Source organism: Cryptomeria japonica, chromosome 6, assembly GCF_030272615.1.
Source record: "Cryptomeria japonica chromosome 6, Sugi_1.0, whole genome shotgun sequence".
Taxonomy (NCBI): domain Eukaryota; kingdom Viridiplantae; phylum Streptophyta; class Pinopsida; order Cupressales; family Cupressaceae; genus Cryptomeria; species Cryptomeria japonica.
The window spans coordinates 408,913,192-408,985,280 of record NC_081410.1 but is presented as its reverse complement, the minus strand read 5'-3'; the positions used below and the strand labels follow the sequence as shown (position 1 = coordinate 408,985,280).

The following is a 72,089-nucleotide window of genomic DNA, read 5'->3' as shown; positions in this document are numbered from 1 at the left end:
CCCTTTTTATCCTCCTCGGGCTCTAAATTCTAATTTTATGTTGACCACATGGCTACCGGATCAAATAACTTAAGTTCCTACCAGCTAGAGGGTCTTAAATCATGAAGGGTTGGTTTTCCCCTCTTTCTCCTTAATAGCGAGCAAGCTCCAATTGTTTTCACTATTTCACGGGATGAGGTAGTCTTTTATTTTTGTTCCTTGTGAAATAGCAAAAATCATATTTCGGCAAAGGTTTCAAAGGTCGACAAGATGTATTTTTTGGTCTTACCGATGGGCTTAGTCTCAGCAAAATGGAGTTTTGTCGACAAGACTCGGCTGATGTTATAGTGAAACGTTCCTCTATTTTAAGGCCCCCACTACCCCGCAAAGGTTCTAAGTCCACCAAATTTAGTCGTGGGATAGCGGGATGGTGGGACCGACCAAGGATAGGTTCAGCCTCGTAGTGGTTTCAATTTTCTCCAAATTTAGCAATGGGTCGGCGAGGAAATAGGATGTTTTCACCATTTGAGAAAGATCAAATGAATGGGAGGGGGCCTCCTCGCGAAACTGAGAAATGAAGGCGGTTAATATAAATGTTGTTGTCATTTCGCAACAGTCTCACCTTGTGGTGGGACCCAACCTACGAAATGATGAAGGGATTTTTAGCATAGCTTACCAAGGGTGAAAAAGGCGAAAATGCATCTTTCCAAAAGGCTCAGTCTTAGAAAAAAGGCCATAGCCCATGGTGGGGGCCCTTTCGCGTGCAGAGATAAGTCTGGTGGATCCTACTTGACACATGGCTTCTTTGCGACCGACAAATTTTTATAAAGAGGGAATTCAACGGTGATGTTTTAATTTCTTTTTGGGCCCTTGAACGATTATGTGGACCCATCTTGCACATCCATCTTCATGCGACATGGAGAAGCATGTGGGCAGAATTTAAATCACATAGACCATTAGAATTCAAATCTTTGTTAGAATGTGGTTGCCGACTGGATGGTCGATCCAATTTTGGGCCTAGTTGATAGCCAAATCTGATCTAATTCCGATCTACCCATTCGCAGACATCCACCATTACTCCATAAGGGACTCTACAGACTGATTCCAGATGCTACCTGCAACCATTTAATGCAGATCGAAGACTTTTTTACCCTACGGGTGTCACCATGATGCATGCAAACATAGAGACTTCTCCTCTCTGCAAGATTTTTTGCTTTTCCCCAATGGCAGAGATATTTTCAAAGATGTAACACATACAGTCAGATGGATTTGTTGATTTGATTTCCCCCCTGATATTTTTTAACCTAAACCTAGTAAGATTTGTAACCAAACCGTAGTAGGGTTAGGGTTTCTAATTGCAATCTGACCAGAGTTATGCCTAAACTACAAAGGCAATTTTGTAACCTTGTTACAAGGATCTTCTCCTCTTTTCTTGACAAGAAACTAATGTTTCTTTGTGTTGTGAAAATTTATTTTCCTTGCATCAATAGAGTTATCTATTTGGCCTTTACTCGGTTCAAAAAAATTATGTAATTTGTTCACCTTCTTGTCTGAATGCGTTCTTATTTATTTCCTTAATGTAGGTGATTGTGTTATTCCCTCTTTGGATGTCATATGTGGACTAGTTTCAATTCCTCTTGCCATCTTACAAGAATTCTAACCTTCACTCCACTTAGGACTCTAATTTGAATAGGATCTTGTGCATCCTTTGGGTAGTTCCTTATTGATGTTTTGTGCAGTTATGGGCAAGGAAGATCAACTCCAATCTAGGCGCAAACCTCTTTTCGCATTTCAAGCATTTCTTCTTCCCCATTTTCCCCTCAAACGGATAGATTAGATTTTATTTTGTGTTGGGTTAGACAAACACCTGCATCTAATTGGAAAGGAAGTCGGCCTCCTCTGGAGACTCGGCCTCAACTTTGCAAGGTCCCACATTTTGGAGGTTGTTTCAATGTGTCAAAAGGTTGATGATCAAGGTTGTTCATCAAGCGGGTACACTTTTGTGACAACAATTTCCTCACACTAAAGCAAATCCACCATAACCATTATGAGATCTACTAAGGACACTGATGGATGAACTAATACAAGATACTCTATCACAAAAGGATACTCATAGCAATCTTGCATCAACCAAAATCATTTTCCCTTCTATTTGTTTTTTGTTTGCAATTTTAGTTTTATTTTCCGTGTGCCTAGTTTTGGCTCACAGGATCTTGTGGAGTTGGATTCTACTTGAAGACTTGATCATCTTTTTTGCTTTCAGACCGCATCGTATTTGGCTCACTTTCTGTCAAGATGTCGCTACCATTTTTTCCTGATAGTGTTTTGTTACCAGTTGCCTAAGACCTATTTTGGTGATCTCTCATAACCCATTATGAATCTTGTGGAGCTGTGGGCATTGATTTCGATTTTCCTTGGCATGTGGCTGACCTTTTCCCATGACCTACGTTTCATCCTTTGGATTTTCCAAAGGAATCTCTTGGCGGAGGCCAACCTTATTATTTTGCATGTTAGGTCTTGTTCTTCACATTTTGATCCCTTTTGGGATGACTGGATCCTTTGGATCAATATATATATTTGTAATTATGCTTTAGAATGTAACAAAAATCAAAGAATCAAATAGCTAGACTTTGCATAGAAGATAGATCTTTCGATTCAAGGTCCCAGTTGTGACCGGTTGGATGTAATCAAATTTCATGTAATAAATCAATCTGTTCCACATTGCCTCCAGCATATCTTTGTGTTTCCATTGTGTTTACTCTTATTGACCAGTTCGGATTGATCTCTTTGAGGTCCCTCCTCACCGATGACTGCATCAAAAAAACACATCACCATTGAACTTCAACATGACATAATGAAAGAGGAAAGAAAGAAGTGTGTTTCTACTTTCTCTACTCTTGAAAATCATATTAGAATAATGAAGAACGTAGAGGAGGACATGAACAACCTTTATAAAACCTTGCACTGGTTCAATCAGTTAAAAGAGGTTGTTAATTTATAATTGGTTCACATTACTAGAATATTTCAAAAGGTCCAACACTTCTTCAAAACCATCCAAATCCCCACCATGGCTCCAAAAGTAGAACAACAACTATTACAATTCAAAGTAGACATTCACTAGCTACAGTTGGTGAAGAATTAGTGGAAAAATAATTTTGAGAGCCTCCAAGAAATATACAAGGATAACCTTCTAGTGCGACAAGGTTGACTTGAGGATAAATCAATGTTTAGAAGGGGGATGATGTTGGTAGGGATAGAGAAAACAAATAGACATCCAAAGAACATGTCACATCTTGCCACATTAGATTTGAAGAGCACATTGTTTGGAACATAGTATGTAGACTAGGGGTACTAAGTAGGTAGAAATATATTTAAGATATGATCTACATTAATAAGGTGAATATAGGGAAACAGAATAGAGGTATAATGAAAGATATAATATACAAAGGGGAGATACATTATATGAATGTATATAGATATAAGGAGATATTGTTCGCAAAAATGTAGTAAACTGTGAGGGGGGGTGAATCAATTTTCTCACAAACTCTACACAACTTAAACTTAAATTCAGATCTGATAATTAGCAATGAAAGCACAAATCAACACCACATAAATAACACACATAACACCAACATTTCTGAAATGGAAAACTCGGTCAAGGGAAAAACCATGGTGGGAACCTACCCACAATGAGATTATACCCTATTAGGAGTAAATGAAAATATTACAATGGGGAATGCGCATGCATTTAGGCACACTGCCTAGAGCTCACTACTCAAATCACAAAATGAGAAGGGCTACAACCCTAGGGAAGGCTCACTGCCTTACAAAAATATTCAGATTACATCCGAAGAATCATGAACTGATAAAATAGCATCTCCTCGTGCTTGGTTACAATTTTGGTTAAGCACAAACTCAAACTCTGCTCTTCCACACTTCTTCACACTTATCCTCTGCTACTAAAAGATCAAATCAATATTTGCACATGTAGATACATCTCTCATATGAATATTACATATATTTATATGAATCGTCAACCTATAATTCAAGGTCAGCTAAACCCTCAACACAAATTACAAAACAATAACCTCACACGCTACAATAATACATGCCAACCCAAAAAATATTGGCTAAGACATATTCTAGACCTAAATCAACACCGTATGCAAGAAACACCTCCAAGAATTACACCTTGAATATCCGCAACATGCTACAAACATCATGAATGTTGCATAACACGAAGAACACCACCGGATCAAGAAAATGATCAACAATGTGCACAACAATCAATGTGAACCATCGACACGGATAGAAAATGATCTAAAAACATCTGCAAGCAACATGAATCACCACAAAAACAACCACAACATCACCATTTACTATAATATTCATCATGATTATACCGAACCTCAAAAACACCAACTATACTGACTATCAAACTGAAAGATTCACTTGCAGACCTTCAAATCATGAACCATCTGAATTGAGGACACATATTAATGTCTCAAACACTCTACCAAATCTGCAAACAAAAATATTTCAATTTTGGAACAATACGAAGCAAAATCCATAATACCGAATAACACAAACAACTGAAAAATAACCTCAATACCAAATCTCACAACTCGATCAAATCAACATGTGAACCTTTGAAACTTCTTTTGAATCAAATAGAGATACTTATCTCAAAACCCATTAAACCGCAACAACTCATCTACAACACATTGGCCAAACCAACTCATCCAATCTGACTGCAACACTGGAATACACAAAAGAATATGTTGACATCAATGACAACACATCATTCCAACAAACCTCTCTGCAATATCCAACATATATAAGGGTGCATATGATATACTAGATGAATACAATTACTTTTGGGTTTCAATCTAATGTGTTATGCATGTTCATGCTATTATGTTAATTAGCATATCTTTTGTTCGGATCTAGTTCTCTGTTCTCCTTAACAAGACTACATTTGGGGTATGACTACAACTTCAAAAACTCATTGGGGTTCATATTTCTAATCTGTGTCCCCAAATTTCTTTCTTTTAGGATCTTCAACAACATTCACTTTTTGGTCAAGCATGCAAATTTTAACTTGCACTTCCTTGACCATGTCTTCCTTGACCTAAAAAATCTTCCCTCTTTCCACTTCAATTTTATATATAAGCCATTTATTTTACTTATTTCTTATTACAACTTTATAGAGTGTCCAAATGCATACAAATTATTTAGTTGTAGTTTAGATGTCCTCCACTCTCTTCATTTGGAAAGCCCAATCCCCTATATGGGCTTGCTCGCAAAACGACCATTTACCAAGTCGAATCGTAGTAGGAACAATTTTCCTCTACACATCTTGCAAAGATGCAATATCATATCCACACAATAATTATGTTATGAAGCAAATCAAATTTGTTAAATGATGCAAACTGAGTTTGAAAGGTTGACATGTCAACTTCCTCTGCAATCCTATATCTTTATTTAATTGAGGTTGGAGCCTCATAATCTAAGTTGGTGCTTAGTTGGTTCTTAGTTGTTGCATTCATGCTCAACTTTTGATTGGGGAATTGGTGTCTCCTATAGGTTAGTGATTGGAAATCATATTGGGAATTGGTGTCCTCTTTGGGCTGTAACTCATATCGGTTGGTGCCTACAAAATAGTTTAATACAATATTCTTTTGTAAGGTTGGATTTGGACAGTAGTTCCAAACAACTATTTTCACCATAGAATTTGAAGTGCAAGTTTATCTCAATCAATTTGACCTTGACATAAATTTTAATCATTTTTATTGTATTTCTCTATCTTGTTATGTCATGAGTTGTAAGGCTAGAGGCTTTCTTGTGATATCATGTAAGTTAAAAATTAAATAATTGTTTAGCTTATACACACTCACTTTCTTTTTATTTCTTATTGTGCAATTCCTTTTCTAATGTATGGTCTCTCTATGGCATGTTTCTCTCCCAAAATGTTTACAAGAGCATCTTGATTCTTGTTCATATGATAAGAAAAGGATAAATTAGGCCATGTCTTCAAGTTAGCCTGTGTTCTCATTAATGATGTTATTCGAGCAACCATTGGTAAAAAAATGGTTTAAAGATAATTAGAATACCTTATTTTTTGAGGTGGTGACACTTTTCCTCTCTTGTTGTATGAATATTCTATGTGATAAGGATTTGGTCAAATTCCTAGCAATAACTTATATTTATCCATTTATCTTCTTCATTTCATATTTTGTTAATGCTTTGGAGAGATATAGGATTTTCAACTTTGCTCTAGTTGGTAGAATATTTTGAAAATTTGACCTATTCAATTCACCTTCTATTCTCTCAACTCTAAAAATCATTAGAAAGGGCCTTGCTACTAACTCTCATTTGGATTCATTTCTTTCTTTGAATCATTTACAATCAGATTTTCATGAAATTCTCCATGTTCAAGCTTATGATATTTTTTACTCTATTTATCTTCTTCTAAAACATCTTGATGAGAATCCTTGTGGTCATTATGTTCCTCCTTTTCTTGATCTATCTAAGGTAGCAAGTTATAGAGGTATTTGTGATGTTTAATTGGTACAATTTTCATGTGATAGCTAACTTGGTATAGTTGTGTTTCTTTTAATGTTATGGCTTTGTTGTATCTACATTTCAATTCAAGACTATATGTTTTGCATACTCATTTTGATATATCCCTAATTAAGATAGAAAAATGATGATTGTTATAAATCTTCAGATTATATATTATATATAGCAATATTTGTTAAGCCTTGGACTAGTTCCTTCAACCCTCTCACTGAACCACTTAATGTGTGTCCGGTTTGGGTTCGCCTTCCAAATCTCCCTCTTCATTTTTGGGAGCATTCTTGCTATGAGGCTATTGGTAACTCTATTGGTCATTTCTTAAAGGTCGATGATGCTACGTCTTCAATTGATCACACTACCTTTTCTCGCATCTTAGTTGATATCGACATCTCCTCACCTCTCCCAAGAGATGTGGTTCTCAAGGTTGGGGATTAGCCTTGGATACAACCATTGGATTTTGAGGGCCTCCCCTTTCGCTGCCATAAATGTTTTTCTATGAGTCATCTTGCTTCAGACTGCTTTATTTCATGCCACAAAGGTGTTGCTACTTGGTGGAAGGATGCTATTGTTGATCATTTGACCATCCATGTTGTTAATCCTAGTTTGGATATCTCCTCTTGAGAGGCTAAAGTGCCTCTTACTATTGTTGATCTTGTGGTTGATTCTACTATAGTGGCTCCTCCCGCCTTGGAGGATTCAACTCCCATTGCCCCTAACTTGCAGCTTCGCTCTACACCTACTGGTTCTTCTCTTGATGTCGCTCCTCTGCAACAACCTATTGTTCTGCAACAACCTATTGTTCTGCAACAAACCCCTCTTGTTTTGAAGCAACCTTCTAATGGCTCTGCTAATGGTTTCCAAGTGGGTTCCTTGTCGCTTGGTCATTTCCTTGATGGTCCCAATGATAGTATCACCTGGACTATTGTTTGTCATAGGCAGAAGGGAAAGTCCTCCCCACCCCCCAAGGCTCAAGTGTCCTTACCCTCCTTGAGTTGGGTCTGAGTCATTGAAGGTTGGATGAGTCTTTTTATTTTGTTCAACCTTGCTTGTTTGGGGCTTGCTCCGATGTGTTGTTTTTTTTACTGCTTGTGGGATTTTCTTTTTTATAGTATTTGACTATGTGAAGGTTCGGCGTCGTAACTAACGTTGTTTTTTAATCAAAAACTATTTGGTTGACTTTTCCTTTTCTGAGATTTGTTTAGTTTTCATATGAAAAATGGTTTTAAGAACACATAGCAACATATGCATTAACTATACTATTTTGAATGCAAGTATTTACAATCAACTTGCTTTGTTAATATTATGATATATGGTAGGTTTTATTAATAACTGCAACTGCCTTTTTCTAATTGCATAGAAATTATTATATTGATGTTGGTTCAACTATTTGGTTGACTTTTCCTTTTCCGAGATTTATTTAGTTTTTATATACAAAATAGTTTTAAGGACACCTAGCAATGCATGCATTAACTACAGTATTCTGAATGTAAATATTTACAAACTCTTGGAGGAAAATACATATGTTTTATTCTCTTGTACCCTAATACATTCTCTTTCCCTTTCTGAAACTAAGTGAAATTTGAATGTGTATTTTTATCTAATATGAGATTAAAAAGCACAGTTATGAATTGTGTCCTCTAATTTTAAGTTTTCCTACATGTTTCATTGACCTAGGGTTTCAATATTTGGATGGCAAGGAAAATAGTTGTTTGTAGAAAAAAAATATCAATACTTAAAGCTACATTTATAAAAAAAATATTTAAGAAGGAACAATAAATATAAGTATTGAGTCAAATAAATGATATTTGCTTAGCGTTGAAGATGTATCAAATTGAAAATAAAAATATTTATATCTCAAGTATGTGTTTAAATTCTTGTACATAAAAGAATGATATTATATTAAATTAAAATAAATTTAAGAACCATCTTTTTATGAAAAAATTTCTAATACAAATTGAAAATATTTAATAATTAATTAAAAAATAAATTGAAAAGCCTAACCGGGGGATTTTCAAAGATAAATCCTTGAATCTCACAAAGGTGATCAAGAAGATTAAGGATGGGAATTGTGAAAAAGTTAATGCAAATCAGCTAATAAAAGACAACCCATAAATTCTCTTTATGGTATAGTAAGATTCAGAAGAAATGGCCCGAATTGAATAAGCAAAATGTAAGGATAGTGCCAAAGAGTTCAGGAAGGAAAAATGCCAAATGGCAAGTTCCTAGAGGAGGGAGGTTTAAATTAAACTTCAACGGTTCAGCTAAAGGGAACCTCGGTCCTGCTGGAGGGGAGTGAATTGTTGGAAATGTTTTCAATTATTAATCTCTGGAACCTTCCATCCTAGAGTTAATAAATTTAAATAAAAAGTTATCTCTGAGTTCAAGGTTGGTGAATTTTGTAGTGTTTTTTATGGCTCTTTAGTTTCTAGAGGTTTTTGTATATGTGTATTTGGTTTGATGTATTTGAAGACTTTTGATACTTTTAGTAGAGAGATCTACCCTCAGAATGGTAGACCTTAAGAAAAAAAAATTTTAAAAATTGAAATGAATAATATTAAAATTATGATTTTTTATAAGAGAATCTTAATATTTTTAATTTACTAACTAGAAATAAATATTACACTTTAAATTAATAATTTATTAAAAAATACATTATAGATTAAATTATAAGATATATATAAGTTAAAATAAGACATTTCTATAAAATTTGAAGTGAATGTTTTCTTGATGTTTCTATAATTTAATTACTTAAAATAGATTAAGATTATGTCACAAATATATTTCTATATTTACAAAAATCAATATAACTTTAAAAAAAGAAGCTATCATGCTTCTTATAGATGGATATGGATGAAAAATAATGAATTGTTTTTAGAATAAAAATTGTGACTTCATTACCCCAATCTAAACAAAAATGCTTCTTTTTGTGGCACTTGGATGCTTAAACCAAGTTTATAAGATATTTTTAAGAAAAACATTACTACCATTTTCAAATAAAAAATAAATAAAGTATCAATATAAAGATAAAAGATATAACATGTGATAGATAGCTATATACTAAGACAATATCAAATAATTAAATAATGTTAGATAAATAGAAACAGCTCTTAACTCAATGGAAAATAACTCTATATGTTCCTTATCTATGTAAAAATCACAATAACACAAAAAAAAGGGGTCTAAAAGTGTGTAGGATGAAAATGGAACCAAGTAAACTAAGACCTAATCCCACTCTCATGCACACATTGGAATACAGAAGAGCCTAAGGAGATGATTCACTTTGACTACTTGTGAAAGAGAGTCAAGGAATATCTTTAGGGTTTCTATTCTTTTGTTGCGATGATAGGAAGTGTGCAAAATGTGATAGTGTGATCAACTAGGATAAGGAGATAACTAGAGATGCTAATATAAACTAAAAATACAAAAAAATGCAAATCTAAAACTAAGACAGTGCAGAAATGGAAATCAAACCCAAATGTGTATATGTCACCAAAAGTTAGGTCTACCTGAGAAGGACTAGGACGTCACACCCTGGTCCCTGATACTGCAGAGAGTTGTACTTCTGGAAATTGTCATCTAAGAGTTTGCACTATTGAATTGCCAAAAGAAGCTGCAAAACATAGAGGATCAAGGCGCCACGCCCTAGTCCTGGACCAAGGCGCCACACCCTAGTCTCAGAAAACTGAGATCTACCTCTGAGACTTATAGGAGTTGAGAAAATACAACACCACAGGAGCCCAAATAATCTCTGCAAGCTGAAAAACCTGTTACAAGGAGAAGCAATGAAGCAAATCACAGAAGGAAAGAATACACAGGAAAAATATGCTCCAAAATGTATTGTCAATAATAATCCTTCTTCATACAATGAAAAGAAACAAATAAAGGGAACTTAAATAATTAAACAAATAATGTTTAATTAATCAAGTAAATACTCGAATACTCTAACAAGACTTGGTATGAACCTGTGTGTTCCATTTGCCCCGAAGATCGTGTGTCCGTTGGATCTCTATACCTGCACCTACAACTTGAAAAATGGTGTCTAGGTGGCTATATAGGGTTTTGCCTTAACCAAACCCCTTGTTTTTGTGATTTCCACCTCCACAAATAGCCAATAACGTATTGAAAATGTGTGCAAGATCCTAAATGAACAAGAAAGTAAATCTAGAGTTCTACCCTACGCTTTGGAGAGTAAACCCTACGAGATTGTAAATGTAAATGTAAATGCTTCAAATCACAAATGCAATAATGGATCTAAAACATGACTGAAAATCTGAAAAATGAATATTATGAAGCTCATACAAAGACATGAAATTAACATGAAACCATACCAAACCTTAGGGTAGAGGTACAAGCCAATCAATAGTTGGTAATCTATTATTCTTCAATGTCTTCAAAGCTCATAATTGATGTTGAAGATGATTGATGTAGGCTTGATAGATGCTTGATTTGCTGATGAAAACTTTGCATAACCTGCACTTTCACTTCACAATAAGCTCCTTAAAAATTGTTAGATCCAGATCCCTCAAATGAGGAAAAGAAAGGCAATATGTATGAAACCCTAACTTTGTTTTGTATCATAGGCTGACCTAAAATCAATATAATTTCTCAATTCTCTAGATTCAAACATTAAAATACCACAAAAACATGCTCCCGAAATTCAGGGAGAAAAAGTCAAGACCAAGAGGTGGCCTCTTGGTCCAACCAGCTATTTTCCATTTTTTTAGAGAAATAAGATATTGTGATTCTAAAGTCAATTCTAGGAGTATGTGAAGATTCAAGGTGTTTAAATATGCGAAATCGGGCCTTGAAGGTCGAAACAGGACATAGTTAGGGCTTTTGGTAAATTAATCAATTGAAAGAATAAAATAAAAAAGGGCACACTTAGGGTTAAGGGCCCAATTTTATGTGTGGAGTGATGAACGAAGACTTTAGATTTAATTAAATTAATTAATTATACTTAAAGGGAATTTGAAATGCAAGATGCAAACACACTAAGGCGGATGCTAACCTAAGCATGGAATTGTACCACCCAATTAAGGGTGGACAATTTATGACGCTACAAAAAGAAGTTTGAAAAGGATGGGATTAAGGAAAACCTAAAAAAAAATGTTTATCATTACCCAAAATGTAGACATGGACAATCGACACAAGTTCAAACCTCATCTAGACGAGAAAGCCAACTTACCTAGCTACAACCAAGGTGGGTCCTTTGCGGATTATTTTGTAGCCCAAAGGATTAGTCTCGCTTGACCTTCACTTATTCGACAACATGGTCGTAGGCCAAGTCTTGATGACACCTCTGAGATAACAAATACAAAAATCATTTATTTATTTACTTGAATGATTTTTAACTATTTAATTCATTTTTCTATCTTATTAGTTAAGTCCATCTTCAAGTTAGCCAACTCCTTTAGATTAGTTGACTTTGTCTCGTTTTATAAACTTCTTTTATTAGTCATCAATCTATAGTTTCATCTTTGAATAGAAACTTGTTCTTGACAATTATCCATCAATGAAATTAGATAATTTATTATTTTCTCATCATTTTAAAATGGCAAACTTCAATTTTTCTCCAATTGACTCTACAATCATTTAGTTAACTCGGATCTTCCTCATCTCTCAATTGATTTTTCCTCCAAAATTCTACAAATTCAATCATGTCCATTTGACATTCAATCAAACTTATGCAAATAGGATATCAGAATTCATCCTCATTCAAATCTTATGCTATACAATTAAGTTGCATCCATATTCCAACAAGAGAAAACATCTTTTTTAGATTTATATTGATTTTTAAATAGGAATTTATTTTGTAATAAATGCTAGAGTAATGTGTTATCAATTTATCATTTTCAAACTTATTATTTAATAAAACACACACATGTACAATATAAAGTAAAATGGAAAAATTATTAGAACACAATCCACAAAAAGTGAATGCTACTTTAGTTTAAACACATAGATGTGTGAGAGTGCACTACCCACACATATTACACATAAAGTGGATGCAAAATCGTTAAATATGAATTTATTTTGTTAATGATAAGAGTAAATTGTGTTTTCAATTTATCATTTTCATATGTATCATTTAATTGCTTACAAAACACAACACATGCACAACATAAAGGGAAATGGGAAAATTTATTTGAACACACACAATCCACACAAAGTGCATGTTAACTTAGTTAAAAATGCTTGTGTGTGAGTGTGTACACCCACACACAACACAAAGCGAATTTCAAATTCAAAAACACACACTCCACATAAATTAAATTTGAAAGCACACTCACATACACACTCATGAAACAAACTTTATTCAAAAACATGATTGTATACATAAATTGAAAATAAAACAAAATTCACACAATGTACTTCACACCAAGTACAATCACACATGAAATAAGCATTAGTTCAAACATGCCAACATACAAACACACAAAGTGAAAATTGAAGTCATAAACATGCTAAAGTACAAACATACTACACATGGAGTGCATTCAAACATGACAAACATAAAGCACACATGCAACCCATAGTGAATATCAAATTCAATTCAAACACTCGTAACACAAAGTGAATGCCAAAGTTTCAAACACACACACCACATAAATTTAGCTTTCATACATATATACATGCAAATACATACAATGAATGTGCAATTACACAAAAAGCATGCTAAAGGACAAACATGTCACACACTAAGTGCATTCAAACATGACAAACTTAAAGCACACATGCAATCCAAAATGAATATCAAATTTAGTTTAAACACAATGCCAAAGTTAGTTCAAACACATACACACCACATAAATTTAACTTTCATAAATTTACATGCAAATACACACAATGACTACAATTACACATGCATTCATCCACACAAAGTGAATAGTATTGAATCTTTTTTGTACACATTCAACACAGTGTAAAGTAAAGTTATTTCATACAATTCATACATAATTGAAAGAAATGGATGTATATTTACAACATGTACACACACACAAACACATACACTCCACATAAATTAGATTTGAAAGCACACACATGCACACACACCCACACGCACATACAGAAACAAAATTCAAACACACTTTCAAACATACTTCACACCAAGTACAACCACACACAAAATAAGCATTAAATTCAAACATGCCAAAATACAAACACACAAAGTGAACATTGAAGTCATAAATCATGCTAAAGTACAAACATACTATAAATGGAGCACATTCAAACATGACAAACATAAAGCACACATGCAACCCAAAGTGAATATCAAATTTAGTTTAAACAAACACAACACAAAGTGAATGCCAAAGTTAGTTCAAACACATATGTGCCACATAAATTTAACTTTCAAAGATAATGCAATTACGCATGCATTCATCCACACAAAGTGAACATAATTGAATCTTTTTTGTACACATTCAACACAAAGTGTAAATTAAAGTTCTTTCATACAATCCAAACATAATTGAAAGAAATGAATGCGTTTTTACAATATGCACACACACACACACATACACACACAATGGATGCTAAAGTTAGAACAAACACCAAGTATAACCACACACATAAACTAAATGCTAAATTTATAAAACATCATAGAACTTTCTCAGTTACAACACACCATACAAAGTCAAAGTAGTTATTCAAAGACATCACACAAAGTAAATTCCAAAATTAGTTAGAATGCAAACAACACACTAAGTGAATTCCAAAACTAGTTAAAATACAAAGAACACACAAAGGTAATGTCATAATTAACTTTCAAGCACACAAATAGAAACAAAACACATGGACATTGTTCAAACACACATATACAAAGTTAACATCAATGATAGTTCAAAAACACATTAAGTAAATTATCAAAATTAAATTTCAAACACAACACAATTCAGATAAAATGAACTTCGAAGTTGCAACATATTTCACACCAACAAAAAGAGAATGTGTGACAAAGTTTAACCACACATAATATAAACATGCAATTTTTTTCAAACACGTGGAGTTTATTCAAGCATACCAAATGTAAACACGTTTCACAAAAAAATACTTCAAACACACACAAAGTGAATCCCAAAGTTCAAACACACTTTCACACTAAAGTTCAAACATACAATATAGTGATTGTCAAAATTAATACTCTTCATGCAAAGTGAATGTGAGTTCAAACATACAAACGCATGTCAAAGTACAATCACAACAAAATGGTTGTCAAAGTTTTAAAATAAATTACACGATATTTGATCATTTCACACATAGTTGTTCAAACACACTTCACACATATACAGACTATGCTAATGTTTATATATACAAAAAGTTCAAACATATACCAAAATACAAAGACACAAAAGTGAACACATGCCTAATTTGAATAGGTTTTGCAAAAAGTCAGTTCAACCACACAAATGGTAAACACTTGAGTTAAAAAGATGTCTAAGTACAAATACAAAAAAAGTGAATGCCAAACTTCAAAAATACAACATTATTAATATAAGGTGAATAGAAAAATTCAAATTTGCACACATGCTAAATTACAAACACAAGAAAGTGGTTGTCGTCAAAATTAAAACACATTTCACATATAGTTTGTTGTATCACATATTAACATTTCATGCAACATTATTTCAGTTCATACATCTTGTTCAAACATACACTTCACATATATCCTGCTTTAAAATTTAAAAAATAAATATAAAATTAAAAATAAAAATAATAAATCAAGGAAGAAACACTGAGCTGAAAAAAATGGTCATGACCAATGACCATTCCCTGCAACCTTGAGGAGGGGGCAAATTCAACCCCTCCCAAAAAAAAATTATTAAACAAAAAATCTATTTACATATCCATTTATGAATAAGTTGAATGATTTCAACAAATGATGCAAAAGTGCAATAGTAAAAATAAAATTTGTTATGCATTGACTTCAATAACAATTGAGAAACTCTAGGCATCACTTTGCACTCTAGACATCATTCTACAGACATGGCAAAGGTATTTATCATTATAGTAATCAAAGAATACCAACTGCTTCTGCCACATCGAATGCCTGAACCAGATCCAAACATTATCTAATGTTGCACGCTTGATTAGTATGTGGCTGCTCTCCTGAAATCACAAAGAAAATTTATTAACACCCAAATAAATAAGTTTTATTTCACACAACTCAGGTTTTGACCTGTCAATACATCAACATTTCATAGCAAGCTTATATTTTAACACTCTATGGAAGGCTAAAGAAAGTTTTCACAACCCCAAAATGACTAAAATCTATTCACAAACTATAACTTGTATAATACATGTTACTTCTTTATAAAGGTGCTACAGAAAATGTGGCATATATTGAGGATTTACATACAAATCACAGAAAATCACGTCACTTAATGTTGGCACAGACTAAAAAGTTCATAACAGAGCCTTTACTCCTCCCATTAATTTTGGAATGTAGCTGGTAGCCATCTTGGTTTGGAGAAAATATCAGGAGCTAAAATACTGATTTAAATAGAAAATAGCCCAATGCCTGTGTCTGTAGTAACTTTAGGTCTAAGATGAGCTTCTGAAGCCAAATGTCTTGTGTAAAGAATAGCTCAATTCATTGTGGTACAAATCTATTTAAGACCTGATTTTTTTTGTGAATGGAATGAAGTTGGGTTGGACTAAAAGCAGAGATTGATGGGAAAGTAAAGACTACAATCGTAAGAGAGAAAGAGACCATTTAATCTGCAGACAATAATCATTTTTGGTAATCATAGTTTTTCATGTCACTGCCAAGTGAAACACCAATTCGTGACTGACAGATCACTTGTGGTATCCACATGGGAATTGCTTTTCCATTTGCCAAATATATTGTTCAACTAGGTCTATAGCCCTATCCACCCTTGGTTTCAAACTAATGACCTCCAAAGTGTAGTACACATGCTTTCACCATCAGCGCCCCCCCCCCTCCCCCTCAAGAAGTACAGAATTTGACACCCTTAAGCATTAAGTTGTTAAAAATAATCTCATGTGTACACAAAATCGCATATATAGCAACAATTCTTAGTGCATTCTAGATATGTTAATTTGAAGACCATAACAAATTGAGATTTGACATTACATGTGTCAACTACATATTGAAAACAACTTGTAAACAATCTTCTTGAATAAGTACAAAACTAATTAGTAAAGAGAGGTAGAATCCTTTGCTTCTGATGTCAGACATACTTGAATGGCCTTTGATTTCAAGCAGTATATCTAAATATTAGCAACTAGGGAATGCAGTATGCTATTTTAAAGTGCACCAATCAGATAAAATCTTACAGTTATTTACTTACTACTTTTATGCTAAGTATTCTGAGATAAGCATGAATGTCTTCCTTTTAAATTTTCTTCCCAGATTTCGTAGTAATTCCAAAGTGGTGGCTTAACATGAGATAAATAAGCAAACTTATTAAGTTCTTCAGCAAATAGAAAAGGGTACATACTGTTTATTTGGGACTTCAGATAAACAGACTTTTATAGCTTTCGCTAGCTGCTTGGCTATTTCCTCATCATCCTCCTTATCGTCAATACTGCAATAGTGAAAACGAAAGGTTAAGACAAGAATTTCAGTTAAAAGATAGATTTAAGATTGAATTCAAATCAAAATACCTTGGAAAAAAAACTATGCAGACCAAAAAGAAGAAAAAATATCACAAAGATTGCTTAGATATTGAGAGATAGTAAGTCAAAAAATGGACATAAAACTAAAACTGTGCTTGAAGTTTTCTAGTAAATATGTACAAAAACAAATTGTAGTATTACAATTCTACTGTAAAGATTGAACACGAGATTTACCATAAAATGGTAAAAAATACCTGTAATACCAAAAAAGGCTATGAGATCATTTATAATGTGTTTTTCACATTCTCTTGTTTTACAAAGAAGTTCATTAACCTCTCTCATATGCACATTAGAACCAAAAGTCATGATCCCTGTAATTGATACTCGATTGCTAAGATATGCCCTCCGTAATGAGAAATCAACCATTAAAACTTCCTTTACAACAAATGGGGCCTCAGATACTTCAACAAGCCTCGTTATGATCCCCATATTATGCTTCACATATGATACTAAAACCAATTTATTTTGGATTTGTCTACTTCTAGTGTAATTTATTATGGAGATACAAAATGGTTTCAAGTTTTTCAATCATATGGATCCTGGATAATGAATGACTTCCAAATGTTATAAGGGGACATGATATCCAAATAGGCAGTGTGACTTTTGTTAGAAACTTAGAAAAATCAACCTCAAGAACAACCGAAACATAAACTTTCCTTTAATATCATTGTTGTGATTTTTCACCCATTCCATATCTTGAAATTATAGTAAGGTCCAAAATATTTGAAAGCAGCATGCATAAGTCTTTTATTCAAATTTTACCTTTCAGACTAGCCATACAATGATTTAATGTAGGTATTATCCTCTTGATACAACATCTGTTATTTTTCTCCCTTTTAAGGATTGCCTCTTACTAGCAAAAACATTCAACTCCCATATTTAAACTCAATGATTTTCTACTTCATCCTTCCTGGTTCCTCAACTTGTTTCACATAATCTCCTATATTGGATGCCTTGCCAAGCAACTGGAGTGCTCCAGTGAGGCCTATGGCAATCAAACATACTAAAGAGATTTTCCTCATTCCATTCAATCCAATTTATGGTTTGGGTCTTAAATAATTGTAAGTCATAAAGTTGAGAATCTCAATGTCATCTATATTTCATGAAAAATAGTCATCTTCTACACTCCAAGTATACATTCTAGAGCTGCCAACAATACGAACATATTCTCCCATTACATCAGATGATTCAAAACTTGAAAAAAGTTGCAGTTGTGGATGATACTTGACTTAGAAGCATTTCTTTGCAACTTAATCATGCCAATCTAGATCGAATTCTACATGATCAACTTAATTATAGATCTCATCAAATATTTTATGATAGGTTTTCAACCTATATAGGTCCTTAAAGTAACCTGAACACAAGTTATTCATGTAAAGAACTTTTCAAGCAAAGAATCAATAGATTTTTGGCATGACAGAGAACTTTTTCAAGGTACATAGCAATAGACCTTCCTGATCCCATGTCTTTATCCCATGTTAAAACAGAGAATCTTATTAAATATTTGATTGGTCATTTGCTACGAGAAGAATAGATCTATGATATTATTCCATTGAAGAGTCCATCATAAGAACTGCACAGCATTTGTTCCCAAAGTTTGTCCCTCGGGTTAAATGTAAAGGACATCTAAAACTTCTTAATAAAATAGCTGTAAAAATCGGAGATTTAATATTTACAAATTGGTCTTCTGCCCACACAGGAAATAGCACTGTAGTAGATTTGATAAAACCAATATATCCTACCTAAGAATGTTTCGCCAAAACATATGCTTCTACAAAACCAATATCCCAATCTCTAACAGTCCTACAAAATCTATATCCTACTGATCACATGGCTTAATTTGCAGAATCAAATAAAGCTTCCGATAATCACTTTTCTAAATCCAATGATTTATTCATTGGCAAATATTAAATTTCTTTGCCTGTTAATGGGCTTGATCGAGTTAATCCGGCTGTCAAAGGGAAGAGAGAGGTTGAGTGGGTCCCCCCCGAATGTGGATGGACAAAGATCAACTTCGACGATGCATCCAGGGGTAACCCGGGACTGTCGAGTGCTGGTTGTGTGGTGAAGAATTCCCTAGGGGTTAGAGTGGGTGTAGGCTGGCATAGGCTGCCAGATGGACCTAACAACGAAGCCAAGGTCATGGCGGTTGTACTTGCTATGCTTCTCGCACCAAGGTTAGGGGTGACCAAGCTCCACTTGGAAGGGGATTCCTAAGTGATAGTCAATGCTATCATCCATGGCATCTCGTTTGGTTGGAAAATTAATCGTGATATTGAAACGATCACATCGAACTTGGCACATTTTGAAGATTTCAAGATATCTCACATTTTCCGAAGTGGCAATACGGAGGCTGATAGATGTGCAAATGAGGCGTTGGACTTGGGGGTTGGTGCTATGAGAATTATAGTGTATGATTAAGACTGGTTTCCTTGGGCTCTTTTTTGGCTGAAGATATCCATTATCCTTGAGGTGACAAGCATTAATTGAAGGTGGTCGTATGAACTTGGCGGCGGTACGGGGTGACAGTCAGTGGATTTTTTTCCTCCTCCGCATAGTTGTTTGCTTTCTTGGGCAAGGTGGCAGAGTTTGATCTTTGGCCAAAAGTGGAGCAAGTTTGAAAGATGGTAGATGCATTTAAGATGTGTAGTTGGTGCATGCTTCAAAATTATCAGAGGAGGATATGCATTTAATGTGGTTGATATCGTGCCTGGGAAGTTTTGTCTGCTCTTGGTTATCGGGCGATGCATTTTGAAAGGCAATTCAGGGAGTGTTTGTTGTGGTTGTCTTAGTGCAGTCATGGAGCCGAACTTCTCCCTCAAGGCGTCGTGTCCTATGGTGGCATTTTGGGCGCCATTTCTAAAGAGAGACTCTCTAACGAATTTAGGTGTGAAGACCAAGACTTCTTCAACAGAGTCAAAATTGTTCTTGGAGATGAGTACATGCGGAGAGAGTTCAAATATCGCACAAACGTGGATATCGTGTCTATGTTTGTTGCATGGGTTTTTGAGTTGGTTGGGGTTGATAGAGTTAGTTGGGTGGTTTCTAATAGTGTAAAGGAGGACTAGAGGGGAGGATTGGAGAGTTACATACGGATGGCGCGGGATGGTGAAGGCTTTGTGTGCCCAAATGGAGTGTGGCTGCATTCCAGTGAGTTTCTTCCCCCCTTGCGCCCTTTTCTTCTGTGGAGCGTGAATTGCAGCAAGGAAGTTTGTGCAGAGCTTTGGCCCAAATTGGAATGCATGGTGTGCAAGAGTACATCCGGGCGTGGGAAAGATTGGAGATGCGCAAGGAATTGGAGAAATGGAATCCCTCCACTGCAAGGAGAGTGGGTGAGGATTCTAGCTCGAGCTCTTCACCGAAAAAGAAGCATGGAAGGCCCCAGAGTTCCAAGAAAAACCAGGGCGGCAGGTCACTGTGGATTGGCTTCCCCCTGAAGCTCATGATGATCATGTTGATGAAGAGGACCAGCGTGTGCCCATTCTGGATGGATGCGAGAAAGGCAAGGAGATCGTGGTGGTTAGTGCACCACAATAGTTTACTTAAATGCTGTTTTTTATTTCTTCGTCAAACTCTGTATGTAGTATCAGACTTATTTTGATCTAAGTTGTATGGTGGTTGGAGGGATGGTGGGTTTCTTTTGATATGAACTATTAACGAATGTTGAAGACTAATTTTTTAAAATATCAATATAAAGTATCATTTATCGATCGAAAAAAATATATTAAATTTCTTTTGCTAGTTTACAAAAAAATTGACATGGAAAATAGTACTCTAGTGAAATGTTTTTTTAACTTTTAGCAAGCAATGTTGAGCATTCCTAACTCCATTAAGTTGTGATTGTTCAAAAAGTAAGATGGCGCACTTAAGTAATGTTGTCACAGTTTCCAAACTCGGCAGGAATTCCTAAAAAATAATCTTGGTAATTTTCATTGCTCTGTAATAGCAGACAATAATGAAAACTAAACTAAGGTGTAGGGAAACTGAATAATCCCTGTGAGATAGATAGTTAAACTGTATACTTACAAACTTATACTCAGTTAAACTGTGGACACTTACAAATTAATACTCAGCTAAACTGTGGACTTGAGTTCTCCAATCAATCAAAATTGACATTCTAATTCAGGTTTGAAAAGACTATACATATTATATGCAGAGATGGAAAGCTAAGTTGTATGTGGTAATCAGAGGTTTGAAATCCAAAATCCATATTAAAATTGTTCAATAGATTTAAAGTGAATTTACATTTGGTGAAGCAAAATTCATATGGACTTTTGGGTTCAAGAATGATACAGATTTCAAACTTCATGAAATTGTAGAGGTGAGATTGTGAGTGAATTACAATTAAATGTAGTTTCAAGTCTGTATTATTAATTATAAGACTACAGATTGATCTATATGCTCTGTTAGACTCTATAAAGTGACTGAGAACTAAAAATTTAAATATTGTGAGCTAGATTGAACACTCTGGATTATACATATTTATGGGTAAAAGAATTAGACTAATTAGGGTAAAAAAAAAATAGATTTTTTATTTTTGAAATTCGATTAAATAAACAAAAGGCTGGCAAAATATAAATTTATAATCAAATGCAAATTCAAATGTGATACACAAATTCAATTTTTCGAACCTGTTGTATTTCCTGGTGCCTGTGATGTGTAGTTCTGCTTCATTTCTCCTCCTCCTCCTCCTTGTCATCACTGCTGCCTGAAAAATCACCACCCACGAAAAAAGAAAAATACAAAATACCAAAAAAACTTTTTTGAAGACAATCTACACATAAAAATACAAAAGAAAAACACATACCAGACATATTAGAGTATAACTCATAGACAAAATAAAAACAGAGGCGGCATGGCCATGCCAAACAAAAATAGAATGAAAGCAAAGAAAAAAAACAAAAAACATAGAATGATGGACAAAGAAACCAACAAAATAGAATCTAATGTAAACAGAACTTTCTAAACATTCATTAAGTCACTGTAGTGAATCTGACTTCAACAATCAAACTGTTAACATCAATGTGAAAGAAACAAAAAATTTGTATATTAACATTACTATTAAATATATATATATTCAAGTTCACAACAAATTTTAATTTATTTTAAAATTCACTCCACTTTTAGCATAAGTAGCCATTTGCTAAATGTCTGCTTTATATTATCCACGTCATTGCTGTCTTCCTGTAGCTACACCATCTCCAGCAATGCGTGCAACATGCTTCCATTTTCAGAGATTTAAGCTTCAGTAATATGGTTTCTGCCCTCCCTTATATTGGCTGAGCATTCTTCTACCTCTGCAAATTTTGCTGGTCCACGGCTACCATAATAAGCTAACATACGTACTGGTTCTCCTTTCTGAAATCAGTCCTGTTAGACAATAAAAAATTTAAATACATTTTAGCCACAAAGCAGATTGATTGAGATTTCTCAATGAAAACTGGTATTGATATACAAATAATAATCAAAATTTCAAATGTACATTGCCCCTCCTTTGAGCTTAAGATACATTTCCCATGAGGTCTTAAGGGAGTGACAAAATCTTTGTTATTATGAACACTCAAACCATGTGATAAATAATGTATGAAAAACCATGCTAAAGGGCAGAAACCTATCCAAAGTTTGGTCAAGAGTCCTGTAATCAAAGATCTTGTGTCATCATTATGAAGAAAACCCCATAATATGCATTGTTCTAGTTGGTAGATCTCTAATATAAAGATGAGTAAGAGAAGGACATGTGGCTTGGTCATTAGGAAGATAGGTGCTAAGATTGGTTGCTTGACGATCTAATATGTTTGAAGACAGGGTTCTAACAATATTAGTTCTGAAGAAAGGTTCAAAAAAGTTGCCTATGACAAAGCTTACAAGAAGCAAGGTAGCAGAGCTGTGATGTCCCCTTCTAGTTGACATCTGTCAGCTGAGTAGATTAGCCTATCACTGACCCTCGTAGGCTAATGAGGTTGGGTAGAGGGTCCTCCAGAGTTGGATTCACCATCTTCAGAGCGAGCACTCCAGGTCTGGTTTTCGTTTGAGGTCTCCAGGACTCTGTTTGAGATACTTTCTATTTTTAGCAGTCCTGCTATTTATAGCCAGTAGGTTGGGCAAGGACAGATTATGGTTTGGCAATCTCCAGTTCAGACGGCAGGTATTTCTGATGGATACTTAGAGAGATATTAATATTTAATTATTTTAATTAAATATTAAATGGCGAATTTTAATGTTTTAATGTTTTAAAAGTCACTTTAAGTTATAACTTAAGTGAGGGTCTATTTCTCATCAGATGGGGCCAGTTTTATATTAAATGGAAAATGATTTATTTTTTGACACTTCAATAGTCAAAAATAAATAATAAAAGTTCAAACATTATTAAAGGCCAAATCGCACCTTTCTTGGGAATCGCGCCAACCCTAAATGGAGATGATTAAAGAAGATTTTAGGTCTTCTTTCATTATGCTAAGTTTTGGATAATTTGCTTTGGAGCTCTGAGAGGAGTTTTGGCCTAGGGTTTCAGCAGAAGATTCTTTTGCAGGGATCAAAGGTATTGGTACAGGAAAACGTGGGATTCTTGTGCAACAGCATCAGAGGTTGTGAAATATCAACTGATCTTGCTCTTCCAGTTGGTTTCATTCAGGAGCCAAGTTTGTGCTTATTAAATCAGAGAGGCACCGCCTTTTCTCCAGTATTAGGCTGCAGCAGCAAGAGGGAAACAGAGGCATCCATGAGAGATTCTTTATCAGTGGCTGTACGGCTGCCTGGAAAGTAGCGCCAAACACCAGAAGGGCTACGATTTTCATATTGGAGGAACCCAAAAAATATAAAAGAATAGCAGAAGGGACGCCTTGCCTATGTCTCTCCATCGGGCTAACATGCAAGTGATTCGGGTCAATTGGGAATAAATTATGGCTTGCTGTCATAAAAACTGTGTATGACCAGCAATAAGGAAATAAGGGTTTTAACCGAATGTCCTGGTATTTATCAGTTCTTCTCTAGCTTTGTTTGTTTATGTATTGAGCATTAATAAATGATGAACAGATGTAATAAGGGTTTGATCAGTATTGTTGAGTTATAAATTGATTTCCAGCAAATACCCATAGTTGCTTTTTGTGCTTAAGTTAGTCAAAATTATATTTGCTGTTACAAATTTGCAAAGAACACACTTAAAACGCAACAGGTTCAGTTAAACGTCAGTTGTCTCAGTTGAGGGCCTTTTAAGGTTCTTACAAGAGCATACTTCAAGAGGACATTTGAAAGGTCATTCATGGGCCCCTCAATGAGTAAACCCATAACATGGTAATCTACAGAATGTCAAGTTCCCATATGCTCCTTGAATGGTAAGTTTGGGGTCGTCATTGTTCTCTATGGTATAGTGGTGTTGAGAAAAGGAGAGCCTTTTGTAAACTTCAAAACTTGGCCAAACCCTAGCTAAGAAAAAACTCCATAAAAAAGGGCATGAATGATAGAAATAGAGTTTGAGTGAAGTCCTTAATATTGTTAAACCTCATATCAGGACTATTAAAAATTTAAAACCCTTGTTTTTTTGCCTCTATCAACTATAAAAATCTTCTGTGAGTATTTATGTTGAGTTTTGCTTTATTATCAATAAAAGAGACTATGCAAGGGTGAAAAGGAAGAGGTTGACTTTACTCCATGAATAGTAGAATGGTAGGTCATGAATTTCATAAGTACAATAATAATGCTTTGATAAATTTTAGAGGGGCAGTATCAAGCTGTGAACACAGCATCATGGGGTGAGCTAAGAATAAGTAATGAACATCTTCAATAAACAAGAGCACAATGATGATAGTCCTAGTGATGACAATCCTCATGTCAAATAATAATGGGCAAACTTTCTAGACGGATGATTTCATTGATTTGGCATTTCATTTTTACAGTACAGTTCATTCCTTGAAATATCCATAAAAGAAAAGGGTGATAGTCTTTGCAAGAATTTTTAACCTTGAAAATCCTAAAGTAAGAAGTCTGTCATGCTCAGTTCACTAAACTTGCATGCCTTGACTGAAATTGTATATCCATCATGATACATTGAAATCAGAGAGCATGATCAAGACAATGATAGAGTTGAAAAGGTGAAGTAGGACAAAGAATCAGTGACAGTGTACTGGGACTTGTGGAGTGCATCATGAAAGATGTATGACAGAGGCCAAAGCTTTCAATAATCAATAAGAGCACAGAATACAAAGAGAAAAGATAGCAAGTACCACTATCAAACTTCTCTTTAGAATTCCTATGTCTGAGTGAACACCAAAATGATGATTATCGATACGGTATGCATGGTTGGAAGACATTGTTAAATGAATCATGATAGTGAACAAACCAGCTATGAAGGTATGAGAAATATGGGTCAGGACACTATAGGTAGAGGTGGTTTAGTGCATATGACAGGGGCATTGACAGATTATATGACAATGTGATAAATTAAACCAAGTGAAATAATGGCCATGCGGATGACAGTAATAAATACCAGTGCATAATAGTCCAAGGATCATAAAACAAGCACAAGGGTTAGTGGAAAGAAAGTTAGAAATCAAAAGCAATCAGAATCCTAGATGGTAGTACACGTTCGTGATAGTGAACTAATTTGCAAATTAGAGATTCTAGGACAAGTGCATAGTATTTTGACAAAATCTGGGTCAAGAAGTCTGGGTTAAGTGGCAGTCTAGAGACCTAATCATCATAAAGAAAAATACAATTCACGCATAACAGTAGCAAGAAAAAGTCTGTGAGTTCTTTCTTCAAGTTCTATGGACTGTTGGAAAAAGTGGATAGTTTTTATGAAACAGAAATAGTATGATAATTGTATAAGGCCCAAATACTGATCTAAGAGAAAAACATTTAGGAGATAAATGACAAAAATGCATGGTAGAGGCATGAAAGTCGGATGGTGAATATAAAAAGACCATGCACCATGCAATAGTGAGGTGCTATAATAGTGAGTAAAGTTCTCGTGAATGATTGTTGTTGTTTGAAGGATACAGATGACAGACCTAATAGCAGACTGAACTTGACAGAGACCTCGTAGGGAATCAGATGAACAATATATGCATAAAACATGGGAGAAAGATGCTTTAGTGAATCAAACAAGTGGCAGCTACTAGTATTAGAGAATCTCCTACACTCTCTTAAGGGATTTAATCATCTTCAAGTCGCTTGTCACATGACCTGAAATTAGGGAGGGGGTAGTCATGGTAGTCTGGAGGAGTTTTAGATAGCTGCAAGCATATAGGGATCAATTGGTAAGTTAGGAGGTAGCTGAGAAGATATAGAGGACGATTTGAGCAAATCATTCGTTTTCGCAAGTATCTAGGAACATCTTCAGCTGGATAAAGTCAGAGCAATCAAGTAATTCATTGCAGACAGGGGATGACTCAGCTGGGTGCGCAAGGAAAGGAGATGACTCAACAAGCAAACAAGGCAAGGATAAGATATCCCAGATTGCAGACCAAACTTCTACAATTGCTGCCAAAAATTAATTTAATATTTTAAAACTAATGAAATGGTAACAGAGATCCTAGATTGCAGACCATCACTGCAGAGTACAGAGATGAGCTAGAATGTCTCAAATGCTATTGCTCAACAGAATCCTTTTGTTCTCTGTTGGCCAAGTTAACATTCATGTCATAAAAATAGAAAAGGATTGCATTCTACATGTCATAAAACATAATTCTATGTTTTTTGAAATTAAAAATTACCTTATCAAAAACATATATCCATTAACCAGATGAAACAGAAAAGAGGAAAAACCAGCAGATCAATTAAGTAATTAAACTCAAGAATTCCTTTGTAGGCGTTGAGTATGTGGGACTTACAACATTCCTCTGCACATGATTGGTGATGTGGATGACCTCTGAGGCGTTGGAGGCATCACTCCCTCGGACAACATTCACCAAATGGCAAATTCACCCCTTGCAGGAAAGGGCATCGAGCCCTATACCAAGATTCTATAAATTCAAATCCCTAAAATCTTTCATCTCTATGCTCACTATGGCCTTGAGCAGCAATAACCAGAAGAGTCCGCACAACAAAATACGAAACATTCCTCCCCAGATGATTCTTAACATTGCGAATGAGCTATTCTTCCAAATCAACGGCCATATATATAATAGGTTAAAGAATAGAGGAGTGTTTTTGTTAACGGTAGCATGCTTTTTTCAGCTGCAATATCTATCTATGGAGCGTGTTTATTAACGGTAGCATGCTTTTTTAAAATTGGGTGGATTCGAACCAGTAGCATGCCTTTATCAGCTGCAAAATCTATCTATGGAGCGTGCTTTTCAACGGGTGGATTCGAACCAGGGATCTGCGGAAGCATTCCAATCGTGAACCCAAATGAAGGCATCTCGGCGAGAACTAGTATTATAGTTATTGAATGTTTTTGGGTTTAATTATGTAATATTTTTTTATTTACCAATGTTTTCAATCATTCTTCAAATTTGGAATTATAATTTTTTTTTTCAAATTTGTAAGATTATAATGGTTTAAAAAAAATCAAGGTATCTAATTGTTTAATAAAATATAAAGGAGGGTTTTGATTATGTTCTAAAGAAGATGTGAATCAATTTATAGAATCTTAAATACAATATGATAAGATTAGAAATTTGTTTTTAGGTTTTGTTTGTGTCCAACTTCTAAAGCCCATTTTATAAAATATTATTTGAGATATCTTGTCACACACACACAAACAAAGAAAAGTCTAGAGAAAGAAAGGTTCATGCAATTTTCAAACACGTGATATAAACATAAACAATAGTTCTTTAAAATAGTAACATATGTCAATATAGCATTCAACTAATTCGATGTGTGACACAACCCATATACCTCCAACTCATGCAATGCACATATAGCTCCAACTCATGCCCACCTGGAAAGACACACACTTACATGCAAGCACCAAAAAAGAACATTATTGAACTTGTTTAATATTTTTCTTATTGTGTTTCCAATTAGACAAGCATCTATTTTTCACATAATTGAAACCCAAAAAAATACACACTAGCCAACCACAACCCATATAATTTTCCAATTTCAGAGAACTTAAAACTAGGGAAAACTCAAGACTTATTATAGCTCCCTATTTTCTCTCCTACATACTCATGTCCATATGGTGTTTACCTGATTTTATGTTACACAAACCCTCATGAAAAAATCCAAAACTTAGGATAGCTCCCTATGTTCCCTCCTACATACTTATGTCCATTGGTGTTTACCTGATTTTATGTTACACAAACCCTTATGAAAAATCCAATACCTCCAAGTTGTTGCTAGCTAAAAATGCACATACATGCATGCAAGGACTAATAAAGAGCATTATCAAAAGATATTTTATTCATTTAGAGCTTTAGTGGAGTAATAAGGATGCTACTCTAGCTTAATTTGATTTCTATTTGTGAGTGATAGAGGTTATTCATATTTGGGAAAGCTTATGGTGAGTAAACAAGATGGTGAAATAATAGCTAGGTATTCTATTGACAGCGAGTGCAGTAATATGCTTTATTTTTTAAATACATATGATAATGGTGTATTATGCATTTTGTAGACAAAATTCTCTTACTCCATCAATCTATTGTATTCATTTGCACCAGTTTATTTCATCTAGAAAGGAATGATAAAATGTTTCAAAAATATATGTTTATGTACAATTGTAGCAACAAAGTATTTCATTTAAAAATATATATGGTATTCACAAAACATATGTATTAGTGAAAATGAAACACTATCAAATTTGATAAACCATTCTCACAATAATGCTTCAAAAACATAACATAGCACTTTAGGATCCATAAATCACACAAAGAGAGAATTTCATTTTGTTGTTTATGTTCCATGTAGTTTTTTTAAGAATGAATGTGTTGTACTACTGAGTAATCCATGTTGAATGCAGAGAATAGAGCATAGTTGTGTTTATATTGAGGTGTTAAATGCATAAATTGGAATAGAACCGGTATTCTGGTATCTTTTGCAATATGGTTATAAGGCCATCAACTAATGATTTTTTTTTAATCACATTATTTTTCTCATAGTATTTGCAATAACATGGATATAAAGAGACCACATAGGTTACTAATGCACATTGACAAAATAATGATTTATCTAGCTTGTAGTTGGACAGTGCTAGATATATATTTATTTCCTTTCTCCATCACTTGACAAGCTCAAACTATATCTTTGATATGAACTCATCTAGATCATGTTTGGCCAGTGCCTAATTTTATTACCTGGTTTTCATTGTGCAAATTTTCCCAAAATGCTTGTTCAATGGTGAAAAGGATGAACAAATTATTAAATAACTTTTCCAAAATTCTTTGTTCCTAATTGCATGTAGACATGTGTGTGCGTAATTTGATACATCTATCATAAATGAAAAATGATAGCAAGCAGGTCGTTAATGGGCCGGATCGGGTTAATCTGGTAGACACTAGGGAGAGAGTGGTTGAGTGGACACCCCTAGAAGATGGATGGACAAAGATCGATTTCGACGGTGCGTCCAAGGGTAACCTGGGACCGTCGAGTGTTGGATGTGTTGCAAAGAGCTCTCTTGGGGTCAAAATTGGTGAAGGATGGCAAAGGTTGCCAAATGGTCCCAATAACGAAGCTGAGGCAAAAGCGGTTGTTCTTTTTGTGGATTCCCTTGTGATTGTCAATGCAATTATCTATGGTAGCTCGCTTAGCTGGAAAATAAGTCATGATATAGACATGATCACATCTAGCTTGGAATCTTTTGATGACTTCAAGATATCCCACACTCTTCGAGGTGGCAATCAAGAGGCAGATAGATGTGCAAACGAGGCTTTAGATTTGGAGGTTGGGGTGTTGAGGATATCAGTGCCCGAGTAGATGCGATATCTTGGGGCTAAATTTTGATAAATACTACACCTTACAATTGAGGTGACGAGCATTTAATGTAGAGGTTTGAGTGCATCTTGGCGGCAGCACGGGTTGACAATCCATGGTGATCGACATTCCTCCGCTTTGTGGGGTTTTTTTATCAAGTAGGGTGGCGGTGCTTGAGAGATGGCTAGATGTGATGTACACACGAAAAGGGTACTCACCTTAATGGTGTGCAGTCAGGGAATGTCTCAAGGATATCGAAGGATGATATGCATTTAGGAAGGGAGTTATCGTGTAAAGGAAGTAAAGATTGATCTTGGTTATTGAGCGTAGAGAAGTGAGTCTTTGGCAAGATAGTGCAAGAGTGTTGGTAGTGCAGGATTAATGTTTTGGTTTAGTGGAGTATAACTTTTCTCTTAAGGTGACGTGCCCTATGGTGGCCTTTTGGGGTGTCATCTCTTATGAGCGTCTCTCAAACATTTTCAGGTTTGAAGACCAAGACTTTCTCAATAGAGTGAAGATTGTGCTTGGTGATGAATACATGCGAGGGGAATTCAAATATCGCACTATCATGGATATAGCATACATGTTACTACATGGGCCTTTGAGTTGATAAGGGTGGATCATGTTCACTGGTTGGTCTTGAATAGTGTGAAGGAAGAATGGAGAGGCGACTTGGTGGGATTCATCTGGATGGCGAGGGATGGGGAAGGCTTTGTGTGCCCAAATGGTGTTTGGTTGCATTCGTGTGAATTTCATCCCCCTTTATGCTCGTTTCTTTTATGGAGTGCGAATTGTAGTAAAGAAGTTCACAAGGCTTCGGCCCAAATCGATATGCAAGGAGTGCAAGACTACATCAGGGCATGGGAGAATGCTGAAATCTTACTGGAGCTAGAAAAAAGGAGCCCCTCTCTTGGAAGGAGACTGGGCGGGGACTCAAGCTTGGGTTCCTCTCCGAAGAAAAAATGCGGAAGACCTCGAGGCTCCAAGAACACCATGGGTGGTAGGTCGTTGTGGATTGGCTCCCCCGTGGAAACCCATGATGACGATGTTGGTGAGGAGGAATAGCGTGAGAGTGTTATGGAAGGATGCAAGAAAGGCAAGGAGATTGTGGTGGTTAATGCGCCATAGTAGTTTCTAATTTGTTGGTTTTTGTTTCGATCATTTAGACAGTTTTTTTATGTAATTATTAGACTGTATGTGTCTTGCTTCTTTGTAGCAAGTGTTTTGGTGGTCTCTATTTTGTTGTATGACATTTGTAATAGACTATTTTTTGAAATATCAATATAAAGTACCATTTACCAATCGAAAATAAAGAAAAAAAAATGATAGCAAGCATAGATGTTTACTTTCTTAGCTAGTCAATTGATATATTTACTGGTGAGATTAAGTGTTGTACCTAGTAAATTCTTCTCCTAGGTCCTAATCACACATGTCACTTAAGTTGACTTGGGGATGACATAGGAAAATTTATGCTTTCAATGGTATTATCATATTATCACTTTCCCACCTCATGTGGAACTTCCACCTTTAGTGGTTTTATCATATTATCACTTTTCCACCTTAGGTGGGTGATCCACATTTAGTAGACGTATGTGAAGAGTGAAAATTTTGGGTTTTCACTATAAAACGAATGAAAACCTCTAATTTTACTTTTACATTCAAAAGAGGGAGGAATCCAATGGATCCAATCCCAAATCAAGAATGATAAGGACTAAATAGTGATTGGATTTAAGGGGAGTGTGAATTGTTTACCCTCTTTTGTGAGTTGAAATACTGGAATTAGGGAAAAGTGTTGGAAATGAAGGTAAAAATGCAGAAACAGTGAGCTATAGTCGTCAAATTTTTGCATGCACCTGGATTTGAGTAGTATATGTAGATTCGGATTTGATCCCCGAAAAAGCTCCAAAAATGTCGAGGTCGGTGTGCTCGTCACCCTGGTTCTCCTAATTTTTCACACGCCAAAAAGGGTTGATTCGTCTCTACAAATAGTGCCTATACTAAAGAGTACAACTTCATATATGTTTCCTACACATGGAAAAGAAGGAAAATAGGTTGGGAATAGGGCTTGCCTAAGTCAAACCCCAGTTTAGGAATTAACCTTGATTGGAATATTGCAGATACTGAAATAAAATGATGGAAATGTTGGCATAATTGATGAAGATAATGATGGGGAGATTGTTGGCATATGGAGATGTTGATGAGATGAAGATGACTGGTAAAGTTGATGGAGATAGTTGGCTAGATGATGACGATATAGTTGTAAGTTGTTTGATGACTTAATTTGTGTTGGCATTGATGGCAACCATGTTTGTTTAGTCATCTAAGTCATCTAGGCCTACAGGTATAGCCTAACCAGTAGAGGAATGTGTTAGACAACAAAACTGCTAAGTTGTTGTAAATCGGTAAACAAGAACAAAGCAATGACAAGAGACTGGTACGTATGATTGGTGAAGAGTTAGATGTTGCATGTAATGAGTTGTAAATATTTGTGATGATCTATGTAGTAAGTCTTAGGGTTTTGATGCCGACTTAGTTGTAAAGGTTATTTATGTCAGTAAGGTTGATGTTTGAAGTGTCGGTGGTTTTGAGAAGTGTGTAAAGCTGAACCAGGGTGTGTGAGAAGATCTACCAGAGTGATATAGACTTAGAACCTAATTGGATCTGATCAAACAAGAAGTTGAGTGCTATACACAGATCATTCATTGTTGCTCTCTAACAATTACAACAACTTAAATCCCTTAACCGGGTAGGTCCTAATAGGCCTCACATTGTAAAATCCCCTAACAGGGTGACTCAATATCTGAGTTCTAAATCCTCTTGTGAGGTTGATCCTAACATATCAAAGCTTCTAACAAGGCTGAGGTAAATCCCTTAACCAGGTGACTCCTAACATGGTCTGCTCCTAATAGGGCATCATTGTCTGATAAGGAAATCTGTTATTAAGAATTGGTTTAAGTGTTGAATGTTTTCAGATCTAAGATAATTCTATTTTGGTGTTGATAGATTCAGTTTTTGTTAATATTGATTCACCCCCCTCTCATTATTAACCAGGTCCTCTAGGATTAATAATATAAGCCCTTCGTTGCCTCTCTGTCGTCCTTTCTCCATCCTCTCTTTCCTTTTCCTCCAACATTTTTTGTCACCTCCTCTTTTTCTTGCCTTTCTCATCTGTCCCTATCATTTTGTTCTTTTTTCAAGAATTTTCTCAAAAAATGTTAAATTTTTTGATTAAATTCTCGAGGGGGCTACCTCGCCTGTGTCTTCATGTTGGGGCATCTTTCTTCATCTTTTACCCACCACCAATTTTGCCACTGCGTAAAAAAGGGGCAAAATGTAGATGTCTAAAATTAATTAAATTAATATTTAATTAATTTAAGCCTTTTTATATAATTAATTTATTTAATTATGTCTATCCCATTCTTCTTAAAATTAATTAAATCAAATTTAATTAATTTTATCACTTTAGTACAATAATTGAATTATCAAAAAATTATTATTTCCCCTATTCTTCTAAACTCATTCCAATCATTATTTCTTCTAAACCTCTATTAGTTAATTAATTTTAATTAACTAGGCTAGACATGTGATTCCTACAAAACATCCTCCCTAATTCTATCATCTAGCCTAATTAATTCTTCTCTAATCATGCTTATCATTTTTTCCCAATTTTAAATTCCTCCACTCAATATCTCTCCTCAAGTCACATCCTCCTAACTTTCCCACTTGCACTCTAATCCTTCATTAACCCATCTAATCACTCTTCATAATCATTTGCACATACCTAATCACCTTGATTAGGGATGGGTCAACTCTTTGCCATTGGCTTTTCCATCTCACCCTCCAAACCTTAAATGCACCAACTTTGGTCATGTCAAAGGATTTCAAATCCTTTGCACATCCCTATGCCTCCTCTTCCCAATGCATTTTTAATTGCTTTTTATTCTTTCAATGTACTTGGGGATCTCTTCACCATGTACTTGAGGAGTGTGCAGACAAGAAATGCCTTTATGGCAAATCTCTTGAATCTCACACCTTGTCCTCTCAACCCTCTCCCACTTTCTTTCAATCTCAACCCTTCATTCCAAATCAATCTTGGCCCTCCATTTTGGCCCCCTTCAATCTATAAATTGGAGTCTCCTCCCTTCACAAGTCGTCCATCACTTGAGTAAGTTTATGATGTTAGTCTGAGAGCCAAAAATCCATACAAAGTATCCATATTATGCCCAATTCATGCCACACTTTGCCAAATCCATCCACCATAATCATTCTTTGAATTGAATCCTTCTTGTTGTGTAGTGGAGAGTAATCCACAATCCATCGAAAAGGAGAAAATCAAATCAAGTGGAGGAAGGGTGCATTCTTCACTTCATCAACTAGCTCAATCAAAGGAAGTGGGAAGGAATTTAGGTATAATGGTTTCATTTATGCATACTTGACTTCTTTAAATGTTTATGTGATTTGTGTAACTAATCATTAAGCTTGAAGTTTTAGCCATCTTCACTTGGCACAATAGATATACAACTTACAACAACAAATGATGAAAATTAAGAGTAGCGGAGCCAAAACCTCCTCATGCACATTACTCCAATCCCAACCTCCAGATTTACAATTCACAAATCTCTTCTACCAACACTCGTCTCAGAAACAAACCTAATAAATCAACTTCAACCAAGTCCCAAGTCAAAACCCATGCAACTAAGACCATAACCAAAACCAAATTCATTTCAACCAAATACAATTTAATCAAAACCCAACCATATCAAATCCTCAAAATCATATATCAGTGTCTAGCAATGAATCATCCTCTTTTGACTCTCAAGTAGCCCTCATATCTACCACCATTTTTTCATCCATGAAAGCTTAAAATGATCAATCCTTACCATCTCCATCAAATAACACATCCAATGATGACATCTTCGCGTTTACCCCCATGGGCTATCTATAGTACAAATCCAAGCCACAAATTCATTTATGCAATTCAAAAATCCTAGATCCAAAGCCACAATATGCTCCATTCCCAGTCAAACCTACACCAAAGAGGCACATTCAAAATTCATTCTTATCATTCCAAAGTTTTGAATCCATTCAAGAATCCTCTATACATATTCAAACTCATAGCCTGTGTCAAGAGGATGATCCAAAGTCAAAAGAAACAAGTCCTGGAATAAATCAAGATCAAGAACAAGCCCTGCCATCCCATCCAATTTTTTATCAAGATCCCATCTCTTAAGAGTCTTATGATGATCTCCTCATCCTTTTTATTACACCCAAGATGATTCCCTCCCATCTCAAGAGCAAAGTGTCTTTCCAAGTCCCATTCAACACCTACCTCCTAAGCAAGATCATGATAGTCCTTCCATCCTTTCCAATAATTCCATTCAAAATGAGGAGCAAAATAAAAATACCAATGACCCTATTCCAAGTCAAGATCAAGGTATCCCTTCATATCCATGTTATGACCCCAATCCTCCTCAAGATCCCATCACCCATATCAAAGCTAGTCATGGATCACTTACATATCAAATGGGTTCCTCCACTTTCATCCAATCCTATTTACCTCACGATCCTATCATTCCTTCCATATCATATCCTCCTCAAAATGGACTCACGTCTTATTTTAAAAGTAACAAGTATCCCATTGCATTATCAAGGACAAGGGTTAGGCCTGTATGAACACGGTATGTTAGAACTCCTTCATATCAAAACAAATCTCAATTACCATGGACTTGGCTACACAACTCACTCTCAAAACATTGGTAATCTTGCTAAATCCCACATTCATTAATCTAAATCCAAGCATAATCAATCCCTATCCTCCAAATCCATTTTGGGCTCTTTTATCCCAAAATAAAATCCTTCCTCCCTTCCATCTATCTTAAGAACCTACATCCACTATCCATATGACCCCTAGCTCACAATCCAGTTACCCTATCATAAATCAAGAGTAGCAAAGGCACACATCTTCGAGCACCTTCCCACGATCTACTTGCATCAACTCATCCAAAATACCTTTGTATCATTCTTATTCATCCATGAATCTCATTCCCTTTGGAAGCAATTTGGATTCCAAGCATAGAATCCATAAGTTTAAAAATCCATATCCATCAAAAGATCAACATGTCCCATCTAAAAGACATATAAAAACAAAGAAAATTTTGATCCAAAATCAAAAAGAAATATCCAATAAACTACATTTGTCCATTAAGAAAAAATAAAAATAAAAAAACTGTGTGGATTCCTAAATTTCTCGTAGAAGTAATGTATTCCAACGAATCAAAAAGAAGAGAAAAATCAAAATTGGCATCCAGATGTGTTGTTCCAATAGATAACTTCAATCATCCATCTACGCATCTCCCACTTTCCAAATATATTCCTCCATTACCTCCTTCATCCATTTTGGGTCCTTATGTCCCAAAATTCACATCCACTCCTCCATCAAAATCTCAAAATCCAAAATCCATTTTTCCTCCATCACTCCACCATCCCTCAAGGTGTGTGCTAACGTTGATCTTGAATACATTTTTGTCCACCCAACCACAAATATTCCAACATCCTATCTATTATCCAACACCTATTTTCCATCCTTCCATCCCTCTCATTGAATCCTTTGCGTAAATACTTCATCTGTGAAATAGGAATTTGTGTCATTTTGTCACATGCTCGCCCATGCTCAATCTTATGTTTAGTCTATTTCTTAGATATATATTCATCAAACACTTCAAAATCTAAGGTTGCTCCTCTTTGACATTATCTTTTGGTTGGGATGCGTACTCGATCCGAAAAGAGAATCACTTGTATCTTGATACTGACATCTTTGATTACTATTACTCATGCACTTAATCAATTGCTCTAAGTCATTGTGATTTCTTAGGTAAAGAGGCTAGTGAAAAATCTAAAAGCCTACCTCAACGTCATTGTAATTCTCTAAACCACATGAGATTCATTTCTTACGAGCCAACACACAAAATAATTAATGACAAGAGAAAAGAAATTTCAAAAGATCAGAAGAAAATAATGAGCAATAAAATAAATATCAAGAAAATAAAATAAAAAATGCAATATTAAAATACTTGGCTTTGGGAACATGCGAATAACTCCATCGAGGCTATGGACACCTAGTTGGCAATGGAGAAATATTTGTGAGATTACAACAGTAACCTCATCAGGGCTGTGGATGCTTGCTGGTAGTGAGGCTCTATCCAAGATGCTTTTGAAGTTAGGGTAACTCACGTACCTAGTTACATTGGATTTTAAAGATTACAATGATCATATGGACCATAATGAATACATGTGCACACACATGGGTAATCAAAGACTAAGTACCTTGATCCAGTTTGGGATTCTTATTCCCTTTTGAGTATGCTTCCTACTCACTAGATATGTTTGGTTGAATCAATTGGAGGTTCTAAGTCTGGGTTGGGTTTCTATCTTTGAAATGTTTAGGAACACTTATTCGAATAGTGTTAGATGTTGTGTCGATTTCACACATTGTCCTTTTGTGAATGGAGACCTCTATACTTGGGGGCAAGTTTCATCCACTTTCCTTATCCTATGTTTACTATCCATCACTCTATCTACATCCATCTTGTTTTTCAAACTTTGATCTTGATGAGGCTAAGGATATTTATAAGCATTAGGCATCCTATTTTCTTCACCAAATCCACACCCTTTAGTCCATATCCCTTATCTTATCCATTTATTACTTCCATCATCTATTATCACTCTTTATCTTTCTTATCCTATCCAATCCTATCTTCATCCTATCCAAATCCATCCCTTAATCTTGATAAAAATTAAAGACATAAAATATAAAAAATGTTTTTCAAAATCCTCTTGACATATCCATGCCTATGGACCACATGCCATTCATTGCACCAAGCTATTACCTTACCTTGCTATATCAAGTCCTCTAGCTTGAATAAACATGTTATCTCATTGTGAGATAGTCATTGGAAACCAAATCAACTCTAATTCTGTAATAAGCTACCTCCACCTTTCACTTGTCAATTTCCATCTCACTAGTTCATCCATACATTCATAATGTTCTATGCCTTGCTAGACATCGGGGCAAATAAATATGTCTTGCCTGAGAATAAATCCTGACATATATTTTACCTTAATCGGTGATCTAGACATCTTTCAATAAAAAAAATCAAAAATCAAATAATGTCCTAAAAAAAATACAATAACGTCCTAAAAAAACACAAAAAAATTGAATAATGTCCTAAAAAAATACAAAAAATGAATAATGTTATGAAAAAACACAAAAAAATTGAATAATGTCCTTAAAAAACACAAAAAATCAAAAAATCAAAAAATGTATTGAAAAAATACAAAGAAAACCAAATAATGTCTTGAAAAAATACATTAAAATCATAAAAAGTCTTGAAAAAATAAATAACAAGCATAAAAAGTCTTGAAAAAATCCATAAAAAGCATAAAAGTCCTGAAAAATCCAAAACAATCATAAAAAGCCCAAAAAAAAGTCATAAAAATCACAAAAATATGAAAATCAAAGCAATAAATATCTATCGTAGATTGAATATCTAGGTGGATACAAAGAAAGCATATACTATCCATCAAATCAAATCAACAATAGACAAACTCTCAAAGACTGCAATCAAACCGATCAAATGTCTCGTTAATTAATTCATTGATCAAACTCTATCAAACATCAACATGTCTTATACAGGGAAGGGTACACTCCAAACTAGACAAATCGACCTTATAGGAGGTATTCACTCTTTGAAACTAGAAATCCCTATTAGTCATCACATCAAGCAATCAAAACAATGACATAGATTAGTATGGTTGTTAGATTTTGTCCTACTTAGTCTTATCTTTATCAATTGATGATAGGTCATGTTTCTATGCTACTTGAGGATGTCCACAAGTGACTAGAGGAGCTGGTATGGTTCATGATCCTTTTTCTTTGTTTGTTGTCTGTGGTGTGAACCGATGAATTTTTGGGGCAATGGTACTTTGGGTGTCTGTGTTGGTATATTCATTTGGCAAGTATCCTGTGCAAAAATGAAAGTCAAGGATAACTACACTTGTGATTATCACACATACCTCAATCCTTAGTACTACACCCAAATTGGAGGGGTTCATTCCTTGTTTGCAACATTTTTTTTTTCTACAATGGGATATCATCTACACCTTGGTTTTTCTTTCCCTGGTGTATAAAGCTCCATTGATACATAATTAGGCTCGATGATGGAATTGTTGTGCTATATCAAAGATGCAAGAATTCGTGATAGTTTCATTTCCTTATATCAATTATTCTATTTGTCAATCAATTTCATTTCCTAACATTCTTCACTTCTTACTAATCATTTTTTCACTTTCATAATATTTCATCGTTCATCCAACTTTTATATATTATTTGTCTTACATAGGATGTGTCTTTTCTAAAACTAGACAATCATCTATCTTTGTCTTATACATGATGTGTCCTTCTTGAAACCAGACTTGATCTCTATCCCATCAATCCAATCAATCCAATCAATCAATCTACAAATCACTCCAACCATTTTTTCTACCCAATCAAACCCATACATGTCAATAACTAACCATTATACTATGTATAATGTAGAAATTCTTCTTCTTTCAAGAGATCATTCATCCCTTTAATGCACAAACAATCTCTCGAGGGGGCATCCTACCTTTGTCCCCCAGGGCATAATTTTTTCACTTTTTCTTTGAAACAATGCTACTTCGAACATCGTCTCAAAGAGGGGCAAAATGTAGACACCTAAAAATTTCCTATCACTAACATCGCTAATTATTCTTCTTTATTAATTAAATAATTGTTAATTATTTAATTATTCTAATTTCATTCTTCTAAATTAATATTTCATCATTTACCATCACAAATTAACTATTCAATCTCTCTTTAATCATTTAATCATTTAACCTTCATTTCCTAAAATTATGATTGATAACTTAATTAAATAATCTATATTATTTAATTAAATTCAATTTCTAGTCTAATTATTAATTATCTAATTTATTATTTTTCAATTAATTCAAATTTTCAAAATTCAAAATTTCCCCAAATTCTAAATTTTAAATTCATTTCTAATAAATTTGCATGTCATGTGGTATTTTTGAAAATCAAAGTTCAAATTCAAATGCAAATTTATGCCAAATTTCTACAACACATGCTAAAATCCTAACTGGCACTAACTCCGAGTTCAACTGTTAATCAACTTTCTCTGAAGTTAATCAATCAATTCAATCAATTGATCAGTTAACTCTTCAATCACCTTTTCTAAACTCTTAATCAACTTTTTGGAACAGATCCATCAATTTAGTTCACTAATCAATCAAACAAATGAGTTTGATTGATCAATCAAACTAGTCATCTCCCAATCAATTCAATCATGTAGCCAATTTAATTTGTAATCATCTCCAATCAGCTTTGTCTCAAGCAAATCTCAACTGTTGATCGATTCAGTTCTTGAATCAATCTCAACCATCCAATCAATCTGTGTGGGGGAAAAAGTGACACTAAGCAAACATGTCCTAATCTCACTTTCAATCACACACTTGTGGAATACGAAAGAGCCTAGAGGTATCACACAACTGGCTACTTCTTTTTGTGGAAGAGAGAGCCACGGGCTACCTATTAGGATTTCTATTCCTTTGTTGCAAATGATAGATACAATGATGCAAGTTCAACTACTAGCCCTAGAGTGCAAGTATGAACTAGTAACAAGATTGCAAGATTGAGATTAAGTGATGAAAAGTTGTAAACACAAGGACAAGACAAGAATGAAAATGCATACCCGGAGTTAGAATCTGAGTGGAAATGTTCGGGACGGGGGTGTGGGCGCCACTGTCCTGATTCTGCCCCTGAAACTGCTCCTGAAACTGCTGTTTTGCAACTTGAAAAGCTGTCTGAAACTTGCTGTCTGACAGAAGGACCAGGGCGCCCAGTGCCCCTATCCCAGGGACCAAGGCGCCCAACGCCCCTGTCCTGGTAGGACCAAGGCACCCCACGCCCCTGTCCTGGTCTTTTGCTCTGAAATTTGGTGTGTTGTTCCGTCTCAGTCTGCTTCCGTCGGATCTGCAACTTGCGGCGTCGTCCGAATCTCGAAACCTGCACTTATATCTGAAAAGGGTTGTAGGCGGCTATATAGGGTTTTGCCTTAGTCAAACCCCCGCTTTGGTGATTTCCACCTCCACGAATAGCCAAGTTGTATTGTAAAAAGTAATGTGTGTGCAGACCTTGTGTGTGTGCAAGATCCTAAAATGCAAGTAAGCAAACTAGAGCAACCTAGAAAGCAAACCCTAATTGCTTGTAAATGATAATGTAAATGCTCCAAATCAAGATGCAAAGTGATCTAAAGCATGAATACAAATGATATAATGAGGCTTATGCAAAGACATGAAAACAACATGAAATCATACCCAACCCCAAGGGAGGGGTACAAGCCAATCTTCAGTCGGTGATCCCTTATTGCTCTTCAATGTCTTCAAAGCCCTAAATGGATGAATGAAATTGATGAATGCTTGATGGATGGATGTTGAATGTTGTTGAAGTCTTCAAAGATCTGCTCTTTCGCTGCATAGAAGGTCCTTGAAACCAAAAATCTAGATCCTTTCAAATGAAGAAAGAGAGCTCTTATATATGAAACCCTAGGTCTTAATTTCAACTTTTGGCCGACCTAGAGATTGAATCTCCCACCAATTTCTTGGGGTTAAGCTTTATTTTATGATTGGATCGCGCTCCTAAAATTTCGGGAAAAATGTTCGGGACCATGTGCACGCCGGGCGCCATGGTCCTCTCCGGGCGCCATGGTCCCGACAACTTTTCACCAAATTTTCAGGGCCGTCGGATATGATGATTTTAGAGAGAATCCCGAAGTTACAGCTGATTTCGAGATGTTTTGACCCTCGAAATAAAGCCCCCAAGTTCAAAATAGGACCTAATTACGGTTTTTGATTAAATGATGTATTGGAAGAATAAAATGAAAGGGGCACACTTTAATGAAAAGAGCCCAACTTTATGATATGGGAGATGATAAAATAGAACCTTAGACCTAATTAATTTAATTAATTAAGTGCTAAAGGGGAAATGCAATGCAAAATGCAAAATGCGCCAAGGCGGGTGCTAAACTAGGTGTGAAATTGTACCACCCTAGCAAGTGCGTACAATTTACGACGCTACATTTAGCCCCCACTTTAGTGGTCATATGAACACTATGTGCATATGCAAGCTAAAGTACAGAAAAGTAAACATTATTTGAAAAAGGATATATCCATAAGTCTGTCGAATGAAGCCCCCAGCAGTATCTGCAGTACACAGTTAGGAACCGCACCCTACAAAACACACGTTAGATCACAAAATCACCTAATGCTTACTAAGGAAGGTGATGAAAATTCGAGGGTAGCTAGATGCCCCCCCCTGTTTCGGCTTGCTAATTTTAGTGAGTTGAAACAGGGTATCATGTTTACCACTTCGAATTGTTAAAGAATATTGATAACAAATGCTCACAAGAAGATTTGATATGAGATCAAAAACTAATGGAGAATCATTTGGTAAGAAAGAGGACTAAATCTCAATTCCAACACAACAAACAGTGTGAGGATTTGAGAGTTCTCTAACACAAGATGAAGGATGTGAATGGAAACACATTGGTGATCTATGAAAAGAATAGTGAGAGAGAAAACATGGACTTCTCGCCCCTAGATCTTGTCTAGGTGATCCATGGGAAAAAGGACATGGAAAACTAGCCCCTAGAGTCTGTCTAGGTGATCCATGTAAGGGGGGAGAGTGAGAAAGTCTAGCCTTATGCCGCTAGTTCCACTCAACCTCGTGCATGTGTGTGTAAGGGAGGTTAGAAGCACCTCATAGGAGTCTATGCCCGAGTATGCTACAACCTATATATGTATAGTACAAAAGCGTGACATCTCGCTCTAAGAGTCTGTGCTCTGGTTCCGAGAATAATCACCTTGCATAAAAGAAAAATGGAGACATCTTGCTCTAAGAGTCTGTGCTCTGGTTCCGAGAATGACCCATTGCTCAAAAAGTGTAATTTTTATGTCATAAGCAAAGTAGAACAAGGATACCTACCTTCATCACAAAAGAAGATACCCCAAAAATGCAACAATGTCATAGATCCAAGCAAGGGAGTTTTTGCACTCTTTAAGCAAGGATAAGATAGTTGAAAAGGGATATCTTGTAGTATGTGTAAAGGAGATCCTTAGAGGAGAAGAGATCTTTGTACAAAAGACACCTATCCCCGAGAGGAATTGTCTTAGACAAATATAACATCTTCTAGAATAAGACAAAGAAGAGAATAAGAATGCAATACTTCCTTCTTTTGCGAGGTGAAAGTGATTCTTAATGAAGGATGACGCTCTTTTTAACCCAATTGGGAGAGTGAATTCATTATGGATGTATTTTACCAAGTGCAAAAGAGGTTGTAGTCAAGGACTTACACCTCTTGTAAGAGAGAACCCTTGAACAAACAACAACAAATGCATACAAGGAATAACATCAAGTAATAAAGTTCACACCATCCATGAAATAGGAAAAAGTGGATCCTTAGATAAAAATAAGAAAAGATCATTGCCTCCCAAGGATAAGGTCAATGAGAAGGACTTACACAATCTTCTAGGGAGAGATTTAGACATAAGCAAAATGTACTACATACTCACATGAGTTCATGCAAGCAAGACATTAGTGTATGTAAAATGCTCCTCACAAGAAGTGCGTAGGATAAGAAAGAGAATACACATCTTCTCCCATATCTAGGAAAAGAGGATTCTAAAGAAAAGATGATCAATATTTCCACATTATTACCCCATAGGAACAAGAGATAACATAGAAAAATTAGGCTATTATGTTGCTTCAAAAAAAATATGATTGCACTTGAAATTGTACCATCATGAATGACAATGAGCCCCCAGCAAATGAGCTACCAATGTCACATAATGATGAGCAACATAATAGCCATTAATGTTATTTAAAGACATGATAGACTAAATGAGGTATTTGAATATGACATGTTGAATGCTCAACCATAAGTGAGATCAAAAACATGTATAAAATGATAAAAATTGAAGAAGGAAAGTCACAAGAAATCTTAGAAGAGGGATGAGTGTAATTTATTAGAGCCTTATCCCTGGAGGAAAGGACTTTATGATGAATAGGAGATAAAGATTCATAAGTGAATTTAGAAATTTGAGGGGATTCATAAAGAGATTTGTTCATCGCCAAGATTTCCTTATGAGGGGAATGAGAGTTGATAGAAGTAGAAGATGATTTAGTTGTAGTGAGATCATCATCACTACTAAATATAGCATTCACATTGACAGATGGTCTTTTAGATGCTTTGGTGGGCTTAGAAAGATTATATCCAAGTCCAAATGAATATTCATGCATGTTATGTTCTAAAGGAACTTTAATTCCTTGTTCATTTGCGCCACAACCATTTCCACTATAGCCACTCTTAGCCAAAATATGAAAACCACGACCATAATGATTAGCCATTTCAGAAAGAAAAGGTGGTTTTTCATAAGACAAAGAATCAAATTCTTCAGAATTAGAGGTGTGAGGAGAAGAAGTTTGAGAAGCGGCCACAAAATTATTGCTCATAGCTTCAGGTAAGACTGATTGATCTCTAGTTTCTTCCTTCTTTTTAACTTTAAGCTCTCTAGGAGAAACCCTATACTCACCTACAAAGGTGGGATTAAAATCAAGAGATCCCCAATCGTCTTTTGCGAGAACCTTCTCAGGATCAAAAGCCTTTTCATGTGTAGATTCAAGTTGAGGAGAATCTTCTTCAGGAACTTCAGACTCATCCAAAGAATTTTGATTATCAGAGGGTAATGATTCATCCATAGGTATCTTGTTTAATGAGTCATCACTAGAAGAGGAAGGCTTAGAAGAACTCCCTTTGGAAGTAGATGTTTGCAAACAAGCTTGAAAATTAGTATCACCTATCAAGGTATATGTCTTATTATTATAAATAAATTTAACTTGTCTATGCAATGTAGAGGGGACAGCTTGCATACTGTGAATCCAAGGTCTCCCTAATAACAAGTTGTATGTTAGATTTCCCGACATAACATGGGTAGGAGTACGCAAAGTAACAGGTCCCACTGTGATGGGTAAGGTGATAATACCTAATGAAGACTTAGCCACATTATCAAAGCCTCGAATGGGACGAGAGTCAGGCTCAATAAGGGATGTATCCACATTCATCTTATGCAATAGATTAATGCTACACACATTAAGGCCAGAACCATTATCTACCAGTGTTTGTCTTATAGCAGTGTCATTTATGATAACCACAATCATCAAGGGATCATATTGATGTTGAATTTCACTAGTAGGCAACTCATCTTGAGTAAACACAATTTGAGCTTTAGGATTCATCACAGAGTTAACCAAAGACACTATATTACTAGATGTATTAGGTGGACGAACATCCAAATCTTTCAAGGCATCTTGTAACATTCCATGATGAGCGGAAGAAGTTTGGATCAAATCCCAAAGGGATATCTTAGCAGGGGTAGCTTTAAGTTGTTCTATGAGATCATATTCCTTACCGAGAACTTGTGAAATACGTGGAGCTTGTGGAAGAATTGGTTGAGGATTAGGAAGAGACACTGGAGTAACAGGAGGAAGATTAGGCTGCCTATTATTTCTAGTATTATAAGTATGGGCAACCATATGATAACTCTCTCTAGTCAGTTCCTTAGCATACTCATAAGGGCTCTTAGTAGAATAACCTCCTTGCACAGTAATAATAGGTTTCTTAGGAGTGCAAAAAGAATCATTAGCATAACCACCTTGGACCACTAAGATAGGCTTATTTAAAGGCTGAGAATTTTGAGAAGGACAGGCACCTTGGACAGTGAAGAGAGGTTTGTTAGGTGTTTCATTCACACGTATCAAATTAATTGAGGATGGTTTAGAGGAATGAAAAAAAGTTTTGGAAGAATTATTGATAGTATTCTCTTGCACTAAAATCTTATCACGGATTAAATCAATTCTAGGAGAGAGACAAGGGGCAGGCATGGATATTCCAGTAGGAAGAGTAATACTAGGAAAGGTCATATCATCCTCTATCATCAAAGGATCTACATGGGGAATAAACTCTCTAGGAGAAGGATCAACATTACTCTCTAAAGTCTCACTCTTGAGAGGGAGATCTTTGAAAGAGATGTTAACCATCTTGCCTTGAACTAGGGTTTCCTTATGAGTAGAACCAAGTTGAGGAGAGAGAGATGCTTTATTTTTAGAGGGAGAATGATTGAGATTCAAGGAAGGTGAGAAACTATCAAGGGAGTTTTCAATCTTGATTTCATCCCCTTTGGATAGGGTTCTCTCATGGGGAAGAGAATAATCTACACCTTCTTCTAATGGTTCATCCCAAATAGTGAGGTTGTTGAAAGGAGTGTTTGAAGTATTGTCAATTTCAGGAGAGGAGATAACATTGTTTATTAATTCCTCATCCTTAGAAGAGAGAGCATCAATAGATGTGTTAAACTCATCCTCTTTCCTCAAAATATGTTCAATATGATCTTTAGGGGAGAGAGAATTAAGGAAATTGCTTATTATTTCATCTTCTTTCTCTAAGGGATGTTTATGGGTAAGACAAACTTTAGGAGAAGGGTAAGCATTTATCATTAATTCATCATCTCTAGTGGGAATTTTGTTGGAAAAGGAAATGCCATCACTAGGAAATGTAGGGATAATGTCATCTTCTTGCACAAAAGGATCCTCATGAAGGGAGTGTTTTTTAGGAGGAACATGAACATATTTCTCCAAAGATTCATGCTTAGGAAGGAGATCTTTGAAAGAAGTGTTCATAACCTCTTGTTGCACTAACATGCCCCCATTGGAAGGACCAACTTTAGGAGAAAATAAGTCAATGTCCATAAATACCTTTTCACTTAGAGAGGCATCATGTAGGGAAGGTGAAGTAACATTAAGAAAGGTGTTTATGATATCATTCTCTTCCTCTAGGATAGCTAAATAGGAAGGGCACATTTTAGGAGAATTGTCAATATCACTCTTAAAGTCTTCATCCTTAGAGCATGGGAGAGTCTCAAAGGGATTGGTAGCAACTCTTTTAGGCACTAAAATGTTGTTATAGATGGGGGGAGGTTCCTTAGGAGAAGGAAAAATTGAAACAAGGGAAGCTAACCCATTATCACATCTATGAAATGAATGCATCATGACAACAATTTTCCTCTTTCAAATGATAACACATGCAAAATAGAAGGAAATGTTTAATTTTAACCAATGCAAGCACTTAGAATGTAGATTTAGAAAATGAAATTTATGATTCAAATGAGTTCCTAAATCAGATTTGAAATTATAGATCCCAATTAAGCTATCCACAAGTTCAACTTTGAATTGAAAAATTAGCAAAAATTTCCTCTAAATTTTTGAATCTTGCAAGAAATTAAAACTTGTAAATGCAAATTTGAATTTGAAATAGCATAAACACTCAAATTTGAAAACATAGATCAGAATTAGAGAAGATTGGAATTCACGTCGGGTTCACCAAAATGTGTGGGGGAAAAAGTGACACTAAGCAAACATGTCCTAATCTCACTTTCAATCACACACTTGTGGAATACGAAAGAGCCTAGAGGTATCACACAATTGGCTACTTCTTTTTGTGGAAGAGAGAGCCACAGGCTACCTATTAGGATTTCTATTCCTTTGTTGCAAATGATAGATACAATGATGCAAGTTCAACTACTAGCCCTAGAGTGCAAGTATGAACTAGTAACAAGATTGCAAGATTGAGATTAAGTGATGAAAAGCTGTAAACACAAGGACAAGACAAGAATGCAAATGCATACCCGGAGTTAGAATCTGAGTGGAAATGTTCGGGATGGGGGTGTGGGAGCCACTGTCCTGATTCTGCCCCTGAAACTGCTCTTGAAACTGTTGTTTTGCAACTTGAAAAGCTGTCTGAAACTTGCTGTCTGACAGAAGGACCAGGGCGCCCAGCACCCCTGTCCCAGGGACTAGGGTGCCCAGCGCCCCTGTCCTGGCAGGACCAGGGCGCCCCACACCCCTGTCCTGGTCTTTTGCTCTGAAATTTGGTGTGTTGTTCCGTCTCAGTCTGCTTCCGTCGGATCTGCAACTTGCGGCGTCGTCCGAATCCCGAAACCTGCACTTATATCTGAAAAGGGTTGTAGGCGGATATTTAGGGTTTTGCCTTAGTCAAACCCCCGCTTTGGTGATTTCCACCTCCACGAATAGCCAAGTTTTATTGTAAAAATTAATGTGTGTGCAGACCTTGTGTGTGTGCAAGATCCTAAAATGCAAGTAAGCAAACTAGAGCAACCTAGAAAGTAAACCCTAATTGCTTGTAAATGATAATGTAAATGCTCCAAATCAAGATGCAAAGTGATCTAAAGCATGAATACAAATGATATAATGAGGCTTATGCAAAGACATGAAAACAACATGAAATCATACCCAGCCCCAAGGGAGGGGTACAAGCCAATCTTCAGTCGGTGATCCCTTATTGCTCTTCAATGTCTTCAAAGCCCTAAATGGATGAATGAAATTGATGAATGCTTGATGGATGGATGTTGAATTTTGTTGAAGTCTTCAAAGATCTGCTCTTTCACTGCATAGAAGGTCCTTGAAACCAAAAATCTGGATCCTTTCAAATGAAGAAAGAGAGCTCTTATATATGAAACCCTAGGTCTTAATTTCAACTTTTGGCTGACCTAGAGATTGAATCTCCCACCAATTTCTTGGGGTTAAGCCTTATTTTATGATTGGATCGCGCTCCTAAAATTTCAGGAAAAATGTCCAGGACCATGTGCACGTCGGGCGCCATGGTCCCGACAACTTTTCACCAAATTTTCAGGGCCGTCGGATATGATGATTTTAGAGAGAATCCCGAAGTTACAGCTGATTTCGAGATGTTTTGCCCCTCGAAATAAAGCCCCCAAGTTCAAAATAGGACCTAATTACGGTCTTTGATTAAATGATGTATTGGAAGAATAAAATGAAAGGGGCACACTTTAATGAAAAGATCCCAACTTTATGATATGGGAGATGATAAAATAGAACCTTAGACCTAATTAATTTAATTAATTAAGTGCTAAAGGGGAAATGCAATGCAAAATGCAAAATGCGCCAAGGCGGGTGCTAAACTAGGTGTGAAATTGTACCACCCTAGCAAGTGCGTACAATTTACGATGCTACACAATCTTTCTAGAATCTATAGATTGAGCACCAATCTCTTCTTTCTGATAGAAACACTATCTTCAAATTTCTTATGCCATTTTTTTGCAAGATTCCCAATGCAATATTGAGAGCCATCCAACCGCAAGATGCAAAAGAGCAATGGAAGCAAGGGATTAGGTAAACAAAGGGAGCTTTAATTTATTTGATTTCACGATTTGTTGACATTAGTCATTTTTCAGTTTCATTACGGATTAATTAATTAGATTTAGCTTTATGGTGGTTGAACCTGTTAAATCTGACTAGCAATGGTAACTTTCCCTAAAAAATACTTTCATCTTTGTCAACAAGTCAATAAAGATAGTGTGTGCACTTACCATAAATATATCTAGGACTAAGAGCTAAAATAAGATACAAAAATTTTCAATGATAATAAAAATCTATAAATATATTTCTATTCTTGTGTGTGGATGAAAATTAATTAAGTGGATTCCACTAATACTTCTAATAGAAGGAATACATCATAGGGCTATAAAAATGTAGAAATAAAATTGGAGTATGCTCTAGAATATGAGTTTAGAGAAAATCTTAAATACAACTCTCAAATTGATTCTTAAATAAATATATGAGAAAGATGTTATTATTTCTCCAAAGAAGGTAGAAAAAATAATATAGAGACAATAACTAGAAGAAAATAGATAGTTGTTTTCCTCTATAAATATAAAGCATACATGCTTGAAAATGAAACTAACACTAAATCAATTTTTTTCAAGAGATTAGTTCATAGTATTCAAGAAGACATCCAAGAAGAGCTAAGAGAGTTTAATTTCTTAAAATATGACTTTTATGCTATCTAGTAAAGCTCATTAGTATAAGGAAATATTATATTTGGTTTCACTTTCTAGTAAAATAGAATAAAATCATATTTAAGAGTTTTCACACTTTGTGGTAGAGTTTGGATTTAAAACTATTGGAATGTTGTCATTGATGCTTGTGGCAACATTATCTTAATGGTCTTGGAAAATTTTGGGATAGTTCAACAAACTAGACTATATATACATGAGTCCTATTTTGGTCTGCACTCCTTCCAAGTTGATTGTATTGGTCTGTGGTTTTGATAGTAAGTTTGCAGATGCCTAAAGTACCTATATTCAAGATTTCACATGTTGACATGTAAAGGTTTGAAAGATACAAGATCTGGAAGCCCTGTCTGGAAGTTACTTTGTTTCTTCGACACAAGACAGTTAGCTCAAGGAGTTTAAATTTTGTCAGACGATTACTTTTTGCCTTGTGGTTTTGGGACAAGACTAAGGATAGTTCATAGCATGTAATTTCTAGTGGACATCATTTTACAACATGTTTTAGCTAACTTATGTGGATAAAATGTGTAGCATGTAAAGTGTGTTTTTGGACCAACTCAATTTTTGGAATGAAGGGTATACAACCAACACGAATCAAATATGGATCGGTATATATACATGTGTGTGTGTGTGTGTGTGTGTGTGTGTGTGTGTGTGTGTGTGTGTGTGTGTGTGTGTGTGTGATGCAATAGTAGCAATAGTGACAATGATGATAGCGATAGTGGGATAGAGACAATGATATGCAGTGATATGTAATTAATTTAAGAAGCAAATAATAGAAGAGTTGATGAAATGTGCACAATCTGTTTACTGAGCTTAGTTGGAATTGTACTTTGTGCAAGTTTGAGATGCAACTATAACAGTTCATTTTGTATCTATTTCTGGGTAGTAAGCCCTTCGACAGTAAGCCTTATCTAGGCAATAAGCCCTCTAGTAGTGAGCACTATTGTAATATTTTTGTAACCAGTTATAAGATAATGAGATTTAACCCTCTTTGTGGTTTTTCCCTTATAGGTTTCCACACGAAAATACTGGTGTCAAGTGTTATGTGTTGCTTTCATACTTTCTTTTTACTATAATTAATTATGTTATGTGGATGGTTATTTAAAGGTTTTAATTTGTTTAAGGGAATACTAATTCACCCCCTCCCCCTCTTAGTATCCCAAATGTTCAACAAGAACAAGTGTTATAGAGTAGTGAAGTTCCTACCAAAGAGTGCAAGGACAATTGTGGAGTTGGTTTGTTTTGATGATGATAGAGTTGTAAGGAGAAGTCAATTTCTTGTTGGTTTTATTATCCTGTATTAACTTGCAAACAAATCCAAAAAAGAAATAGAGAGACAAATAAAAACTATCTTGCAACATTGAGTGTCTGAAACCTATTTTACATACAATGCTAGTAATGTCCAACACTTATCCATTACAAAAAATAACTTCATCTTGGATTCTTGTCTCGTTTGTGCAAATTACATTTAAAATTTGTAGCTTTGAGCAACTCACACCACTAAGAAAGAGTCTCCATTTAAAATCTTAGAGCTTGGCTATATGTGCACAATCCTATAATATCAAAAATCACACCTTGTACAATTCATCACAACAAATGGCGCCTTCCTCCATGTCATCAGAGGTCATGTACCACTGCTTTTGTCTTTTTGTCCACCTAGATCATTTTGTTAGCTCTAGACTGGTATCTTACCAACTATATCGACTTGTCATCCTTAGGACACTAGTGCGGTGCAAAGACACCTGCACAACACGCTAGTGTCCCGCGAATTTGATAATTTGTAGGTGGTTGTTTCAGCATTACACTTGCACCTAGAAGGAATCGTAGCACCCCTGCATGCACCTACTAATGTCAGGATTCATTTTGGAGGCTATATCTTTCATGTTTCTAGCCTTCCTTGGGACTTCTTGATCATTTAGAGATAGTTTGAGATCTTGGCATCCATTTTCTCTCATTTGGCACAGGTTTTCTAGCATTTTGAGGACCACCATTGTTGTAGTCTCTCGAACAGTCCACAATGTTGTCTTCACAAGTGTTGGAAGGGGATTTATCTTACTTTCCTTGGTTTATTCACATATTAATTATCTTTTATTTTAGTATCTCTATTATCTACCCCATATTTATTTCATCTTTATCATTTCATTTCACCATTGCTATTATTTGGGTTGTTCGTGAAGATGGAAACACCGAAACGGGGGTCTGACTGAGGTAGACCTCTAAAAACAACCCCCAACATTTTCCTTCTTACTTATGTTCAGGTTTATAATCACAAGAAGACAATCATCTTGCGGGAGGCTTCAATTGTGGACCAACTGTGAGCTTCCCTCATTCCTTGTTCTCATTTCATTCTAGTATTTCATATTTTGTATCCTTAGCTTAGTTTGTCATTTTTCATGATATTTAGTAATATAGTTGCATTTTTCATTTTCGTATGACCTCTGTACCTCATCCGTACAAGATGACAACATGTCGTGTTGGTGTCCTAGTTTTGCATGCTCATCCTTTGGACAAAGGCTTAGCAGAGTCGTTCAAGAACTCTACTTGGTAGTCATTTATCTTATCGTGTACTTAGTTTTGCATTTTCATCCCTTGGATCACCCTTAGCGTCAGTTTAAGTGAGGTACTAAAGGGCCAATTTGTTCTCTAGGATCCAACATCCTGCTTGAGGTAATAAATTTCCTCCTCCACAAATCCATTCTAGGGTCATAAAGAAAAAAACATTTGCTATGACCCTAAGTAGACTTTCTAGTAGTGATCTTTATTCCAGTAGGTTTCAATATCCTATATTAATCTATAAAAATATCCAAAAAAGAAATAGAGAGACCAATAAAACTATCTTGCAACATTGAGTGCCTGAAACCCAGTTTACATAGAATGCTAGTAATGTCCAACACTTATCCAAAACAAAAAATAACTTCATCTTGGATGCCTAGATCATTCGTGCAAATTACATTTAAAAATTTCTCGCATTGAGAAAATCCTACCACTAGGCAAAAACCTCCATTTAAAATCAGAGACTAGTAATATCAGCACTGCATAATAATTAAAATGAAAGGGAAGAAAACTGTAATTTCCCATTTTGGGCATTAAATGCACAATTCACATCCAAGGTTATTAATTAAGACCATTCCCCTATAAAAATCAATTCCACGTATTAGTTTATTGACAATAATCATGGAAATTGCATGAAAAATGCCTTTCTAGCATTAAGTGACCAATAACATAAATCAAACATCTCCATAATAATTTTTTCTACCACTGAGCATTTAATACCATTCTTATTACAGATGAGATAAAATCACCAATTGTATTCATATTAAAATCCATAAAAAAAACATTGAGATATAGGACATTTAATGCCATTCAAGTAAAATATTCTATGGCATTGATTATATATAACTGATTATGTAACAATTCCATTGCAATGATTTCAAGAATTGAATGAATAAGCCTATATGCATGAAGAAAATTTATGAGATTGAAAAACATAAAGACCTAAGTGCCTTAACAAAATACCCAATCATGATATCAATATCAAACAAATAAGCTTGGTGCCTGGCTATATGTGCATAATCCATTCTAGGGTCATAAAGCAAAAAAAATTACTTTGTTATGCCTCTAAGTAGACTTTCTATTGGCAATCCTCATTCCCATAAGTTTTAGTATCTTGTGTTAATCTATAAACAAATCCTAAAAAGAGACAAAGAGAGCAACAAAACTATCTTGCAACATTGAGTGCCTGAAATGCATTTTGCAACTTATGTGCATGAAAATAACTTCTAAGATTGAAAAACATAAAGACCCAAGTGCCTTAAAAGAATACCCAATCCAAACATCATTGTCACACTATTATGTGAAATCACAATCGATATTCATGTTAAAATTCATAAAATAAAGTATTATATCTTTGAACATTCAAGTATTAGTCATGTAAAATATCCCATGATATTGGGTACATAAAACTGCATTGTAATAACTCCATGTATTGAACCACTAAACCTATAATGAAAATTGCATTTTTACATTCCCAAAAAGCCCAATCTGAATGCTATAACAACTAAATGAAATACCTGACAGGTATCTTCTAAAATTATCCAATCCTACAGAAGAGATATTTTGTTTACACAGATATAGACATAATTAAGCTACCTAAAAGTGTTATCTGAGGGCTTACTGATTAAAAATGTGAACAATGGTGTTGTTCACAACTAATAAGAATGTGCTAGACACTTGTAATCTATGCAATATAAACACCATTGGTGAAATGTCTTGTTGATGTTTGTTCATATGATATTTTTATGATTTTGGGGAAATTTCCTTGAAGAATATTTCCTTGTAGAGTGGAATCAATACCACCTTCATGCCTATTTTAGGTGCACACTATACTTTGAATAGGAACATGAATTTATTACAATGTGTGTAGTATATAGAGTATAGGTAAATAGCAATATCAAATGGAAAGGAGTGGTGGCATGTCCTACAACAAATTTCATAAGGAGGCAAGTGAACATTTTTTGCCTTCAGTGTGCCAATAATCTGCAAGTAAAATAGAGTTGTTATGCATTGTATATAGTAATTGAACAATTGCATGTATTGTGCAATGTAAATCTAAAATTAAAGTAGCAAAGATTTGTGTGCTTACCTAGATATTACATCTGGCTAGTGTTTATAGATGTACTTTTGTACATTGATCATTGAGTTCTTGGATAAAGCTAGAGTGTGATAGATGAAAGTAGCATGTACCCTTTAGACCACTATGCACAACAATCTTGAAGAGAATGAGGGGCATGCATATATTTGAAACATGTTTTGCAAATATGACCATATTTCTATGTAGGTGTTCAAGAGAAGAATAAGTGGAAATAAGTATTAGTGCATAGTAGAGGTATGCTAACTAAATACTAAAATGGAAATAATATTTAAAGGATTAGAAATATATAGTGGCCATGTCTCTTTCAGATCACCATTTTTGACATGGAATTCAAGTTGAGGATCACCATCTTTGATATGGTGGCCATGTCTCTTTCAGATCCTCAAATAAAGATCCAATGCATTGCCTGCACAGGTCCAATATTGTACTGACTTTTAGGGATGATGACATGAGGCTGCAAAATCAACATATGAAATAAATGAGATTGTATGAAACACATTGTGGATTAACAATGACATTATTTAATCATCAGAGATATATTACATAGCAACAATAGTAGCCAACAATTATGACCATTTTTCCATGATATCTCGGGTTCTTCATTAACTAGTTTCTTTGAAGCTATACATGTCTATCCAGGTGTTTGGAAATTGTTATTCTAATCAATATTGCAAAACATGGGTAGTTCTACTATATAATCTACTTTATTTTCATTGAAAGTATACAATCTTAGATGGGGCTATTGACAACTACTTATATTATTTTTCCAAACCTAGTTAACTTATTATCTTCAAATCAAGTCGTGCACCATCACATGCAAACATATGCAAGTCATAGATTGAAAAGAAGACGTGCCTCCAACTGACTAAGGTAAAGAAATATAGGAAGTAACAAAATAAGAATCTCACTAATCCAAACTATCACTTGCAATAGAACTCTTGATTGACTAATTGTTTTAAATAAGGAGATGGGGTAAATACAAATATACAAAATGATAAAATCACTCTCCATTTGACATTTTGGTGTAGCTAAAATTTGGGCTTCATATTGTAAAGGGACAACATGATTGTTTAGAATAACATCAAGTGACAAATTCTACCTTATGCTTTTTTTCCTTCATAGACAGAAAGCAATTGTATGTTTGGAAGATAGATTGCAACCATAAGTTGTCTCTTATTAATTCTTATATCATCTTACAGTCAACATATAGTTTCTTTGGTACTTGGATTGTGTAAAGTTTCATGCAACTAAGTCAAATGTCTCATTTTTTTCAATCCATCTACTCTAGATATGACTGTATGAGTTTTGAATTGGAGATCTTAATAATGCTTCTTACTTCATGACATTGAATTTAGGATTGTGATCATGAGGTAAGTTTTGCAATAAAATGCTAACAACAAAGAAGAAACTCTTAACAATTTCATGAAAAAGTACCTATTGTAGCACATGAACTATAGAAAGTTATAATAGACAAATAATTTGAGATCAATAACTTTGGATTAATGGTTTGATCTGGGTAGCCTCTCTGGAAGGGGATGTGTTGTGCGATTTATCATTGTTTAGATGGCTATGATAAAGGAAAACAATAGGTTCACTCATAGAATTAGCAAAGTTTGTCATAAGTCTAAATTTGCTTAGCATGATGGACACAATTTACCATTTGCTTATATGTAGTTGTGCACTAGCACTGTCCTACTAATTGGAGTTCATGTTTGTAGCACATCTAGGAGAGGAGGTCAAGAAAATATATGAGTGCCTTATTCATGGATGTTTGATTGTCTTAAAAATCCATCTACTAACTCAAAAAAAATCAAAAGTGTCATGGGCAATACAAATAAACAAGTAACTTATATGGTGTCTAGAAAGGAATGCAATATATTAATGGATGTGATATATGTTAGTGTAGGTTTTTTATATTTATTTTCCTACACATTATTAAGCATACTTAGGTTATATTAGGATGGTTTATGTGAGGACACATGGCATATTCCTACATTTAAATGTGTCATTCACACCCACATTTGGGTGGTTGAATGCCACACCCTCTTTTGGAATCATTTGCCACCTCCCCATAATCATTTGTTTGTCCCTACCTGATTTGGTTTGCCACATGTTTCGTATTTTCCAAGTGCGCACAAATCCCATATTTTGCTATATAATCAACACTCACCTCTCTCTTATGAGCTAATTCAGTGCTAACTCGGATGAGTTCATATTAGCTCGATCAGTACAAAGGACTGTTGATCCATATTGTATCTTTTCGAGTGTGATAATATCATCATTTTGTTATTGCGCCATATTCCAATATTTCATCCTCTTTGTTGCTCTTGTGTAGAAGGTTGATCTTGGTTTTGTAGGTGATCCTAGGAGATTGAGTTCATTAGTGACTCTGAAAATATAGATAGGAAGACAAATTGTAGAAATAGACAAAAGAAAACTGAAGCAACCTTATTACAAATCAAGTATTTGTGTAGACACTTAAAAATAATTTTTTAAATTATTTTTAATGTCTCACATAATTAATTAATTAATTATGTTAATTCAAATTCTCCTCAATATTAATTAAAAATAATTAATATTATCACTATAACATGTGATTGATTTATTTAATAAATCAATCCCGTTCTTTATTCATCTAAAAAAATCAAATCCTCACAAATCTTCCTCTTAGCTAATTAATTTCAATTAATTAGTTAACCTACATGATTCCTACAAATCATCTTCTTAATTCATCATTAACCTAATAAATTCTTCTAGAAACTCCCTAAACTCACTTAACATTATTCTTCTAATTTTTTATTCCCTCCACTCATTCTCTCTCCTAGTCAAATTATCCTAATCCCACCTAACATTTCCTCTAATCCCCTCCTAATGAATTGTTAATGGCTAATCAGCATGATTAGCCACAAAGTCAACTCCTTGCTTTTAAATAATCTTTTCCTAGGTGAATGTAAGATTTTCGAAATCTCACATTCCTCCAAGTATCCCCTCTCTCAAGGAATTTTTAATTCCTTTTTTATTCCTCCAATCCCCATAATATCCTTTTTGGGAGAATTTTTAATTCCTCCAATGCACCTTGTGGAGTGTGGAGATACAAAATGTCTTTAAGGCATATTTCTTGGTCTCCACACCCTCTCTTGGAGCTTGTGTGAGCTCACAAGTAAATCTTAGCCCTTCATCTCGAATCCATCCTAGCCATCCGTTTTTCTTTCCTCTTCCTATAAATAAAGGGCTCCATCCCTTCATTTGAACATCTCGAAATCTAGTAAGCTTATGTTGCCCTTTTGAGCCCAGGAAATCATCTTGGCAGCTTCATCATTTTCATCCTTATCATCCTCCTGAAATCCATTTCATGTTGTGCACATCATTGGAGAGTCATCCACATCTAGCAATCAAAGGAGCACATTAAGTGGAACATTATCAAGGGGCGCCTTCACTTTATCAAGCTCAATCTGAAGGAGAAGGTAAAATAGCAAGGTAAAATGGTCTTTTCATGCTATTTTAGCATTTTGCAGGTTTATTTTGTTATGTTTTAATCATTTAACCTTCTAATTTGTTTTCCCCTCTTCATTTTGGCACACCCGGTGAGACCCACGTCCCTAAGAACTAATGTTTTTTTTTTTAAAAGTTTTTGTGAGTTGTGAGACACAGGTTCCAGAATAGCGCGACTGCAAAAAAAAAAAAATTCGCAGGTTCCAGAATAGCGGCTTTGTATTTCTGTGCGACAACTCCTCCTTATTCTTTTACTTTTCTGTTTATGTTTATTTTTTGTTTCTGTTTCTGTTTCAACACGACAGCTCTGTTATCTGTTCTGTTTATTTATAATCTGTGTGAAAGTAAGAGAGTATGCTCTTGTCTATATAGACAATCAGAAATCCGGACCTTTGACACTTTTCTATTCTGTTTAGCACGACTGTATGCTCTGACCGCGAGAAAGTGTGAAAATAGGAGAGTATACTCTTGTCTATCTAGACAATCAGAAATCCAGATTTTTGGCACTTTTCTATCTGTTTAGTGCGACTGTCTACTCTGTTAATATGTCTGAAATTTGTTAGGCGCTAACAGTAGTCTACATTTTCTTTTCATTTCGTGTTATCTACTCTGTTTAATCATAATATGTCTAACCATAAGAAAGTGTGAAAGTAGGAGAGTATGTTCTTGTCTATCTAGACAATCAGAAATCCAGACCTTTGGCATTTTTAAAAAAAAATTTTGTTTAGTGAGGTTGTCTTCTCTGTTAAATCTAGGGTTTTTGTTTGCTCTGTTAAATCTAGGGTTTCTATCTGCTCTGTTAAATCTAGGGTTTCTGTTTGCTCTGTTAAATCTAGGGTTTCTGTGTGCATTGCTAAATCTAGGGTTTTTAAAAATTAAAATTAAAATAAGTAAATTTTTTTCTATTTTTTCGCCATATCTTCTTTATCTTGACTCCATTTTCCTCCAAACTCCACCAGATTCTCCGCATTGCCATTTTCCACATTTTCTTCCTTGGGGGCCTTATCCCAAAAATCCACTTTTTGAAGCCTAAATCCCATATTTCTCTATTTTTAGGGTTTGCCATAATTACTCCTTTTATCCAATCACCTCCAAATTTTTCTCATATTATCCATCTCCAACTTTTACTTCTTTATCCCTCTTTGACAAATTTTCCCATTCCTTCATCTCTCCTCCAAAATCCCCATTTTTTGCTTGCTTATCCCTTGGAAAGTGGCAAAAAACCTAGTCAAACCCCATTTACCCATCAAAGTTTTCTTCAAATCCACATTTGTCATTAGTAAAAAAGTTTTTATTTATGTTTTTCTACTTATTCCCAAAAAATTAAAAAAATTAATATTTTGTCATTTTGTTGTCTTTTGCAGGATGCTTGTTGAAGACTCCATTTTTCAAACTACTAATCAAATTGTTTTGCAGGATGCTTGTTGAAGACTCCATTTTTTTCAAACTACTGATCAAGTTGTTTTGCGGGACGCTTGTTGAAGACTCCATTTTTCAAAACTACTAATCAAGTTGTTTTGTAGGTTGCCTAGCTGATTCAACCAAATCTTGTGCATTTATTTAAACTAGGCACCTAGATATTAATTAAAATGGAATGAACCATTGTCTTATGTGTCTTTAAGAAAAGCGTAAAGGTAGGAAAGTATGCTCTTCTCTTAGTAGATGATCAAAAATCCAGACCCTCCAACCTTTTCTTGTTTGATTGTGTGTTTACTTCTAGCAGGCTTGCCCTCCCAACTTGCTCTTTGAGAAGGTAAGAGGGGAATGACCCAAGTGAGTACACCCGAACCTGGGGTTCCCAACTCACTATAATAAATAAGCCATTGACTATGAAAGGGTTAATGGTTGGGGCTATATGAGAGTTCACTCTCACATTGGGTGCTTAGTAGGATCCTAGAGATCTCAATCATGTTTGCGTGACTACTAAGTTCTTGGTGCTTCGTTGGGCTATAGGCCTCAATTGTGCTTGCGCAACTTCAAAGGGTAGCTCCTAATGGGAAGACTTACTAAACACCTTGTTCATAGTAGCCAAAAACCTTCTAGTCATTGGTGCAGGAGGTCGGACCTCTGAAGCGGCCCATATTCTTATGGCCCTTAGTAGAGACACAAAGTTCGCCATGAGGAGTTTTCATGGGAATTGATGCTTGGCTGACCCTAGAAGTGAGTGCCGTGGAGGGGATCCAGTGGGGTCAAGCATCTAAGTGTCCACTCTGGGTAAGCGTAGATGGGAAACCAATTGGGATTCAATGACTATTGTCCTTGCCAGCCTTAAGAATGTTGTATATTAGCATGAGTGTCTTTGATATAATATGCATTTGATCACTGTGTTTGCTTTGTTTGATACATACTTGCCAAGAGAAGACTAAAAACACATCACTATCCCCAAACACTTTGCAAAAACACTTGTCAAGACACAAACAATTGTCCAAGTCATTACCCACACCAAGCCCAAAAAAAAAATTGTGTCAAAGCTCTGTCCATCCCATATTTCATAAGCATAAGAGAGAAGCTAAGAGTCCGTCCTCTCCATCAACATTCAAGTTTGTCCTTTGAAACACCAATTATCATCCAAATCAGGGTGGTCGTATCCCTTCATACAACTTGTCATTCGAATCGATCCTTCATGTTCATACCAAAGACGACCTAGTCATCAAATTTCTTCTAAACTATCACTACTATAACTCCTCCATCAATCATCCTCAAATTTTCTAAGTCCTTTCATCACAAATTTCTTAAGTCCTTTCATCACAAATATCGTGTATGGTCGCAACTCGATCCCAAAAGAAAAAGATGGTTGAACAACAATATGCCATGTCGGACATTGATGTCCTATATGAAGATCCCACGCAAGATCATACACAAAGTGGGCAACCTAGCAATCAAGATCAAAGCCAAAATCTTGACATGGTTACCCAAGATGAACTTTGTCCAGAAGTGCAAACTTTCCTAGCAGATTCTTACAACCAAGAGATGATGGACAAATTTATTAGACACAATCCTACTGCACTTCTAAAAGCTCTTCTTGAAAATGGAGCTCAACTTCCACTTGAGTTTAATAGATCTGCTCTCGCCCAACAACCACAAGGAGACCTCGCCCCCACACAAAGTGCTGCACCTACTATTCAAACTCAATCAATTGCAGCCCCATCAATCATCCAAGCTCAATCAATGCCACCCGCGGTACCTCCCACCGTGGTCTCCATCCCACCTTCTTCCTCCTTACCATCTATACCACTATCAAATCCGATCTCATCTATTCTCCAACAAAATTCTATACCACCTCCTTCTATTCAACCACATATTTCTATTCCACCAACTTCCCTTCCTCCCAACAATGTCACAAATTTTATATGGGCCATATTCAATCCCGTCACAACCGTTTGCGGACCACAACCAACTGTCACTCAAACCCCAACGACATTGGTCATCACATCCCACGTTCCCACCTTCTCATCATATCAATATATTGGTGGTGGTGCACCTTCTTTGGCTCATCCAATTCTTGGGGCAAATACAATTCAGCATTATCAAAGCCCGCAACAAGACCTCATCAAGGAAATTCAAGACATGAAAAATATCATCAAGGACATGAAACAAAGGACTAATAAAAAAAAAACTTACTCGTTTGAAGAGTTTTGGCCTTGTCTTTATGACTCATCTATATCAGTTGCACCATATCCCCCAGGATTTGAGATTCCTAAATTCACCAAGTATGAAGGCAAAGGAGACCCTTGCGATCATGTTCGAGAATTCCACATCTTATGCCAAGAAGTCTCCTATAGTGACCTTTATCTTTGCAAACTCTTTCCCAAGAGTCTCACAGGAGATGCCCTGACATGGTTCTCATCTCTGTCACGAGGTTCCATTGTCTCTTTTCCAGACTTGGTAGAAAAATTTGTGGCCCATGCCAGAACAACATCAAATTGAACTATTCCAATGGGACATGCCAGAGCAACATCAAATTGAACTATTCCAAAAGAACTTGGTGCCTGATCTTTCAAGACCCTTAATATCCCAATGCATCAAATCCTTCCAAAAATTGACCGATAAGGGCCTCACCCTCGAACGTGTCTTGTTGGAGGAAGGAACCTTGAAACATTACCAGAAGTCGACACAAAGTTCTTCCTCTTATCATAACGACAAGCCAAAATTCTGGTCCAAGAACAAAAACATGGTCGATGATGGCATAATTGATGCAAAGCAGGTCCAAATAGTGGTCGCTCCCCCAAAATCCACCACCAATAATCATCAATTCAATAATCGAGACAATCCAAATCAATCCAAAAAACCTCACAACAATGTCTCAATCCAGGGACGACCACCCCGATCGAATAACAAGACTCCAAGAGATTTCACTCCTCTGGCTGAGCCTATTGAAGTGGTGTTTCAAAAACTTGTCCAAGCAGGTGTAGTGATTTTTCCAATCACTCGCCCATTTGACCCCAATCAACCTAAACCAAGATGGTATAATGAAAATGAGTATTGTGAATACCATCGTATCAATGGACATGATACATGAAAGTGTATGAAACTGAAGATCTACATACAAGATCTCATTGATAGACGTGAGATTGAAGTAGCAAATGCAAAACCTGGTAATAACAATGACAAAATCAAAATGTACCAGGAATCCTTCCCAAATCATGATAAAGGAAAAGGCTCATCATCTAACACAATGGGTTATGACTACACTAATCACATAACCAGTTTTGATTTCTTAGTAGGTTGCATTGAACCTGCAGACAATCATGTCAATGTCATAACCATCCAAGGAGTCAATTCTCCTTCTTCCCAAAGTAGACCAAATCCTGCTAGGATAGTCATTCAAGGTGCCACGCCTTCCACCTCCCATTTCTAGAATGACTGCAATGCAACTACATGCCGAGGAAGAGTCACCATCCAAGGAGTCCCTCCCCCACCAAACCCCCCACCCATGTCTTCCACCCGCCAATATGACCTCGTTGATCAACTTGGGAAGACACCCATGCAGATCTCCATTTTAGAACTTCTCAAGACTTCCCTGGTCCATAAAGAAATTTTGGAACAAGCCTTTCTCCAATCACACGTTCCTGATAACATCATCACCACCCAATTCCAAGCCCTCATTGGAAACCTTGCTGCCTAGCAACACATTGTATTTAACTCCAAAGATGCTCCTGCAGATGAAGACAATAACAAACCTTTGCACATTGAAGCTCTCATCCACAAGCACAAGGTCAAACGTATCCTGATAGACGGTGGATCCGGGCTTAATCTGTGCACATACAAATTAATAAAACAATTGGAACTTTCTGAAGATCTGATAGACACATTAGGAGGGATCACAATAAAGGCATATGATGATGCAGAAAGAATTTCAAAGGGCATGATCACCTTACCTCTTCAAGTGGGCCCCATTACAACTGAAACCCCTTGCCAAGTACTAGATCTTGATCTCCCCTACAACATTCTCCTTGGGAGGCCATAGATTCATTCCTTACAGATCTTACCCTCCACCTATCACCAATGCATCAAATTCCCCTATAATGGAAGTGATCACTGTCAAAGGTGACCCCCAACCTTTTCAATATTGCAAACTATTAGAGGGGAAGCATCCGTATCATTGCCCACTAAATAGACCCTCGCCAACGCCTCCATTTGATGCATCAAATGTTGCCTCCACATCATCCCAACCAAATAATCAAATCAAGATCTTGGACAATGGCTGTGGAGAATACAAATTGGAGGACATCTTATTGATAGGCAACCTTCCTCTCTCTCCTAAGTCATTTGGCAAACCAAAAGAGCTCAAAAAAGACCCAAAACCAGTCATGCAATGCATAAACACCACCTTCCAGCAATGGGGCCCACTTGATAACGAGAGCCTCAAAGCAGATATCTTTTCATGGCTGTATAGGGAAGAGGATGAAGATCCAACAAGAATATCCAAAAAAATGTATCCAAAAGCATATGCCATAGTTGAAAAAATGGGTTACAAAGGACACGACCTGGGACCAGAGGAGAAAGGAAGAAAAGCACCCATAAATCCTATCTCCTACAGATACAACAGAGGCTTGGGGTACACCCCGGTGCCTAAGATTACTATTGCTGGTGCCCCTTCTAGTCCTTCTTTGGATATCAAAAGTGTTGACGAAGAGGAATTCCACGAAATGCCTTATGAATATGAGAAAGATATCTTCTTAGACACTTACATCAATACCATCACCCCTATAACCCTTCCCACTTCACATGAGCTATATCTTGTCCATCCTGAACTCATTGACTGGGGCCAGCGAGACAAACCCACTTTAGATATCTGCACCGACGATAATGCTCTCATTTCTCTCCTGAGAACGCAAAATCTGGAAGATTGTAACAGAATCGAGGGTATTAAACTACATGAAAAGGGATACTTTGGTAGTTAGGTCAATTCCCTTAGCCACAAAAAAAGATAATAAAAGGAAAAGACATGATTCCCTAGGTGAAAACCTCCCTAAGGCACCTTTGGATGAGCAAAAAATAAAAACAAAGGGCGTATCCGAAAGTGAAAACCTGGAAAAGACACTTAACAATGAGGGATTTGACCTCCCTACCATTGGTTATCTTCCACAGGACAAATCAAATTTGTTGATAGAAGAAACAAATAGCATCAACATGGGCACTGAAGTCATTCCGAAAAATGTGCTCATTGCCAAATCCCTCACAAAAATAGAGAAACAAGACTTCATCAACTTCCTTACAGAGGCAAAAATCCATTTTGCATGGTTCTATTCCGATATGCCAGGGTTGGATCCTGCCTTGGTGGTTCACAATCTCGTCGTCCGCCCAGATGCAAAACCTGTAAAACAAAAATTGTGCAAAATGCACCCACATATTGCACTCCTGGTCAAGGCAGAACTCCAAAAGATGTTAGACACAGAATTTATCAAACCAATAGATTATGCTGAATGGGTCTCCAACATTGTACCTATCGGCAAACCTGTTGGGGGCATCCGTATCTACACAAATTTTCGAGATCTAAATATAGCTTGTCCTAAAGATGATTTCCCTCTCCCAAACATAGATATGATTGTGGACCTTACAGCAGGACATGAGATGTTGTCGCTTATGGATGGATTCTCTGGATACAACCAAATCAAGATTGCAGATGAGGATCAACATAAAACTGCATTCACAACACCATGGGGGACTTTCTATTATCAGGTCATGCCTTTTGGTCTCAAAAATGCTGGAGCTACATACCAACATGCAATGACAACAATTTTTCATGACCTCTTACACAAAATTATGGAGGACTATGTGGATAATCTGCTAGGCAAATCTAAGACAGGACAAGAACACATTCCCATTCTAAAGTAAATCTTTGAAAGATTAGAAAAATACAAACTATGACTGAATCTAAAAAAGTGTGTGTTTGGAGTCACATCGGGAAAACTATTAGGATTCATTGTTTCCCGTAGAGGCATCGAGGTCGATCTTGCAAAAGTAAAAGCTATCATGGAAATGACTCCACCAAAAACTCTCAGACAACTGCACAGTCTCCAAGGAAAACTCCAATCTGTCAGGCGTTTCATTTCACAACTAGCAGATAAGTGCCATCCATTTGCACACCTCCTGCGCAAGGATACAAAATTCAAATGGGATTGCTTATGCCAAAAGGCCTTTGAGAAAATAAAAGAATATCTAGCATCACCTCTGGTATTGATGCCTCCTGCTCCTAGAAAACCTTTTATTTTGTATATATGCGCTACTGCAGTGGCATTGGGGGCATTATTGGCACAAACAAATGATCAAGGGAAAGAACATGCCATTTACTACATCAGTCATACACTGGTAGGGTATGAACTCAACTATACCCCCATTGAAAGAGCATGCTTGGCATTGGTGTTTAGCACACAAAGACTCCGACATTATATGCTAAACAACAAAACAAAACTAATTGCTAAAATCGATCCACTTAAATATCTCTTGTCCAAGGCTGCTCTCACTGGCCGAACGACTAAATGGGTCATGCTCTTAAGTGAGTTTGACATTGAATATGTAGACAGAAAAGCAATCAAGGGATAGGTCATTGCAAATCAGTTGGTTGAAACTCCACTTCCAGGTGACCATCCTCTTCTCACAGAATTACTAGATGAGTTCATTCTGACTGTTACTACATCCTCCACATGACAATTGTATTTTGATGGCTCCTACACTCAAAATGGATCGGGGGCAGGAATATTATTGGTCACACCTCAAGGAGATGGCATCCCAAAATCATACAAGATAGTCTTTGCATGTACCAACAACATAGCAGAATACGAGGCCCTCATCACAGGTTTACGCTTGGATATTTGCTGGAAAATAAAGGAATTACAAGTCTATGGCGATTCCTAGCTCGTCATAAAACAAGTCAATGATGAATACCCGACAAAAGATGATAAACTCCTTCCCTACCGTACCATGGTTGAAGATCTTAAGCAACATTTCACGGCAATCAAGTTTGATCAAATCCCACGAACAAACAATAGGGCTGCAGATGCAATGGCCACCATTGGCTCCCTCCTTTAAATGCCAGCACATAGTCAAAAGTGTGAGTTCTTGGTCGAGCAATTGTTTATACCGGCATATTACCTACCAGAGTTTGAAATGGTGTGTGTTCTCATTGGTCCCGAGTCCCCTTGGTACCAAGAAACCTTTGCTTTCCTCAAAGACAACACCATTCCTCCACATCTCACCAAAACCCAACAACAAACCTTCATCTGCTGATGTGCCCATTACACCATCCTTGCAGACACCTTGTTCAGAAGGCATTTTGATGGTTCCCTCCTAAGGTGTTTAGATAAACAAGAAGCAAAACGGGCATTACGCGAAGTACACGAGGGTATCTGTGGGGCACACTCAAGTGGACTCACATTGGCTAAAAAACTTTTGAGAACAGGATATTATTGGCCTAAAATGGAAGAAGATGCATACAACTATGTGAAGAAATGCATCCCTTGCTAGCAGCATGGCGACAAGATTCATGCACCGTCACAAGAATTGCAATCATTCATTACACCATGGCCCTTCTCACAGTGGGGGCTCGATCTCATTGGGAAAATCCACCCTTCATCTTCCAACGGACATAAATTCATTATCACCGCCACCGAATACTTCACCAAGTGGGTAGAGGCTATCCCTCTTACTCTCACCATTGGCAAGAAAATATCCAAATTCATCCTGAGCTACCTAATCTGTCGGTATGGCATCCCAAAAGTTATCATCACAGATAATGGTAAACAATTTAAAAACCAGGATGTCAAAGAACTCTGCTAAAAATTCAACATCCAACACCGCTTCTCCACTCCATATTACCCCCAAGGCAATGGCCAAGCTGAGGCTTCTAATAAAACCCTAATAAAAATCCTCAAAAAGATAGTCAATGAAGCGGGCCGTGATTGACACCTCCAAATCCATCCTGCATTGTGGGCCTACTGCACCTCCATCTGCACCCCCACAGGCGCCACTCCTTATTCCCTAGTATTTGGTTCCGAAGCCATCCTTCCTATTGAGATCGAGATCCCCTCTCTAAGGGTATCGCTGCAAAACATCCTACTAGAGGAAGAATACAGAATTGCCCACTTACAAGAGCTAGAATTATTAGACGAAAGACACCTCAAGGCCTTGAATCATCTCCGGGTATATCAAAACCATTTGCGCATGAGTTATCATAAAAAAGTCAGAACCCGAGAATTCCAAGTCGGTGATCTTGTCCTCATGGAGAATCAGAAAAATTTACAAGAAAGAGAAAAGAAAGGCAAGTTCGAGCCTAATTGGCTTGGACCATATGTAATCACAGCGAAATATGGATCAAGAGCTTATCAGTTGGCTACTCCTGAAGGCGATCCTGTGGATGATCCAATGAATATCATGCACCTCAAAAGATTTTATGCTTAGTCCTCAGAAAGTCTTTAATTGTCAAAAAAAAAAAAAAAAAAATGAAGAAAAAAAATAAAAAATAAGAAAAAGATCCTGAAAAAATCGTCACTTTGGTGAAAACCTGGCAAACAGGCGCCTTATGACACAATTTTTTAAAAAAATCAGAAAAAGAAAGAAAAATAATTCGTCCATTAATGAAAACCACTTGGTGGCGCTATGGACAAGTACCTTGGTGAAAACCTGTGTGCAAGCGCCAAGGTAAATAACTGGATCCACTATCTATCATGTCGATACTACAAATCATCTGCCATCCAGCCCACCCATGCGCAACATTCCTTCTTTTCCGCCTCCCAATAAAACATGTGTATGATGATGAGTCTTCACCTGAGTCATGAACAGGGAATGTCCCATTGAAACTAAGCTTTTATGCCTCTGTGTAAGCTTCAAGAAGTCTTGAGCAACAATCCCAAGTCCATCCTAGTTCTACTCTTGGCAAGAGGTATCATTTGGTCACAAGGAAGAGACTTGTTAGATTTTGTTAGATCTTTTCATATAGACTTGCATCTTTGCCCTACGACTGCCACTATTTACAACTACCTGGATTCTTTCATATCCAGGTACGTTATGATAGGCGCATACTGGGGCATATTTCATAGCATGAAATGTTTTGGATTCTTCTTGTATGAACCGATGACCTGGTACCAGTGTTTACCAACACTTACCTTCTCGTGTACAAGAGGTATCAGTGTGTTTGAGGGTTTCCTTGCACGAACCCACAATTTTGTATTAGTGTTTCTTAACACTTGCATTGTTGTGTGCAAGAAATTCACATTTGTCTACAGAGTCAGTCCACGCCCTGGGTTTCTCATGGCATCCTGATTTCTATAATCAGTGGTGCAAGTCACTCAGGGCAACATCAAACTAGGTTGGCTCTCTACATTTGTTGTGCACAAAATCTCACCATCATTCCATCAAATCCTAAACTCAATAATCCCATGGAGTTCTCAATTGCCCCCATTTTCCTCTGTGGTCTCGCATCTCTTATTCTTCTTTCCAAATACCTCATGACTACTTCATATATCTTCCTCATTTATCCCTTCCACCCTAATTTTTCTTCCTCTATTTTTCCTCACATAATCAATTCAGATTCTGATTCATGTCTTATATAGTATGTATCCTTCCCAAAACCAGATGCTCTGATCATGTCTTATACAAGATGAATCCTTCCTGAAACTAGACGTTGTGATCGATCATGTCTTATATAGGATGAATCCTTCCTGAAACCAGACGTCGTGATCGATCATGTCTTATACAGGATGAATCCTTCCTAAAACCAGACACTCTGATCATGTCTTATACATGATGAATCCTTCCTGAAACCAGACATTGTGATCGATCATGTCTTATACAAGATGAATCCTTCCTAAAACCAGACGTTGTGATCGATCATGTCTTATACAGGATGAATCCTTCCTGAAACCAGACGTTGTGATTGATCATGTCTTATACAGGATGAATCCTTCCTAAAACCAGATGTTGTGATTGAACATGTCTTATACAGGATGAATCCTTCCTGAAACCAGACGCTCCGATCATGTTTTATACAGGATGAATCCTTCCTGAAACCAGACGTTGTGATCGATCATGTCTTATACAGGATGAATCCTTCTTGAAACCAGATGTTGTGATCGATCATGTCTTATACAGGATGAATCCTTCCTGAAACCAGATGCTTTGATCATGTTTGACTTATACATGATGAATCCTTCCTGAAACCAGATTGAATCCAGATCTTATCAATCGAATCGAATCAAATCTATAGGGAAATCAATGTCACAAAACTCCAAAGATCAATTACCTCAATTGATTTCTTGAGGGGGCATCACCATACCGTAATCTATCAATCAAGAGTTGGGGCATCTTATCAAACCAATATCAACATCAAAACAAGATTATTCTTTGAATCAATGCGTCATCACACCTCGCTTCAAAGAGGGGCAAAATGTAGACACTTAAAAATAATTATTTTAATTATTTTTAATACCTCACATAATAAATTAATTAATTATGTTAATTCAAATTCTCCTCAATATTAATTAAATATAATTAATATTGTCACTATAACATGTGATTGATTTAATTTAAACCATCAATCCCTTTCTTTATTCTTCTAAAAAAATCAAATCCTCACAAATCTTCCTCTTAGCTAATTACTTTCAATTAATTAGTTAACCTACATGATTCCTACAAATCATCTTCTTAATTCATCATTAACCTAATAAATTCTTCTAGAAACTCCCTAAACTCACTTAACATTATTCTTCTAATTTTTTATTCCCTCCACACATTAGTTGATTGACAACAATCATGGAAACCACAAGAAAAATGCCTTTCTAGCGTTAAGTGACCAATAACATAAATCAAACATCTCCATGATAATTTTTTCTACCACTGAGCATTTAGGATGATTCTTATCACAGATGAGATAAAAGCACTAATTGTATTTATATTAAACTCCATAAAAAAAACATTGAGATATAGGACATTTAATGCCATTCAAGTAAAATATTCCATGGCATTGATTATATATAACTAATTATGTAACAATTGCATTGCAATGATTTCAAGAATTGAATGAATAAGCCTATGTGCATGAAGAAAAATTATGAGATTGAAAAACATAAAGACCTAAGTGCCTTAGAGAATACCCAATCATGACATCAATCACACAAATAAGCTCGGTGCCTGGCTATATGTGCATAATCCATTCTAGGGTCATAAAGCAAAAAAACTTACTTTGTTATGCCCCTAAGTAGATTTTCTACTGGAAATCCTCATTCCCATAGGTTTTAGTATCTTGTGTTAATCTGTAAACAAATCCTAAAAAGAGACAAAGAGAGAAACAAAACTATCTTGCAACATTGAGTGCCTGAAATGCATTTTGCAACTTACGTGCATGAAAATAACTTCTGAGATTGAAAAACATAAAGACCCAAGTGCCTTAAAAGAATACCCAATCCAAACATCATTATCACACAAATATGTGAAATCACAATCGATATTCGTGTTAAAATTCATAAAATAAAGTATTATGTATTTGAACATTCAAGTATTAGTCATGTAAAATATCCCATGATATTGGGTACATAAAACTGCATTGTAATAACTCCATGTATTGAACCACTAAACCTACAATGAAAATTGCATTTTTAAATTCCCAAAAAGCCCAATCCTAATGCTATAACAACTAAATGAAATACCTGCCAGGTATCTTGTAAAATTATCCAATCCTATAGAAGAGATATTTTGTTTACATAGATAGAGATGTAATTAAGCTACCTAAAAGTGTTAGAGGGCTTACTGATTAACAATGTGAACAATGGTGTTGTTCACAACTAATATGAATGTGCCAGACACTTGTAATCTGCACAATATAAACACCATTGGTGAATTGTCTTGTTGATATTTGTTCATATGATATTTTTATTATTTTGGGGAAATTTCCTTGAAGAATATTTCCTTGTAGAGTGGAATCGATACCACCTTCATACCTATTTTAGGTGCACACTATGAATTTATTACAATGTGCATAGAGTATAGGTCTTGTTGATATAGAGTACATGGAATTCAAGTTGAGGATCACCATCTTTGATATGGTGACCATGTATCTTTCAGATGACCATCTTTGATATGGTGGCCATGTCTCTTTCAGATCCACTGCGTTGCCTGCATAGATCCAATATTGTACTGACTTTTAGGGATGATGACATGAGGCTGCAAAATCAACATATGAAATAAATGAGATTGTATGAAACACATTGTAGATTAACAATGACATTATTTAATCATCAGAGATATATTACAAAACAACAATAGTAGCCAACAATTATGACCGTTTTTCCATGATATCTCGGGTTCTTCATTAACTAGTTTCTTTGAAGCTATACATGTCTATCCAAGTGTTTGGAAATTG

The 72,089-nt window shown here is 35.8% G+C and overlaps 1 long non-coding RNA gene across 1 annotated transcript; it reads right to left on the bottom strand.

Moving 5' to 3' along the window:
• Positions 1–15,274: 15,274 nt before the first annotated feature.
• On the bottom strand, positions 15,275–27,576 carry LOC131065860 (uncharacterized). Its single transcript, XR_009111483.2, has 4 exons — positions 27,027–27,576; positions 21,831–22,569; positions 17,022–17,108; positions 15,275–15,666 (listed from the first exon to the last, which is right to left on the bottom strand). It is a non-coding gene; the product is annotated as an uncharacterized LOC131065860 (long non-coding RNA).
• Between the last annotated feature and the right edge of the window lie 44,513 nt (positions 27,577–72,089).